Source organism: Anomaloglossus baeobatrachus, chromosome 7, assembly GCF_048569485.1.
Source record: "Anomaloglossus baeobatrachus isolate aAnoBae1 chromosome 7, aAnoBae1.hap1, whole genome shotgun sequence".
Taxonomy (NCBI): domain Eukaryota; kingdom Metazoa; phylum Chordata; class Amphibia; order Anura; family Aromobatidae; genus Anomaloglossus; species Anomaloglossus baeobatrachus.
In genome coordinates, this window is record NC_134359.1 from 199640822 (window position 1) to 199712910 (window position 72089).

Below are 72089 nucleotides of genomic sequence, written 5' to 3' on the forward strand. Positions count from 1 at the left end.
TTCCCCCCTCCTGGGATCCCCAGGGGTCCTCTCATAGGTACATGTGTGAAACCTGATCACTATGCGCCTGTGTAGTCACACCTCGGTCAGCCTTCTGGATTACCTGTATTGTACTGTCCCCAGCATGGGTGCAGTACTCAGTGGTGCCTGACCAGGTCAGGGGCGCCACAACTGCAGTGAGGTACAGACAATTGAGAAGGGTAAAACCTCCTCCAGACGCCGGCGACGTAATAAGCGCCGAAAGGTAGTGCAAGGTATACCATCTGAGGGTGTTGAGAAAGTGAAGTACCTGGTCGAGGAAAACACGTTGCCAGTAGCAACTGCTAAAGTAGAGTCAGACAGCGATATCCTACACAAGAAAGAGGAATCAGAAACTGAACTGACACATTGTAACGACAGACATCAGCAGGGTGACATGTCAAAAAATGAGCCAACCAAAGCAGTAATGGTGGTGTCTCCTATAGATTCCAAGCATGAAGCAGAAGGTCTGTCGGACGAGAGCACTGTAGGAGGTGAAATCCTAGAGGATAATACAGGACAAGGAATCCTGGAGAGTGTTGGTGAAGTACAAATCCATAGAGGTCATGGTGAGCTGACCGGTAAATTACCCAGTGTTGGGGTAATGAAGGGTGAAAATGGTGCCAAAGTTCTAAGAGGAACAGAGTAGCACGCTGAAGCGTGTGACACCCTGGCAGAAAAAAAGAAGACTGAAGGTGACACTGCAGAGACCCGCAAGGAAGTTGACGGTAATGCAGTGAAGACCCAAGAGACAGCTTGTGGTGTAGAAGTGAAAAAAGCCTCTGAGGAGGTGAAGTCTGGACCAGAGGTCTCATCAGGAACTGAGAGCCTGAGTGACCTGCCTGGTAAGATCAAGATGGAAGACATAGAGATTGTCTTGGTTAAGAAGAGTAGCAAACCCAAAGGCTCTGAGGCTGGAGCTGAACCGAAGGAGTGTGTAACTCAAGAGGTGGAGCTGTTGATGAGAGAAAAAGATAGATACAAGAGACCAAAGGAATGGTCTAATATCCTTGAAGGTAAAGAAACCTGTCCATTCTTTAAGTGCATGGTAGATGTGCCCGAAGACCTAAGAGAAGCCTGTGCCCATAAGTCAATGCATGAGAAGTTTAAGAAGGCCGTAGGGGCCTGTGAAGTGTACTTTGCCCCAGAGACTTGTCGGTTGGTGGTGTGCTCTGCAAGTAATGTCACAAAGAAGCGGGTGGCTATCCTGAGTGACATGCACCTGCAGTGTCTTCGCACGAAATGGCTCATCTCGGCACAGATGGAAGAAGACACCAGGCGCTTTGAGTGTATGAAACAGCTCACTGCAGAATTTCAGGAAGTTGTGGTGGTGAAGAAATCATTAATTGGGCTCGCATTAAGAGCGCTGAAAAGTAACAATCAGCAAGCTAGGAAGGTTCCAGGTATTACAGCGATTGAATTAGAAGAACACAGTGGAACATTCCAAATCTATGGGAAAACTGAAGAAGCAGTGAAAACAGCTCGAAGGCTGTTGGACTTTGTGGAAGAGGTCACACAAGTGCCCAGAGAACTTGTCAAGAAACTGATTGGCAGAAATGGAAAAGTCATGCAGGAGATGGTTGATACATCCGGTGTGACGAGAGTAAGACTTAAGGTTTATCATAAAGCCAGGTTACCCTGTGAAGTTGGTATGGTTCCATGTGTCATGGCGGGAACAAAGGAGTGTGTTGAAAATGTACGAGTTCTCCTAGAATACCGCCTGGGATACCTGGAAGAACTAAAGCAAATGGATCTTGAAAGACAGAAGATTGCAGAGAAACTTTGTCAAGTGAGTTTGAGGTCACGACCGCTTTCGGGCCAGGGCCCAGAGAAGAAGTGTGGTCCACCTGATGAATGTGTTGCCTTCACTGGCAAGGAAAGTAGGTCCTGTAGGGAAAGGAGCCAAGGTCATAGAAGACCTACGTATAAATCAGGCTATGGCACAGACTCTGAAGGGTCCAAGCCCTCTAAGACAAAATCTAAAAGAAAAGACGGAGGGAGTGACTGGTCCATAGCCAAAAGTGGTGGTGGGAAAAGACGGAGATGGAAAGGTGACCTAAGACGTCTTGAGAGAAGAGGCCATAGTAGATTGGCAAACAGAGAGTGTGCAGGGTCTAGTTATGGGAGATCTCCTGTCGGCTCGGTTGTGAGGTACCTGGACAATAGCCCCTCTAGTGGACTGGTTAGCGCAGAGTCAGGCCGCACGGTAGTTTTGACTGATGGCGTGTCTCACTACCTCACTGACCGTTGGAGACAGTTATGGAACGATATGTCGGACCGGCGGACGTGTCTGAGAAGAGGGTTCACTGAGGAGGGTTTGTTGACAGTGGCAGATGGTCGGTCAAGAGCGGAAACTCAAAGTTTTCGTAGAGGGCCCATTCGACTGGTAGGGTATGGTTTCCCTAATGCCCTGTCTCAGGGTCCCTGTAGGTTGTCGAGTGTTCCACCCTACAAGTTGGAACAGAGGGGGGGGATATGTAAGGATGCAATGTGGTAGATGGCCGGTATGTGTCACAGAGGGGGAAATCCTCTGCGATCTGAACCTGGAATGTTTCTCTGGGACTTGTAGTTCCATGAGGATTGTTGTACACATTCAGGGCTGGGTTCATGGGATGGTCAGAAGTGATGGGCGGGACTGACCATCCACATACCTCCCATACGTAGGTGTGTCTCATGGGATTTAATGGAGCTGTCGTTTGTCACATGATCTCTGTGTGCTGGTGGGAGCCATCTTGGTTGGAGCACATGTGCAGGAGATCCTGTGCATACAGAGCTAGTGAGGGCCCTGAAATGTCAGGGAGCTGCAGTATCCACTGAGGCTTTGAGGAATTGGAACGTGTACAAGGGCCGGGATGTTGAGCCCAGTGTGAGAGTCTCCCTGGACTGGATGGAGGCAGACTGACAGCCTGCAAACCTACTGGCAGGTAACACCCCACAAAGGTGGACTTTACTGGCTGATGCCAGAGGATGAACTGTATGAACAATCGGCAGTTTAAACAGACAGTGAGACATTGTCCTGCGGGAAAGTGGCTGTGGCCCATTACACTGCGTGGTTTATGAGGATGTGAATAAATCACCGAGATTGTTTAAGTGACAAAGTGCTTGTGTGTGTCTTGATTAGAGATGAGCGAACCGGTCCCGGTTCGGCTCGAGGCCGGTTCGCCGAACGGGGGTCCCGTTCGAGTTCGGTTCGTCGAACGTTCGACGAACCGAACTAGAACCAATAGGCTATAATGGGAGGCAATCACAAACACATAAAAATGCATTATAAATGTACACAAACAGTTAATAAACATTGCCATAACACTTACCGGTCCTCGCGATCCCTTCTGCACTCTGTCTCCTGCCGCTATTCCATCCGATGATCGCTGAATCCTCCCGGTGACCTGCACTGCCAGCAGAGAAGCAGGACCTATCGTGACGTCAAAATAGCCATGTGACCAGTCACGTGGCTATTATCTCATTGGCTACAGACTGGTCACATGACTATGACACGTCATGTAGGACCTGCGAGTGCATCTCTCCGGTACACGGTGCACATATGTGTATCGCCGTGTACCGGCGACATGCTCTAGCACACGGTCGACTCCCCGTTCCGTTAGGGACCGGCTGACACAGCCGGTCATTAACGGAGATCACCGTTGCCATAGCAACGCAGTTAGCGGTGACGTCACCGCTAACCGCGGCTCCGGGAGCACCGTTGCTATGGTAACGCGTCTGTCAGCGTTACCGCTGTTACCGCTAGCAGCCAGCAGTGATCACTCACGGAGTGAAGGCTGCATGCTGCTTCCCGATTGTAGTGAGCATTGTAGTTAGGATGGAGGTTCCCCAGCCCCAAGTGATGCCCCTCACTACAATCGTCACTACTACTACACTAGAAAGAAAGAAGACAGAAGAGCAGGATCGTGGAGGGCTGACAGGGGTAATAAAGATGGAGTCTCTAATGTGTCTGTGTATTTATTTCTATTAAAGTATTTTTTCTCTGTGTGGTGTCTTTTTTTAACCCTTTATTGGAGATTCTTAATGGCCGGGTCAAACGTGCCTGACATTAAGAATCTCTGGCTTAATACTGGCTGGTAAAACAAAGCCAGTATTAACTCATGATTACCCAACAAGCCACCCGGCTCCAGGGCTGTTGGAAGAGTTGGATACAGCGCCAGATGATGGCGCTTCTATGAGAGCGCCATTTTCTGGGACGGCTGCGGACTGAAATCCGCAGCAGAGGCGCCCACAAACCTCGGGCTAACCTGTGCTGCGGATTCCAATCCCCAGCTGCCTAGTTGTACCCGGCTGGACACAAAAATAGGGCGAAGCCCACGTCATTTGTTTTTTAATTATTTCATGAAATAAGTGAAATAATTAAAAAAAACGGGCTTCCCTATATTTTTGGTTCCCAGCCGGGTACAAATAGGCAACTGGGGGTTGGAGGCAGCCCGTGGCTGCCAGCTGTACCTGGCTAGCATACAAAAATATGGCGAAGCCCACGTCATTTTTTTGGTGGGCAAAAAACTTCTGCATGCAGTCCTGGATGGAGTATGCTGAGCCTTGTAGTTCTGCAGCTGCTGTCTGCTCTTCTCCATACAGACAGACAGCAGCTGCAGAACTACAAGGCTCAGCATACTCCATCCAGGACTGTATGCAGAAGTTTTTTGCCCCCTGAAAAAATTATGTGGCTTCGCCATATTTTTGTATGCTAGCCAGGTACAGCAGGCAGGTACGGCTGCCCCCAACCCCCAGTTGCCTATTTGTACCCGGCTGGGAACCAAAAATAAAGGGAAGCCCTTTTTTTATTATTTCATGAATTTCATGAAATAATTAGAAAACAAATGACGTAGGCTTTGCCCCATTTTTGTGTCCAGCCAGGTACAACTAGGCAGCTGGGATTGGAATCCGCACCACCGGTTGGCCTGAGCTTTCTGGGCCCCACTGCTGCGAATTGCAGTCTGCAGCCACCTCAGAAAATGGCATTTTCATAGAAGCGCCATCTTCTGGCGCTGTATCCAACTCTTCCAGCACCTGCCTGCTATACCTGGCTAGCATACAAAAATATGGCGAAGCTCACGTCCTTTTTTTGTAGCTTTTTGGCAAAAAAAAAAAAAAATGCTTCCCTGGATTTTCCATTGCCAGTGAAGGTAACACCAAGCAGTGGGGGTTAGCAGCCAGTAGCTGCTTGGATTACCCTTAGCTAGCAATACAAAAAATGCAGTGGGAGCTAACATATATTTTTTTTAATTATTTATTTAAATAACTAAAAATAAAATGGGCTTCCCTGCATTTTGATTGCTGGACATCACAGTGCTGTAAAAATAAATCTTTAAAAAAATGACGTAGCGCTCCGCGGTATTTTTGATTCTCAGCGCAGATAAAGCAGACAGCTATGGGTTGCCACCCCCATCTGCCTGCCGTTACCTTGGTTGGCAATCAAAATACAGGGAAGCCCATTAATTTTTTCTATTTAAAAAATAGTTAAAAAAAAAAAATTACGTTGGGTCCCCCCATTTTTGATAGCCAGCTAGGGTAAAGCAGACGGCTGTAGCCTGAAAACCACAGCTGGCAGCTTTACCGTGGTTGGGGATCCAATGTGGAGGTCCCCTCAGGCTCTTTTTTATAATTATTTTATAAATATTAATAATTACACAATAAAAGTAGGGGACCCCCCAAATTGGATCACCAGCCAAGGTAAAGCGGACAGCTGTGGTCTGGTATTCTCAGGGTGGGAAGGTCCATAGTTATTGGGCCTTCACAGCCTAAAAATAGCAGGCCGCAGGCACCCCAGACGTGGCGCATCCACTAGATGCGCCAATCCTGGCGCTTCACCCCAGCTCATCCCGTGCCCTGGTGCAGTGGCAAACGGGGTAATAAATCGGGTTGATACTAGCTGTAAAGTCACCTGAGATCAAGCCCAGCAGTTTGTGATGTCATGGCGTCTATTAGATACCCAACATCATAAACTGTCAGTACTAACAAAAACAAAAAAAATCGACAAAAGAAATTTATTTGAAAAAACAGTCCCCAAAACATTTCCTCTTTCACCAATTTATTGTAAGAAAAAAAATAAAGGGGACCCACGACGACTCTGGACCGTCTAGAATATGGGGGGGAGACACTCAGGGAACGTATCCCCCATTTTCTAGGAGTGCGGACCCTTCATGTGAGGAGTGTGGGTGCAATGAATCTGCACTCACTCTCCCCGGGTCCACAGCAGCAGAGTCCATGTCGTAATGGTTGCTACCAAAGCTGCAATGCCCTGCTCATGAGGTAAGGGCATGCCTAATCAGGAGAACTACTGTAGAGGAAGCTCTGCTCACTGGTATATAGGTGCTCAGAGGTAATAATAGATAAAATTAGTGAGTAACCTCGGCACTCTATATCTCCCAGACTAAGTCAGTAAGTCACAACGGATAGTAATGCAAAATCACTCTTTATTGGTCCGTATTAAGAAAATTTTTTTTTCATAAGCATATATGTTTTTGTCCAAAACAAGTTACAAATGACGTTTCGGCCTGAGCCTTCGTCAGATTGGACTTATCTGCATGTAATCATGAAAAATGACAATAATCAGTATCACATAAGAGTGAGAGAACAATAACATAAACTCGAACAATGTAGAGGTACAATTGGGATGCAGCAAAAAAATTGCAACACAGCAAGAAATGAAACACATGATACAAATGTCATAATACAGTACAAGGACAATATAGTAATGACAAATATGGGGTCAGAGTAGACTTAGACAGCTCTGGTACGAAAGAGATGTCAATCATAAAGTAACATGTGCAGTAGGTGTAGAGCTACACTATGCATGGCAGAGCTAATGGGTAGACCGACCATAGAAAAAGTAGAGAAAAAGTGGAGAAAAAGTGGAGAATAAGTGGAACATAAGAGGAGAAAAAGTGGAGAAAAAGTGGAGAAAAAAGTGGAGAAAAAGTGGAGAAAAAGTGGAGAAAAAGTGGAGAAAAAGTGGAGAAAAAGTGGAGATTAAGAGGAGAAAAAGTGGAGAAAAAGTGGAGAAAAAGTGGAGATTAAGAGGAGAAAAAGTGGAGAAAAAAGTGGAGAAAAAGTGGAGAAAAAGTGGAGCATAAGTGGAGAAAAAGTGGAGCATAAGTGGAGCATAAGTGGAGAAAAAGTGGAGAAAAAGTGGAGAAAAAGTGGAGAAAAAGTGGAGCATAAGAGGAGAAAAAGTGGAGAAAAAAGTGGAGAAAAAGTGGAGAAAGTGGAGAAAAAAATGGAGAAAAAGTGGAGAAAAAGTGGAGAAAAAGTGGAGAATAAGAGGAGAAAAAGTGGAGAAAAAGTGGAGAAAAAGTGGAGAATAAGAGGAGAAAAAGTGGAGAATAAGTGGAGAAAAAAATGGAGAAAAAGTGGAGAAAAAGTGGAGAAAAAGTGGAGCATAAGAGGAGAAAAAGTGGAGAAAAAGTGGAGAAAAAGTGGAGAAAAAGTGGAGAAAAAGTGGAGCATAAGAGGAGAAAAAGTGGAGAAAAAAGTGGAGAAAAAGTGGAGAAAAAGTGGAGCATAAGAGGAGAAAAAGTGGAGAAAAAGTGGAGAAAAAGTGGAGCATAAGAGGAGAAAAAGTGGAGAAAAAGTGGAGAAAAAGTGGAGCATAAGAGGAGAAAAAGTGGAGAAAAAGTGGAGAAAAAGTGGAGAAAAAGTGGAGAAAAAGTGGAGATTAAGAGGAGAAAAAGTGGAGAAAAAGTGGAGAAAAAAGTGGAGAAAAAGTGGAGTAAAAGTGGAGAAAAAGTGGAGAAAAAGTGGAGAAAAAGTGGAGATTAAGAGGAGAAAAAGTGGAGAAAAAGTGGAGAAAAAGTGGAGCATAAGAGGAGAAAAAGTGGAGAAAAAAGTGGAGAAAACGTGGAGAAAACGTGGAGAAAAAGTGGAGAAAAAGTGGAGCATAAGAGGAGAAAAAGTGGAGAAAAAAGTGGAGAAAACGTGGAGAAAAAGTGGAGAAAAAGTGGAGAAAAAGTGGAGCATAAGAGGAGAAAAAGTGGAGATTAAGAGGAGAAAAAGTGGAGAAAAAGTGGAGAAAAAGTGGAGAAAAAGTGGAGAAAAAGTGGAGAAAAAGTGGAGAAAAAGTGGAGCATAAGAGGAGAAAAAGTGGAGAAAAAAGTGGAGAAAAAAGTGGAGAAAAAGTGGAGAAAAAGTGGAGATTAAGAGGAGAAAAAGTGGAGAAAAAAGTGGAGAAAAAGTGGAGAAAGTGGAGAAAAAAATGGAGAAAAAGTGGAGATTAAGAGGAGAAAAAGTGGAGAAAAAAGTGGAGAAAACGTGGAGAAAGTGGAGAAAAAAATGGAGAAAAAGTGGAGAAAAAGTGGAGAAAAAGTGGAGAATAAGAGGAGAAAAAGTGGAGAAAAAGTGGAGAAAAAGTGGAGAATAAGAGGAGAAAAAGTGGAGAAAAAGTGGAGAGAAAGTGGAGAAAAAAATGGAGAAAAAGTGGAACACCCTTTGGTACCTTTCATGTGGCACTAAGGGGTGCTTAGCTTTGTATTTAGCCAAAAAAATGAAAAAAAAAATGACATAGGGTTCCCCCTAGTTTTGTAGCCAGCTAGGGTAAAGCAGACGGCTGCAGCCTGCAGACCACAGCTGGCAACCTCACCTTGGCTGGTAATCCAAAACTGAGGGCACCCCACGCTGTTATTTTAAATTAAATAAATAATTAAAAAAAAAAAACACGTAGGGGTCCCCCAAAATTGGATCACCAGCCAAGGTAAAGCAGACAGCTGGGGCCTGATATTCTCAGACTAGGGAGGTCCATGGTTATTGGAATCTCCCCAGCCTAAAAATAGCAGGCCGCAGCCGCCCCAGAAGTGGCGCATCCATTAGATGCGCCAATCCTGGTGCTTCGCCCCAGCTCATCCCGTGCCCTGGTGCGGTGGCAAACGGGGTAATATTTGGGGTTAATACCAGATGTGTAATGTCACCTGGCATCAAGCCCTGGGGTTGGTGAGGTCAGGCGTCTATCAGATACCCGACATCACCAACCCAGTCAGTAATAAAAAAAAAATACACGACAAACACATTTTTATTTGAAAAAACACTCCCCAAAACATTCCCTCTTTAACCAATTTATTAGATTGAAAAACAAATCCAGGTCTGGTGAAATCCAAGGGGTTGCCATGACGATGCACACTGTCCCAGTCAATGAAGAGCAGGATGTTCCCCATTGGCTGGGAGAGCAGTGCAGTGACCTGAGCTAACATCAATGGGTCAGCCCAGGTCACTGCAGGGGGGTGACAAGTGCTGCTGTCAGTGAGGTACATTACCTGCGCTGATCTCCAGCACACTGACAGCCCCTGTCACTGAGGTCAATGACCGGCGCCTTCACATCAAGTATCGCGAGAGGTCCGTGACGTCACCGCCAGTGTCAGTCTCGGGTCGGAAGCGATAGGTGATGTGACAAGCGGCGGCCATGGAGGACAGTGACAGCGCTGAGGTCGGGATGGCGGGACTTCATCACCGCAGGTAAGCCGAGCGAGCGAGCGGGCGGGCGGGCGGGCGGGCGGGGGGGGGGGGTGGATGTGTGTGTGTGTGTGTTTGTGTATGTGTATGTATGTGTACATGCCGCGGGCAGGAGGGGGTGGAGCGAGCTGAGCGGGAAAGTGTGGGCTTCCTGCACGTAACTAAGATAAACATCGGGTTACTAACCAAAGCGCTTTGCTTGGATACCCGATGTTTATCTTGGTTACCAGCTTGTGGCAGGCTGCCAGCGATGGCTCCTGCTCACTGTAGCTGTAAAAAGCCCTGCTTTTTGCTGCTAGAACCGTTCTCGAACGTATCTAGAACTATCGAGCTTTTAGCAAAAAGCTCGAGTTCTAGTTCGATCTCGAACAGCCCAAAAATCACTCGAGCCGCGAACTGGAGAACCACGAACCGCGCTCAACTCTAGTCTTGATCCCGCTGCCAGACATGTGCCCCAAGACGTTCAGGGCCCAGGTCGTCACAATATATATATGTATATATATATATATGTATATATATATATATATATATATTTATGTATATATATATATTTATGTGTATATATATATATATATATATATATATATATATATATATATATGTGTATGTGTGTGTGTGTGTATATTGTGAGGTAGCACGGTCGGCTGCGCAGCAGAAGACACGGGATCCAGGCATTAAGGTTCACAGCACACGGTTTTAATGTCCAAACAAAAAGTCCATAACAATATACATGTGCCTCTCCAGCAGAGAACTCAGGGAGTTGTGTTCACTCCCCCACACCCGGCACATCTGCCCTTGTTCCTGATTCTATTTAACCCTTCCTTCAGCCTGTAGGGAAACAGCATTAACCCTATAGTGGATTTACTTTCTATCATGGAGTGAGCACAACCGGGGCGAGACATACCGGCCGTCATAGATAACCCCGGTCACAGTCTCACATACCCCCCCTCAGTTCAAGCGTGCGGGGTTGAACTCCAGCCATCAAACACGGGCCGCGGGACAAGGCATCGGCGTTGCCCTGCAACCCACCGGCCCGGTGTTCAACCGTAAACCGGAAGTTCTGCAGAGAAAGGAACCACCGGGTAACCCGGGCATTCCGTTCCTTGGCGGACCTCATCCAGACCAGTGGAGAGTGATCCGTCACCAAGCGAAACTGACGTCCCAGCAGGTAATAGCGTAGGGACTCCAAGGCCCACTTAATCGCCAGGCACTCCTTCTCCACTACGCTATAATTCCGCTCGGGAGGGGTGAGCTTCCTACTTAAGAAGGTGACGGGGTGTTCCTCCCCCTGGACCACCTGAGACAGCACTGCCCCCAGGCCGACCTCCGAGGCGTCAGTCTGTACTATGAACTCCTTCCGGAAATCAGGGTTGACCAGAACGGGCTGTCCGCACAGGACCTCCTTCAGGGCCCGGAAGGAGTCCTCGGCCTGCGGAGTCCAGCGCACCATGACGGACTTCTTGCCTTTGAGAAGGTCCGTCAAGGGGGCTGATAGTCCCGCAAAATCTTTTACAAACCTCCTGTAGTACCCCACGATACCCAGGAAGGCCCTAACCTGCTTCGTGGTCAGGGGTCTAGGCCACTTCTGGATCGCCTCAACCTTGTTAATTTGGGGCTTAATCACTCCTTGGCCTATCACGTAGCCCAAGTAGCGGGCTTCCGTGAGTCCCAATGCACATTTCTTGGGATTGGCTGTCAATCCGGCTGTTCGAAGCGCGTCCACCACCGCTTGTACCTGTTCCAAGTGAGTCTGCCAATCGGAGCTGTAAATAATGATGTCATCCAGGTACGCTGATGCATACGCCTGGTGGGGTTCCAGCACTAAGTCCATCAACCTCTGGAACGTGGCCGGAGCGCCATGTAACCCAAAAGGCAAGACAACATAGTGGAAGAGACCCTCCGGCGTAACAAAAGCGGTTTTCTCCTTGGCGGACTCCGTCAGTGGCACCTGCCAGTACCCCTTGGTCAGGTCGAGCGTGGTGAAGTATCGCGCCTGTCCCAGCCTATCAATCAGCTCATCCACCCGGGGCATGGGGTAGAGATCGAACTTTGAACGAAATATCCATCTCCTAAAGTCATTGCAGAACCTTAAGGAGCCATCGGGTTTTGGTATTAGGACAATCGGACTAGCCCATTCACTTCGGGATTTTTCGATGACCCCCAGGCGTAACATTGTCTTTACTTCCTCCGATATGGCTTGTCGTCGAGCCTCCGGTACCCGGTATGACTTCAGGCGTACCTTCAGGTGGGGCTCGGTGACAATATCATGTCGTATCAGACTGGTCCTACCGGGCAGCTCAGAGAAGACATCGGGGTTCTGCTGAACCAACCGTCTGGCCTCTCGCCTCTGTTGCTTGATGAGGGCTTCTCCAATCCTTACTTCCGGTTCGTCCTCTCCAGAGGTCGCTGGAGCCGGATGTGCACGACCCGAAGAGGAGGGAGGTGGGGAAAAAACAGCCATCAGGCTTTCCCGTTCCTGCCAGGGTTTTAATAGGTTGACATGGTATATTTGTTCAGGTTTCCGCCTACCGGGCTGCAATACTTTATAGTTAACCACCCCGACTCTTTCCTTTATCTCGTAGGGGCCTTGCCACTGAGCCAGGAATTTACTCTCCGCCGTGGGGATTAATACCAACACCCGATCCCCGGGTCTAAAGGTCCGCACGGTGGCTTGTCTATTGTAGCGGCCGCTTTGCGCGGCCTGAGCCTCCTGTAAATGCTCCTTCACAATTGGCATGACCGCGCTTATGCGGTTCTGCATACCTAAAATGTGTTCGATCACACTTTTATGGGGGGTGGGCTCTTGTTCCCATGTTTCCTTTGCCAGGTCCAACAATCCCCGGGGATGTCGCCCGTATAACAATTCAAAAGGCGAAAACCCCGTGGATGCCTGTGGCACCTCTCGTATGGCAAACATCAAATAGGGAAGCATCATATCCCAGTCTTTCCCGTCTTTTGAAATCACCCTTCTTAGCATGGTTTTCAGGGTTTTATTGAATCGCTCCACTAAACCATCCGTTTGAGGATGATACACAGACGTACGCAACTGCTTGATCTGGAGTAGCCGGCATAGCTCTTTGGTCACTTTAGACATGAATGGGGTCCCCTGATCCGTAAGGATCTCCTTGGGCAACCCCACCCGGCAGAACACAGCAAACAACTCCTGAGCTATAAGCTTTGCTGCAGTATGTCTGAGAGGTATCGCCTCGGGATACCGGGTGGCATAGTCAACGATCACTAGGATGTGTTGGTGCCCTCGAGCGGACTTTACGAGGGGCCCCACCAGATCCATCCCTATCCGTTCAAAAGGGACTTCTATAATGGGTAACGGTACCAACGGACTGCGAAAATGGGTCAGGGGTGCGGTAAGCTGACACTCCGGGCAGGTTTCGCAGAACCGTTTTACCTCCCCAAAGACCCCGGGCCAATAGAACCTTTGCAATATTCGCTCCTGCGTTTTCTTGACCCCTAGGTGGCCACTCATCAGGTGTTTATGAGCCAAGTCGAGGACCCGCCGGCGATGCGGCTGGGGCACCACCAACTGTTCTACCCCCACGCCCCGTATTTCATCTACCCGGTAGAGTAAATCCTGCTTAAGAGCGAAATGGGGGTACCTTACCTGGGCACCGGGCAGCTGTGCCACCCCGTCAACTACTGTCACCCGACTCCGGGCATGTATTAACCAGGGCTGTGGAGTCGGTAAGCCAAACCTTCGACTCCGACTCCGACTCCGACTCCTCAAATTCTCTTGCACCGACTCCGACTCCGGCTCCGACTCCTACATATATTGCTTATAGTTAGGTGAAAAATTTATTGTAGTACATGAATATGTGTATGTGAACATCAGACATTTAATAATTTTTATGATACAATAATCAAGATATTTGGATAGAACATAAAATATATTTATTGGAATACAACTTTAGAACACAAAAAACTGTAATAAATTGTAAATATGTAATACACTATGTAATATACAGTAGATTACATATATATCTTGTGTGTGTGTATATACACTGTATATATATATATATATATATTATATATATTACATATTTACAATTTATTAGTTTTTTTGTGTTCTAAAGTTGTATTCCAATAAATATTTTATGTTCTATCCAAATATCTTGATTATTGTATCATAAAAACAATTAAATGTCTGATGTTCACATTGTACTACAATAAATTTTTCACTTAAATATAAGCATTATACTAAATGTTGTTATTTAGTAAAATATTCAGCACATTCTGCATTGCACTCCTGTCCCCAATTTATTATATATTTTAGGAGTCGGAGTCGGTGCATTTTATACCGACTCCGACTCCGACTCCGACTCCACCAAAATGAGCTCCGACTCCGACTCCGACTCCACGACTCCGACTCCGACTCCACAGCCCTGGTATTAACGTAGGGTCCTGGAGTTGGGCTGTCCCAAACGTATCCGGGGATGCCTCCAACTCCGGGATGGGCTCGACCGTCTCAGCCTCTCCTGCCAATACCTCTAGGGGTGACCTATCGGGTTCACACTCTGTCCCTATCATGGTGACCCCTACGGCAGGTGTCCCGGATTCAGGAATGTAGGGCTCAGGTCCCGGACCGACCAATATCTGAGGGGACTTAGTGGGTCCCCTCCATAAAGTCCAAAAATAGGGCAGATCCCTTCCTAGGATCACGTCATAAGGAAGAGTGTTAAGAAGTCCCACCTCATGTTGCAACTGACCGCAAGGTGCTGTGATGGTGACAATCCCCGTGGGATAGTCGCGGCGGTCCCCATGTATGCAAACCACCCCCACGGTGCGTCCTGTGGCCTTTACTTTAGCCCTCAAGGTGGATCGCACAAGGGTCACTAAGCTTCCGGAATCCAACAATCCTGTAACCGGACATCCATTCACCTGTATTTGGCACAAGTGGGGCTCCGTCTCTGGGGAGACCAGGTCAGCGGTACACATCACCTGAGCATACATTGAACCCCGCCGGGTAACCCCACAATCCATGGGCTCCGTGGTGAGTGGACACTGGGCTTCCATATGTCCCACCCGCTGGCACCGCCAACATCTAATGGGGACGGAAACCCCCTTGACGGGTTGTCGTTTATGGTACAGAACCTTCCGGACCTCAGGAACGGCGGCCGCGGCCTCAGACGGGACGGTAGGGGACTCCTGCACCGTTGTCAGCGGTGGGTCCTTGGCCCTAGGCTTGGAGGGGCCGGACCGACGGGCGGTACGCAAAGTCTCAGTGTCCCGTATCAAGTCCTGCGTAGCCACATGCCGCTCTACCAGGGACACTAACTGGTCCAGGGTACTCGGGTCACCCTGTCCTACCCACCGTTGAACGGTGACGGGTAAAGTGCGCACAAAACGATCCACTACTACCCTTTCCACCATTTGCGCCGGGCTCAGAGTGTCAGGCTGCAACCACTTTTTTACAAGATGCAACAAGTCATAGGCCTGGGAGCGTACGGGTTTGGCTTCCTCAAAGAACCACTGATTTACCCGCTGAGCCCGTACATAGGTATTCACCCCCAACCGAGCCAGTATTTCGGCTTTCAGGGTCACATAGTCAATGGCGTCCTCGGTACAGAGGTCCAGGTACGCTTTTTGGGGTTCCCCCGTCAGATAGGGCGACAATACCTCAGCCCACTGCGGGGTCGGCAGCTTTTCCCGCTCGGCCACCCGCTCAAACACCGCCAGGAACGCTTCCACATCATCACCCGGGGTCATCTTTTGCAACGCTTGTCTCACCGCTTTCCGGACGCTGCTGTCGTCACCCGGTCCCGGGGTTGTTGCTGCCGGTCCGGCACGGATCGACTTGGCCAGGAGAACCATCTGTTCTTGGTGCCTTTTTTCCTGCAATTGCAAGGATTGCTGCTGACGTGCATTGGCCTGATCCATCTGTTCTTGGAGTTTTTTTTCCTGCATTTGCAAGGATTGCTGGTGCTGTTGCTGCTGATGATCCAACGTCCGGATCAGGTGTGTATTCATCTGTTGTTGCTGTGCAGTAGCCTGAGCCAGCTGCTTTAGTATGTCCTCCATGGCGTCACCGGGTTTGGGCTGTAGTATAGCCGCTCGAATCCAGGACATGTGCTACTGGGTCACCAGGGATGGAAGCTACACCTCACCGGCTGTCATGCCCGCCGATTCTCCACCATATGTGAGGTAGCACGGTCGGCTGCGCAGCAGAAGACACGGGATCCAGGCATTAAGGTTCACAGCACACGGTTTTAATGTCCAAACAAAAAGTCCATAACAAAATACATGTGCCTCTCAAGCAGAGAACTCAGGGAGTTGTGTTCACTACCCCACACCCGGCACACCTGCCCTTGTTCCTGATTCTATTTAACCCTTCCTTCAGCCTGTAGGGAAACAGCATTAACCCTATAGTGGATTTACTTTCTATCATGGAGTGAGCACAACCGGGGCGAGACATACCGGCCGTCATAGATAACCCCGGTCACAGTCTCACAATATATATATATATATATATATATATATATATATATATGTATGTGTGTATATATATATATTATATATATATATATAATTTGTGTGTGTGTATATATATACATATATATATATATATACATATATATATATATATATACATATATATATATATATATATATATATATATATATATATATATATATATATATATATATATATATAATATATATACACACACACACACAGCTCTGGCAAACATTAAGAGACCACTGCAAAATTTTCATTTTCTTTGATTGTTTTTCTTTATAGGTATATTTTTGAGTAAAATGTAAATTGTTCTTTTATTCTATATACTACTGACAACATGTCTCCAAATTGCCAAGCAATACATTTTGTATTTATTTTCAGAAAATGAGAAATGGTCAGAATAACAAAAAAAAATGCATTGCTTTCAGACCTCAAATAATGCAAAGAAAGCAAGTTCATAATCATTTATAAACAACCAATAATGTTTTAACGCAGGAAGAGTTCATAAATCAATATTTTGTGGAATAACCATGATTTTTAATCACGGCTTTCACGCGTCTTTGCTGCTTTCCACTAGTGTTTCACACTGCCTTTGGGTGACCTTATGCCACTCCTGGTGCAAAAATGTAAGCAGTTCTTCTTTTGATGGCTTGTGACTATCCATCTTCCTCTTGATTACATTCCAGAGGTTTTCAATGGGGGTCAGGTCTGGAGATTGGGCTGGCCATGACAATGACCTACAAAAGGAATGGCAAATGGCAGCTGGGGTGAAGTGCACGGCAAGAACAGTTCGTAACAGGCTCCTAGAGGCAGGGCTCAAGTCATGTAAAGCTAGAAAAAGCCTTTCATCAATGAGAAGCAAAGGAGAGCCAGGCTGAAGTTTGCCAAAGACCATAAAGATTGGACCATAGAGGATTAGAGTAAGGTAATCTTCTCTGATGAGTTTAATTTTCAGCTTGGCCCAACACCTGGTCGTCTAATGGTTAGACGGAGACTTGGAGAGGCGAACAAGCCACAGTGTCTTGTACCCACTGTGAAATTTGGTGGAGGATTGGTGATGATCTGAGGATGCTTCAGCAAGGCTGGAATTGGGCAGTCAGCAGTGTTCAAACTCTGATTAACAAATGGAAAATCAGGGGCTCTGTAAAAACCAAACCACGATCAGGTAGACCAACAAAAATTTCGGCCACAACTGTCAGGAAAATTGTTCGGGATGCAAAGAAAAATTCACATATAGCATCAGCTAAAATACAGGACTCACTGAAAACTAGCGGTGTGGCTGTTTCAAGATACACAATAAGGAGGCACTTGAAGAAAAATGAACTGCATGGTCGAGTCGCCAGCAGAAAGCCATTAATACGCAAATGCAAAGTATCTCGCCTACAATATGGCAAATAGCACAGTGACAAGCCTCCAAACTTCTGGAACAAGTTAATTTGGAGTGATGAGACCAAAATCGAACTTTTTGGTCACAACCATAAACGTTACATTTGGAGATGTGTCAGCAAGGCCTGTGATGAAAGGAACACTATTCCTACTGTAAAGCACGGAGGTGGATTGCTGATGATGTGGGGATGTGTGAGCCACAAAGGCACAGGAAACTTGGTCACAGTTGAAGGAAAGATGAATGCAGCACGTTATCAGCAAATACTGGAGGCAAATTTGCACTCATCAGCCTGGAAGCTGTGCATGGGACAAACTTGGATGTTTCAACATGATAACTATCCAAAACACAAGGCCAAGTCAACCAGTCATTGGATACAGCAGAACAAAGTGAAGGTTCTGGAGTGCCCATCTCAGTCTCCTGACCTTAATTATCATTGAGCAACTCTGGGGAGAACTCAAGCATGCAGTTCATGCAAGAAAGCCCCGGAATTTACAGTAACTGGCGGCTTCTTGCCAAGAAGAATGGGCATCTTTACCATCTGAAAAAATAAAGAGCTTCATCCACAACTACCACAAAAAAACTTCCAGCTGTCATTGATATTAGAGGGGGCAATACACGGTATTAAGAACTGGGGTATGTGAACTTTTCAAATCAGGGTCATTTGGATGTTTTTGGTTTTCATTATGATTTTGAAAGAGAAAACAGTAGTTTGACAATAAATGGCTTCACCGAACCACTAACCGTGAGTGGAAATTTTTTTTATTGTAATTCATATTCTCAGAAAAAAAGGTGAAGAAAGCAAAAAATCTGGCGGGATATGTAAACTTTTGAGCACAACTGTATACATACATATAAATAAATAAATATATATATATATATAGAAGAGATCCAGCAAAGAATCGGGAAATCCAGGCGGCATAAAACTTGTAAATTTCTTCGTAGAAAAAATTAAAAATATAACAGAGCAGAGGACATGCAGGACAAATCCATTACGGACAATGCGTTTCTGCGGTGAGAGCCGCTATCTTCACCGTTCAAGCCAAAACTGAAAGTGAGCTTCTGGTCTGCTGGGGGCTTATATATGCATGTATGTATATATATATATATATATATATATATATATATATATATATATATATACAGTATATTACAAAAGCGAATAAACCCCTCACATTTTTGTAAATACTCTCATTTTATTCTTACTTTTCATGAGACAACGCTGCAGATATGACACTTTGATAAAGTAGTCTTTGTACAGCTTGTCAAATGGAAAACAAAAAAAGTGCGGTGCCTGGGCGCGTCAGATAACTTGCTCCATACAGATTTGGTATTGACTCTTTAATCACAACCTGTTTCTGGGACGGTGAGTCCCCTTCCTCAGGTGCCTCCAATACGTTACAGATACAAACAGAAGCGCTCCACCCACATGCAGCCAGCCTTAAACAGATCACTTCCATAGCAGATGGGCAGGGTTTTTTTTTTTTTTTTTTTTACATGTTTTTATTTTTTTTTGAGTGCACACTACATTTGATCACGTTGTTGTTACCCCCAGTGCGAGCCGTTCAAACACTACAAGTGACTCGCACTAGGCTGAGCACCAAGTGTACCCGAGCACAGCGATGTCCATGTGAGTGGTGTGCATACATAAAGCACCCAAACTCCGAATCCAAAGAGTTTTTTTTTTGTAAAGTCTGTGTTTGGTACAAACACCAAACCCTGGGTTGGCTTATCTTTAGTTACAAGGTCTCTGGTGTGAATGGGGAGCAGATGTGTTAAATTTCATATCACTCAACACCCTCTCTCATACTGGTACACTGGAAGTTCAACATAGCACCTCATAGCAAAGAATTCTTTGAGGGTCTGAAAAAAAGCATTGTTGGTCTATATAATGAAAGTGTATAAAAGTATTGTTGGCCTATGTCAGGGGTCTCAAACTCAGCTGGGTGTATGGGCCGCATATAGAAAAAAAAATGAGGGGGGCCGCATTATTTGCAGGACAAAGTGAACATTTTTAATGAATCCATGTTTTTTTTCTATACATCTTGGATCACTTTTGTAAACATTTTTCGCTTGTTTATTATAACAAACGTGCACTTTTTTTGTTAAGTTTATATACAGAAAAGCATTTTTAATGTAAATAAAAAAAGTCATGCTTTAGGATTTTTATTTTTTTTTTACATTTTATCACCTTCTTGTAATTGTTTTACAATTAGCAGCACCATATAGTAATCTTAGCCAAAATCTTGTAGTAATGTGCCCATCCGTGTGCCCTGTAGTAAGGTGACCATCCTTGTGGTATTGTGCCTAGTAGTATAGTGCCCATCCTTGTGCCCTGTAGTATTGTGCCCAGTAATATTGTTCCAATCCTTGTAGTATTGTGCTCATCCTTGTAGTATTGTGCTCTGTAGTATTCTGCCAATTCCCGTAGTATTGTGGCCATCCCTGTAGTATTCAGCCCATCCCTGTAGTATTGTGGCCATCCCTGTAGTATTCAGCCCATCCCTGTAGTATTGTGGCCATCCCTGTAGTATTGTGGCCATCCCTGTAGTATTGTGGCCATCCCTGTAGTATTGTGGGCATCCCTGTAGTATTCTGCCCATCCCTGTAGTATTCTGCCCATCCCTGTAGTATTCTGCCCATCCCTGTAGTATTGTGGCCATCCCTGTAGTATTGTGGCCATCCCTGTAGTATTGTGGCCATCCCTGTAGTATTCTGCCCATCCCTGTAGTATTCTGCCCATCCCTGTAGAATTCAGCCCATCCCTGTAGTATTGTGGCCATCCCTGTAGTATTGTGGCCATCCCTGTAGTATTCTGCCCATCCCTGTAGTATTGTGGCCATCCCTGTAGTATTGTGGCCATCCCTGTAGTATTCAGCCCATCCCTGTAGTATTGTGGCCATCCCTGTAGTATTGTGGCCATCCCTGTAGTATTGTGGCCATCCCTGTAGTATTGTGGCCATCCCTGTAGTATTGTGGCCATCCCTGTAGTATTCTGCCCACCCTTGTAGTATTGTGGCCATCCCTGTAATATTCTGCCCATCCCTGTAGTATTCTGCCCATCCATGTAGTATTGTGGCCATCCCTGTAGTATTCTGCCCACCCTTGTAGTATTGTGGCCATCCCTGTAGTATTCTGCCCATCCTTTAGTAATACGCAAACAAAAAAAAAAATCTCCTCACCTTTCCTCCGTTCCCTGTGTGCCCACGATCAGTACTTGCAGAGTTTTGGATGCAGCATGCTTCCGATGCGTCCAAAACCCTGCTATGTATGGTAAAAGCACAGTGGGCATGGGATTTCTAAAAATCCCATGCCCACTGTGCGTGTACGGCCCGCAGTGAAAACGGAACTGCGGTGTGGCTTCCAGAGGCCGCAGCATGTGAATTTATGCTGCGGCGTCTGAAGCGTCCTCCCTAGGCAGAGCACAGCGAGGAGACCGCAGCGGCCCGAACCCCTGATCGCAGGCACGGGCAGCTGCGGTCTCCTAAGGAGTAGACTTGCGGCCCCGCCGATCAAGACGCGCTGTGTCCAGCACGCAGCGGGTCCTGAACTTGAGCACGTACCTTACCTGCTTGTCGCGGCCCGTGATGATCGCGGCTCTGTGCTGAGGGTCGGTGCCGGCAGGAACTTCACTGCATTTGAATCCATTTGCGGTGCAGCGCAGAGGAGCTGTGTCTGGACCAATGGCTGCTGCCTGCCAATCAGATGCAAAGAAGTGACGTCGCTGTATGACGTCACCTCCTTGCATCTGATTGGCAGACAGCAGCAGCAACTGGGATAGAACTGACAGCTCCTTGCGCGACACTGCAGATGGATTCAAATGCAGTAAAGTTCCTGCCGGCGCCGACCCTCAGCATAGAGCCGCGATTTGTCACGGGGTCTGCGGGCCGCAACAAACAGCCTCAGGGACCGCATGCGGCCCGCGGGCCGCGTGTTTGAGACCCCTGGCCTATGTTATAAGAATATTGTCAACAATCTGAAACTGAGCTGCAGGAGAGTGGAAAAGACCATACAGCGGTTTAACAAGACAGGTTCCACTCAGAACAGGCCTCGTCATGCTCGACCAAAGAAGTTGAGTGCACGTGCTCAGCGTCATATCCAGAGTTTGTCTTTTCAAAATAGACACATTGCTGCAGAGGTTAACCCCTTCATGACCAAGAACGTAACGGTACGTTCTAAATCATAAAGGTGTGCTCATAACCGGCTGCTGCGGTGAGCCGGTGGTTATCCCTGATTTGAATACCAGACGTGTGTGCTTTGCAGGCGCAGGTGGATCCACGATCGACTCTTGCCTGTTAACCCCTTAAATCCCTTTGTCAAAACGTGACCGCGTGATTTAAAGAGTCACAGCAGGGAACGCGCACTTCCCTGCCACCATCGGAGGCATCGTGACGTGATCACGGGGATCCAATGGTTGTCATGTGTTGACTCCTGTTGCTATCATGACATAGTTCCTCTTACAGCTGGCAGAGCGGCAGCTGTAACAAGAATGGAGGATTTCTCCTGATCAGAGCGATGATGCTCTGATCAGGAAAAATGAATGAGCGAACAGATTGCTGATCCTTACAAACCCCTAGGGGGGCTAGTAAAATTAAAAAAAAAGTTTTAAAAAATAAAACAAAACTAAAACGTTCAAATCAGCACCCATTTGGCCCATTATAACTTAAAGGGTTACAAAAATAAAAAAATACACATATTGGTTATCACCACGTTTAGAAATGCCCAATTTATGAAAATATAAAATCAATTAATCTGATCGGTAAATGGCGTAGTGACAAAAAAAATTTAAATTTTTGGTCGTCGCAAATGTCAACAAAATGCATTAATACGCGATCAAAAAGTAACATCTGCTTAAATATTGTACCAATTCAGACGTCAACTTGAGACGCAAAAAATAAGCCATCGATGAGCCCCATATCCCAAAAAATGAGAACGCTAAGGGTGGCAGAAAATAGTGCAGAAAGTGCACCACTTTTTTTAGACAAACTTCTGATTTTTTTTTAACCCTAAAATAATAAAATAAACCTATACATGTTTGGTATCCATGAACTCGCACTGACCTGAGGCATCACACTGAAACATTAGTTTTACCATATAGTGAACACGGTTAATAAAATACCCTAAAACACTTGGAAATTTTTTTGCCTTTCCAGTACACTATATGGTAAAACTTATGGTTTCATTTAAAAGTACAACTCGTCCTCCAAAAAAAACACAAGCCCTTATATGGCAAAAGTAACAAAAAACAAGTTCCAGCTCACCACTCCTCTGCATAGAATCCCATTTGGGTTTGTGCACGGTATCCGTGGTTGGCATCCACAGCTGACATAATCATTAGAAGGAAGAACAGGGAGGGAAACAAATCCAGCACCGTTGTCTTTAAAAATCTTGAAGTTTATTAGGTCACATTAAAAAAATGTTAATGGATCAACAAAATCTCTCCATATGCCTTTCCACGCCTTATGCGTTTCAGAGAAAAAACTCCTTAATCATAGGCAATAGGAGTCGGACCCCTAGTCGCAGGGGATTGTGGCGAGGTGCTTGGACCTGTCGAGGAGGACAGCCGGCAGCCTAGCACTATCACCGGTCCATGACCGAAGGCACGGCGGGGTACATGGACCCTAGGTCGGGGAGTAGCTTCAGGCAACACGATAATTTACCTGAGGAGAACGGAGCCTTTATGATCTGTCTCCACCCGCTCCAGAATTGGGGCATTAGCGCAACGATGGGGCTAGGACTTTGCAAATCCAAAACGATCCAGAAAATCCCAAGTGTGAGCCCTGAGAGTAAGCTCCCACACTTAGCCATAGTAGGGAGCGGGGCCCGGCTAGTTCCATGCTACCGGGCCATCAAGTTGAAGTCAAACTAAATGCCAGGAGGCAGGTCACGGATCACAAGACAGCACTATTGGGGACTATTGAGCTCCCCTCAGCAGCAACAGTACCCAGAGACTTGGTTTACCCGGTTGTCAGTGTCTAGTTTTGGACTGAGTGAGTATGAGAGTGACCCCTGCACCCCACGAAACCCCCTACACCGAGTCCCAGGGCATTCCCCTACCCGTGGAGGGTTGCTACACCTTGATGCCCTACTTCATCACCCCGGGTACTCCCAGCGGCACCGGCGGTATTCCCCAACTTACCGCACACCACGGGTGGCGTCACGAACTATATACCAACTCCCCTGTAAATATCCCCCTTTCATTTGAGTGGCCGCACGACCGCCGGGTCCGGAGACCCTTGAGCCACAGTGAACCCGGATCCAAGCAGCTCGGCTGCTTCCACGGGGGTGACACACTTCCATACTTGAAAAGGTGAAGCGGTAGCAAGAACCTGGCTGTCTGACACAGAGAAGGAGGGGAGCGCTGCCTGGAAGTCTCAGGGACCAAACCATGAGAACCGCAAGCCCAGGTGAAACGGGTGGCTTTTTAGGAGCCGGGAGCGGGCTCGGGACATTGCTAGGGAAATATCGGCGGGTGGTAGTGTGTTGTCCCTGACCTAATCAGGGTGTTACAGGGAACTGCACTCCTTTCTCTTATTTTGCAGAACTCACCCTCCATGGTTCTCGGATCCTAACTATTGGTATTGCTTCCATCAGCATTCAGGTCCTAGCCACACCTCACACCACACCCTTTCAGGCACACCAGTGGGTGGTCTAGCTGGAAAAGGGCCACCGCCTAGGGGTCAGGCAGACTGGTGGGAGGGACATAGTCAGAACAGAGTAGCCCTCAGAGAGTGAGAAGCTGAGGGAGCTGGAGCTCCTAGGGAAACTTTGGTTGGGTTGCAGACGGTGGTCTGGCACCGGAGAAGTCGGAGACCCGTTCGCAGGGTGTTGGAGAATGGTGCCCAGGCTTAGTTTTGGAGAACGGTCGACACCGGAAAATCTAGTAACCGGACCGGTACCGAGCATGACAGGGTACTGGACCTTAGATCAGGGAATAGCTTCACGCAACCTGATAATTAACTTGTGGAGGATAGTCTCTTTATGAACTTTCCCCAAGAGCTCAGAGATAGAAGGCACCAACACAACGAGGGGGATAGGGCTTTCCAGCTTATGCGGCCCACTGAAATCCCAAGTGTCAGCCATCGAGAGCACAGCTCCTCTATTTAAGTATAGGGAGCAGGACCCCGACAGCTTCAGGCTGAGGGGTCACCCAGAAACGTCTAGTGCATGGAGGCAGGCTTCAGACCGCCAGCAATACCAATAGGGACGGATTCCCGGACGAGCTCCCCACAGTGGCAGCAGCACCCAGACACTTGGTTTACTCCTGTGTCAGAGTCTACTTAATGGTCGCATCAACATCCACACGGCCTGAGTGAGTACACTGCTCTCCCTGAGCCCTGCCTGCCCGCATAGCCTGCACCACGCTTCCCTACACCTCCACCATTCAGAGTCCCGGGGCCTCCCCTACCCGTGGAGGGAATGTCATCTGGCTGTCCCACTCCATCTCCCCCGGGTACTCCCATCGGCAGCGGCGGTATTCCCCTTACCGCGAACTATGGGTGGCGTCACGAACACTTATCCCCTTTAAATAACCCCCTTTCATTTTCGAGTGGCCGCAAGCCCCCTGGTCCGGAGAGCCTCGAGCCACAGCAACCCCAGATCCGAGCAGTCCGACTGCTGCAGGGGCTCATTGAGGCAAACACCCTGGCCCAACCAAGCCTCAATTAACGTTCCTGGCTTCTGTGCTGTGCCTTTCGCGGTTCTGGTGAGGGGAGTGCAAGGCTGGTGGGAAGAGACGTGCGTCTTCAGTGAGAGGGGCCCACCAGGTAGAGATAACATTATTTTTTGGTGGAGATACATCGACGATGTTTTCGTGATATGGAAGAGCGATGCACAAAGTTTCGGAGAATTTGTTACATACCTGAACGACAAGGGACTTCAGGGAACAATCAGCTGACCTGCGGAGACGCTTCAGAGAAAGAGGATACCCTGATAACATCTTGAGGGAGGCCTATCATGATGCAAGTAAAAGGGACAGAACAGTTTACTGATTCCTTCTCCCCAAAAAAACGAACAGTTTCGGTTCATTACAACCTTTAGTAATGGGCCTCATGCTCTATTCAAGATCCTCAAAAAATACTGGTCTATCCTCCAAATGGACTCTGATATTGGTGATCTGGTTGGCAACTACCCCCACTGCACTTACCGCTAGAATAGATCTTTGCAAGACAGACTAGTACACAGTCATTTTGATCCACCAAAAACCGTCACCTGGCTTACTTCAAAAACCACGGGGTCCTTTAGATGTAGTGGGTGTGTGGCCTGCCCTGTAATACTTACCGGCAAAAATTTTGTGAGTACCAATACAGGAAAAACGTTTCCACTTAGGTAATTTATTAATTGCCGCACCATTGGAGTTAAGCTACATGTTCCTGTTCCATTGAGTATGTCGGGAAAACTAAACGCGAACTGAGACGCAGAGTGGGGGAACACCTACGCGACATCATAAACAAAAAGGATACTCCCCTCTCAAGACACGTTAATTCTGAACATGGAGGAAGTACGAGGGGCTTGACCTTTATGGGTATTGAATCCATTACGCCTCCCGTCCGAGGTGGAGATTGGGATAAGCGCCTTCTGCAGAGGGAGTCCTATTGGATCTTTGCCCTTAAGACTCAGGCGCCTTCAGGTTTGAATGAAACCCTTACCTATGGGTGTTTTTCTTTAATAGGGTGACATAGGGTTTCCCAGGGAGAGACGACGTTTGAGTGGGGGCGCCATGATGTGACGTTAGGGTGCCAACCTCCGCGGTTAGGAAGGGGAAGATCTCAGGGTGGAGAGAGGGACAGTAAGGGCCCGCCCCCTCAATTCCTCCAAAAGACCACCAGATCCCAGCCTCATTGCCTTATTGTTTGATGGACCAAATTTACTGTATGAGATATGGTCCCTTGCTTTTGAATGCCCGCTTCTGGCACCAATCTCTGTCAGATCCTGCCATTAATGCCAACAAAATATCCTGTTCCCCTAACGGAACAGTTGGTTAGACGGATAATTCCCGTCCTATTACTCAGTCTCCGACTAGGTTGTGAGACCGTGTAAATGTTTCCATATTTGTGACTTACCGCATATTAGGTTGTCACCTTTGGTGAGCATACCTATTAAACATATGGGTCAGACTCCTGTTACTAATATAACAATAGCGCTGAGCGCTGATAGTATGGAGCCCTGAGTCACGTGGTCGCGCTGAATACCACATGTCCGGATATATGTATACTAGCAACGTCCAGTGATACTGAGTCTGTTATGGGGCGGAGAGTGGCGCTAGTTGCTATGAGGCTATTATGCCTGAAGACTTGTGAAGATGACGCGTTATCACGTGTTGGTCATGTAACCACACGCAACGCCCCTACCCATACAAGCATCATGCGCGGACATTGCGATGTGGGTCCCGCCCACTTTGTGTGACACGCGCTGTACGTCACACTACTGTGAGATAGGCGGCGGAGACCCCACCGCTTTGTGGTGAGCGACGCGTGGGGTCACGTGACAATGACGCGCACTATACTTTAGTCACATGACCGGGTGGAACGCCTCCACTCGCATGTTATGCGGAAGTGGACACCTTCTAATCGTCATGACATTAGTCCCACCCCTAGCAATTGAGGTGTACCGCAGGCGTAAAATTGTGCTACACGAACTAGCCCACCTGATTAACAGGTGTGGAATGATTAACGCAGTGGGTGGTACAATATGTTTTATAAGTCTCACACCTTCCAAGCTATCACTTGGTTTCTCATTTTCAGCTCAACATGCCTCTGATAGTACATCCACCATTTCCCCTGATGAATCACTATTGAGGAAATGCGTCGGGAAGGAGGACGTTGAGTCATTGGTGTTACCTAAGGGGTATTGTGTGGTGCTTTGTGAGTCGCCCCCCCCCCCGTTACTTGTAAGGTGACATCTGTATCATTGGCAGTCAGTGGGGTGGACGGTGAGCATAGATCCCACTGCTGCCATTGATTGCACTATTTGCACTTTTGAGCACTGTTTTTTCCTCCCTGATCACATATCAGTGTTTTCTGTAATCTGAGATTGTCATTTCTGCACCTAGCCACTTTCTAAAGAGTAATAGCTCTAGGGCAAGAGTGCAATTATGGGAGGACAACGGTTTTGCACAATGTCACTTTAATTTCAATTCATTTGCATGCACATGATTGGACTGGGAGGATTGTGAAGGAAATAAAATAACTCCTGTGAGTCCATCTTGTGTACATCCAAAGACCAAGGAGAAAGGAGTGATTTGCAAAAAAGATAAAAACAGCTTTATTTATCATACTATTAAAATTAATGACAAAACAGTATACAAATATCTGACATGCAATAAAAGCTGCAAACATGAAATGACATGTAAGGGGAGGTGAAGGAAGCCTGTGCCAGTGCTGACAATGTCCCAATTGAAATGCACCCAAAATAACCTCCTGCCAATAAGGTCAGCCCAAAGGTGGACAATAAATCCCAGCAGGAGGGAGGGAGAAAGACCAGAGGTCTGAGGTTACCAACTCCCCAAAATGACCTCCTAACAATCAGATCAGCCCAGTGGCGAACAGTGAGTCCCAGCAGGAGGGAGGGAGAGAAACCATAGGGTCTATAATTACCAGTCAGGAGAGGCACTGGAACAGGCAGGCGGTAGGCAAAGGAAACCCCCTAAAGCATCCGACGTACGTTTCGCTATCGCTATACTATTTGCTTAATCATGGATGATGGCATAATATGACGGCAGGGCCCTTTTATGGGCATATCCCCGGTCACATGACCGGCGCTTGCGACCAATGTGTCTTCAGTATACGGCGCATGCGTGGCTGCATCGCCCATCACACACACCCACCGTCGGCGTCAGTGCCCACGTGGGCGTCCAGTCGCTACAGCAACCAGGACGCACATGCAGGCCCATAAGACGCCGCGGCGGGGGTGGGAGGAGGCGACGAAACCAGGCATGCGCACATCCGACACAACCGAGTCACAGATGTGTGAAAGGGGTAAATACATAAAAACTTTTTATGCCAATATACAAGAGATGTGACAATAAACAAAATAGTCCATATTCGCATGGGACGGATTCTTTGCAGTACGTCCATATAGGTGGTCCATTCCCATGGAAGTCAATGGGTCGAAGCAGGAAGAGGATGGCAAAAATCCAAATCCACAAAAGTAAAGGGCACTGCCATAAATAAAAAATGGAAAATGAGTACACTGACAAAATACAGAATAAAAACAATTAAGAACAAGGGAAAGTTTCCAAGATGTAAACATATATAAAAATATATATGAATATATATATGAACATGGATGTGCACAGAGATCTCATGTGCAAATCCATGTATACCCGCCAATATAGGGAGAATGGCATAAAGATTCTATAAAAAGGAGGAGAAGCTCAAATTCTCGTTAAGACCTTTGGGACTCAAAGTATCCAGCGTGACTATCCACCTAGCTTCCCTTTGGGCCAATACTTTCCTTGTGTTGCCCCCTCTGATGCCACCATGTACCAGATCTATACCGCGTATCCTCAGAGACCCAGCGTCACAATTATGAAATTGGCGAAAGTGTCTCGGTAGAGTCTTCAAGGAAGTGACATCCACTGCCACCCTTGCCGCAGCAATGTCTCTCACATGCTCCCTAACTCTCATCCGAAGTTCCCGCGAGGTGAGTCCAACGTATATTTTGGAGCACCCACATGTGGCGTAATACACCACATGGGAGCTCCCACATGAAATATAATGATCAATATTGAATTCACGTGTTCCGTCGCTTGATGTAAATGTGGAGCAGCGAGAGACATTGCTGCAAGCAAGACAGTGGCCACATGGATATGACCCCTTGATCGGACGATTATGTCCAAATAGCCCTTTCAATTTCGGTATATAATGGCTATGGACGAGTAGGTCTCTGAGGTTTCTGGCACGTCTGGGGGTCATCAAAGGTCGTTCGGGAAGACAAGGTGACAGACCAGGTTCTGTCTGCAAAATGGGCCAATATTTCGTTAAAATACCACGCATGGTGTCCCATTCTGAGTTGAAGGTAGAAATAAATCGGATGGGTTGAGTACCCTGTTCAGTAGATTTAGTCTTAGAGTTCCGCAGGAGCTGACTGCGGGGAGTATACTTAGCTCGATTGTAACCCCGCTTGACTGACTTATGGCTGTAGCCTCTTTGGAGGAACCTATTGCATAGGTCACTGGCCTGTCCCTCAAACCTCTCCTCCGTGGAGCAGATCCGCCTCGCCCTAAGGTATTGACCAACCGGGATGGCCTGTATTGTAGATGTACTATGTGCTGACGTAGCGTGAAGTAAAGAATTTACAGCAGTTTCTTTCCTGTGGATGTCAGTCTGAAGCAGACCAGTATGGTCAACCTCAAAACTGACATCCAAGAAATCAATATTACGCGTACTGATCTTATATGTCAGCTTGATGTTTTTAGTATTACTATTAAGTGAGTCCATAAATGATCTGAGGTCCTCCATTGTGCCCTGCCAAATAATAAACAAATCATCAATATAGCGGAGCCACATTTGCACATGGTCCGAGGCCTGCACGCCCCCGCACGCAAAGATGTCCCTCTCCCAAAACCCCAGGAACAAATTTGCGTACGAAGGCGCACAAGCCGCGCCCATGGCTGTGCCCCGCCTCTGAAGATAGAATTGGTCTTTAAAAGTAAAAAAATTATGGGTCAGGACATAATGGAGGAGCTCCAAGATCAACTCACACAAGTGGTCATCCCGGTTGTCATTCCTCAGGTAGAAGCGGACCGCCTCCATACCTGCATCATGGCTGATGCAGGTATAAAGGGACTCCACGTCGGCCGTCACTAAAATCATATCAGACTCAACAAAGACCCCGTTCACCCTATTGAGCACATCCGTCGTGTCCCGGACAAAAGATGGCAGCGTCTCTACTATAGGCTTGAGATAGTAATCAATGAATTTGCAAGCTGGTTCGCACAAGCCATCAATGCCGGACACGATCGGGCGCCCAGGTGGGTCAACGGGGTCTTTGTGAATCTTCGGTAAGAGGTAAAATGTAGGAATCTTGGGGGACAGTACAGTGAGGCCCTCAAATACCTTTTTAGTAATGATACCCTCATCAAAGGCTTTAGAGAGGATCTTCTGTAGTTGTGCAGAGAACAGAGTGAGGGGGCTGTGGTCAAGTCTGGAGTAGGTGTCTTTATTCCTTAATTGTTTGAATGCCTCTTTTTCATATTTTACATTAGGCCAAATAACCACATTTCCCCCCTTGTCGGCTGCCTTAATCACCACGTCATCAAGTGATTGTAGTTGTTGTAACGCATCACGTTGTTGTTTCGTTAAGTTGTCATGCTTGCGCCGTGTGGAGACTTTTTTAAAATCCTCCACAACCAGGCGTGTAAACATATCAATGGCGGGGCAGATAGACAAGGGGGGAAATTTAGTTGATTTTGGCATAATGGTGCTTGGAAAAATACCTTGCTTGGTGGTTTCTTGTTCTTTCAAAAGATCCTCCAGAATGGCCACAGCCTCCCTCTCTGCTGCCGTCTCCAAACCAGGTATAATTGTCTTTTTGTTGTGCAGCTTACTAAGTAGTAGTCTGCGCGAGAAGAGATTCAGATCCTTCATGGCTAAAAAGAAATTAAAGCCGTTAGTTGGTGCAAAAGTGAGGCCACGTGATAATACCTCAACCTGGGTATCAGTGAGGGAATGATCCGAGAGATTAATCACCTGTAGTTCGTGCTTTTTCTGGCCCGGTCTTGTATTGCTCGTAATTGCCTTGGGGTTCCTATTTTGAAATCCCTTGGCTCTCCCTGGTAAAGTTCTCAGATCATAGCCCCCACTGGTGGCTGGGTGATCAACATCATCGTGGTGACTTTCATCAGATGTATATGATTTAACCGATGTAGATCTGGATCTAGACCTCGAATTAGACCTGAATCCTCCCCTAGGCATCTGTGAGTTACCTCTCCATTTATAAACCTGGTTGGTGGCTAAATCGTTTAAATCTCTGCGAAATTTTTTATACTTTAGAGTACGGGTATCCCGTTCCCATTTCAAAAGATCCTTCTCTACATCGTCTTCAAATTTCTTCAGAGACTCGCCTGTCAGCCCGTTGTTGATCACCTCCTGCAATCCCTCCAATTCCTTCTCTAGACTCTTCAAGTTAGAGTCATTAAGGCCCACAAGTAATCCAATAAAACCAATAGAACACTGAGTAGCCAGCTCCTCCCACTTATTCTTAAAGGCTTCATCCTCTACAGGAAAAGAGGGTGAAACCTGTATCCTGAGTCCTCTCGGGACAAGATTCTTCTGTTGGTATTTTTCCAGGAACGCACGGTTCCACCATAACTTTGTCCTCTTAAATAGGAGGGCTTTGTACTTAGAAATTGTTTCCTCCATATCTGTTATGCCATCATCCAAGATGACCCCACCATCCTCCTTAAACGTGTCATTAAATTGTTGTTGCCACGTTTGGTCCCGTGACCGAAAATTCATTTTGGCCATAAGTGCTGCTGTGAAAAACACAGGAAAGACAATTAATGAAACGAAAAACTTATGACACATAATGCAAAGTGACAGTGGCCCTGCAATACCATGAGAGCAAAGGATCACTGTTTACTCCATTAATTTGAAAGACCAAGGAGAAAGGAGTGATTTGCAAAAAAGATAAAAACAGCTTTATTTATCATACTATTAAAATTAATGACAAAACAGTATACAAATATCTGACATGCAATAAAAGCTGCAAACATGAAATGACATGTAAGGGGAGGTGAAGGAAGCCTGTGCCAGTGCTGACAATGTCCCAATTGAAATGCACCCAAAATAACCTCCTGCCAATAAGGTCAGCCCAAAGGTGGACAATAAATCCCAGCAGGAGGGAGGGAGAAAGACCAGAGGTCTGAGGTTACCAACTCCCCAAAATGACCTCCTAACAATCAGATCAGCCCAGTGGCGAACAGTGAGTCCCAGCAGGAGGGAGGGAGAGAAACCATAGGGTCTATAATTACCAGTCAGGAGAGGCACTGGAACAGGCAGGCGGTAGGCAAAGGAAACCCCCTAAAGCATCCGACGTACGTTTCGCTATCGCTATACTATTTGCTTAATCATGGATGATGGCATAATATGACGGCAGGGCCCTTTTATGGGCATATCCCCGGTCACATGACCGGCGCTTGCGACCAATGTGTCTTCAGTATACGGCGCATGCGTGGCTGCATCGCCCATCACACACACCCACCGTCGGCGTCAGTGCCCACGTGGGCGTCCAGTCGCTACAGCAACCAGGACGCACATGCAGGCCCATAAGACGCCGCGGCGGGGGTGGGAGGAGGCGACGAAACCAGGCATGCGCACATCCGACACAACCGAGTCACAGATGTGTGAAAGGGGTAAATACATAAAAACTTTTTATGCCAATATACAAGAGATGTGACAATAAACAAAATAGTCCATATTCGCATGGGACGGATTCTTTGCAGTACGTCCATATAGGTGGTCCATTCCCATGGAAGTCAATGGGTCGAAGCAGGAAGAGGATGGCAAAAATCCAAATCCACAAAAGTAAAGGGCACTGCCATAAATAAAAAATGGAAAATGAGTACACTGACAAAATACAGAATAAAAACAATTAAGAACAAGGGAAAGTTTCCAAGATGTAAACATATATAAAAATATATATGAATATATATATGAACATGGATGTGCACAGAGATCTCATGTGCAAATCCATGTATACCCGCCAATATAGGGAGAATGGCATAAAGATTCTATAAAAAGGAGGAGAAGCTCAAATTCTCGTTAAGACCTTTGGGACTCAAAGTATCCAGCGTGACTATCCACCTAGCTTCCCTTTGGGCCAATACTTTCCTTGTGTTGCCCCCTCTGATGCCACCATGTACCAGATCTATACCGCGTATCCTCAGAGACCCAGCGTCACAATTATGAAATTGGCGAAAGTGTCTCGGTAGAGTCTTCAAGGAAGTGACATCCACTGCCACCCTTGCCGCAGCAATGTCTCTCACATGCTCCCTAACTCTCATCCGAAGTTCCCGCGAGGTGAGTCCAACGTATATTTTGGAGCACCCACATGTGGCGTAATACACCACATGGGAGCTCCCACATGAAATATAATGATCAATATTGAATTCACGTGTTCCGTCGCTTGATGTAAATGTGGAGCAGCGAGAGACATTGCTGCAAGCAAGACAGTGGCCACATGGATATGACCCCTTGATCGGACGATTATGTCCAAATAGCCCTTTCAATTTCGGTATATAATGGCTATGGACGAGTAGGTCTCTGAGGTTTCTGGCACGTCTGGGGGTCATCAAAGGTCGTTCGGGAAGACAAGGTGACAGACCAGGTTCTGTCTGCAAAATGGGCCAATATTTCGTTAAAATACCACGCATGGTGTCCCATTCTGAGTTGAAGGTAGAAATAAATCGGATGGGTTGAGTACCCTGTTCAGTAGATTTAGTCTTAGAGTTCCGCAGGAGCTGACTGCGGGGAGTATACTTAGCTCGATTGTAACCCCGCTTGACTGACTTATGGCTTGAAGAGTCTAGAGAAGGAATTGGAGGGATTGCAGGAGGTGATCAACAACGGGCTGACAGGCGAGTCTCTGAAGAAATTTGAAGACGATGTAGAGAAGGATCTTTTGAAATGGGAACGGGATACCCGTACTCTAAAGTATAAAAAATTTCGCAGAGATTTAAATGATTTAGCCACCAACCAGGTTTATAAATGGAGAGGTAACTCACAGAGGCCTAGGGGAGGATTCAGGTCTAATTCGAGGTCTAGATCCAGATCTACATCGGTTAAATCATATACATCTGATGAAAGTCACCACGATGATGTTGATCACCCAGCCACCAGTGGGGGCTATGATCTGAGAACTTTACCAGGGAGAGCCAAGGGATTTCAAAATAGGAACCCCAAGGCAATTACGAGCAATACAAGACCGGGCCAGAAAAAGCACGAACTACAGGTGATTAATCTCTCGGATCATTCCCTCACTGATACCCAGGTTGAGGTATTATCACGTGGCCTCACTTTTGCACCAACTAACGGCTTTAATTTCTTTTTAGCCATGAAGGATCTGAATCTCTTCTCGCGCAGACTACTACTTAGTAAGCTGCACAACAAAAAGACAATTATACCTGGTTTGGAGACGGCAGCAGAGAGGGAGGCTGTGGCCATTCTGGAGGATCTTTTGAAAGAACAAGAAACCACCAAGCAAGGTATTTTTCCAAGCACCATTATGCCAAAATCAACTAAATTTCCCCCCTTGTCTATCTGCCCCGCCATTGATATGTTTACACGCCTGGTTGTGGAGGATTTTAAAAAAGTCTCCACACGGCGCAAGCATGACAACTTAACGAAACAACAACGTGATGCGTTACAACAACTACAATCACTTGATGACGTGGTGATTAAGGCAGCCGACAAGGGGGGAAATGTGGTTATTTGGCCTAATGTAAAATATGAAAAAGAGGCATTCAAACAATTAAGGAATAAAGACACCTACTCCAGACTTGACCACAGCCCCCTCACTCTGTTCTCTGCACAACTACAGAAGATCCTCTCTAAAGCCTTTGATGAGGGTATCATTACTAAAAAGGTATTTGAGGGCCTCACTGTACTGTCCCCCAAGATTCCTACATTTTACCTCTTACCGAAGATTCACAAAGACCCCGTTGACCCACCTGGGCGCCCGATCGTGTCCGGCATTGATGGCTTGTGCGAACCAGCTTGCAAATTCATTGATTACTATCTCAAGCCTATAGTAGAGACGCTGCCATCTTTTGTCCGGGACACGACGGATGTGCTCAATAGGGTGAACGGGGTCTTTGTTGAGTCTGATATGATTTTAGTGACGGCCGACGTGGAGTCCCTTTATACCTGCATCAGCCATGATGCAGGTATGGAGGCGGTCCGCTTCTACCTGAGGAATGACAACCGGGATGACCACTTGTGTGAGTTGATCTTGGAGCTCCTCCATTATGTCCTGACCCATAATTTTTTTACTTTTAAAGACCAATTCTATCTTCAGAGGCGGGGCACAGCCATGGGCGCGGCTTGTGCGCCTTCGTACGCAAATTTGTTCCTGGGGTTTTGGGAGAGGGACATCTTTGCGTGCGGGGGCGTGCAGGCCTCGGACCATGTGCAAATGTGGCTCCGCTATATTGATGATTTGTTTATTATTTGGCAGGGCACAATGGAGGACCTCAGATCATTTATGGACTCACTTAATAGTAATACTAAAAACATCAAGCTGACATATAAGATCAGTACGCGTAATATTGATTTCTTGGATGTCAGTTTTGAGGTTGACCATACTGGTCTGCTTCAGACTGACATCCACAGGAAAGAAACTGCTGTAAATTCTTTACTTCACGCTACGTCAGCACATAGTACATCTACAATACAGGCCATCCCGGTTGGTCAATACCTTAGGGCGAGGCGGATCTGCTCCACGGAGGAGAGGTTTGAGGGACAGGCCAGTGACCTATGCAATAGGTTCCTCCAAAGAGGCTACAGCCATAAGTCAGTCAAGCGGGGTTACAATCGAGCTAAGTATACTCCCCGCAGTCAGCTCCTGCGGAACTCTAAGACTAAATCTACTGAACAGGGTACTCAACCCATCCGATTTATTTCTACCTTCAACTCAGAATGGGACACCATGCGTGGTATTTTAACGAAATATTGGCCCATTTTGCAGACAGAACCTGGTCTGTCACCTTGTCTTCCCGAACGACCTTTGATGACCCCCAGACGTGCCAGAAACCTCAGAGACCTACTCGTCCATAGCCATTATATACCGAAATTGAAAGGGCTATTTGGACATAATCGTCCGATCAAGGGGTCATATCCATGTGGCCACTGTCTTGCTTGCAGCAATGTCTCTCGCTGCTCCACATTTACATCAAGCGACGGAACACGTGAATTCAATATTGATCATTATATTTCATGTGGGAGCTCCCATGTGGTGTATTACGCCACATGTGGGTGCTCCAAAATATACGTTGGACTCACCTCGCGGGAACTTCGGATGAGAGTTAGGGAGCATGTGAGAGACATTGCTGCGGCAAGGGTGGCAGTGGATGTCACTTCCTTGAAGACTCTACCGAGACACTTTCGCCAATTTCATAATTGTGACGCTGGGTCTCTGAGGATACGCGGTATAGATCTGGTACATGGTGGCATCAGAGGGGGCAACACAAGGAAAGTATTGGCCCAAAGGGAAGCTAGGTGGATAGTCACGCTGGATACTTTGAGTCCCAAAGGTCTTAACGAGAATTTGAGCTTCTCCTCCTTTTTATAGAATCTTTATGCCATTCTCCCTATATTGGCGGGTATACATGGATTTGCACATGAGATCTCTGTGCACATCCATGTTCATATATATATTCATATATATTTTTATATATGTTTACATCTTGGAAACTTTCCCTTGTTCTTAATTGTTTTTATTCTGTATTTTGTCAGTGTACTCATTTTCCATTTTTTATTTATGGCAGTGCCCTTTACTTTTGTGGATTTGGATTTTTGCCATCCTCTTCCTGCTTCGACCCATTGACTTCCATGGGAATGGACCACCTATATGGACGTACTGCAAAGAATCCGTCCCATGCGAATATGGACTATTTTGTTTATTGTCACATCTCTTGTATATTGGCATAAAAAGTTTTTATGTATTTACCCCTTTCACACATCTGTGACTCGGTTGTGTCGGATGTGCGCATGCCTGGTTTCGTCGCCTCCTCCCACCCCCGCCGCGGCGTCTTATGGGCCTGCATGTGCGTCCTGGTTGCTGTAGCGACTGGACGCCCACGTGGGCACTGACGCCGACGGTGGGTGTGTGTGATGGGCGATGCAGCCACGCATGCGCCGTATACTGAAGACACATTGGTCGCAAGCGCCGGTCATGTGACCGGGGATATGCCCATAAAAGGGCCCTGCCGTCATATTATGCCATCATCCATGATTAAGCAAATAGTATAGCGATAGCGAAACGTACGTCGGATGCTTTAGGGGGTTTCCTTTGCCTACCGCCTGCCTGTTCCAGTGCCTCTCCTGACTGGTAATTATAGACCCTATGGTTTCTCTCCCTCCCTCCTGCTGGGACTCACTGTTCGCCACTGGGCTGATCTGATTGTTAGGAGGTCATTTTGGGGAGTTGGTAACCTCAGACCTCTGGTCTTTCTCCCTCCCTCCTGCTGGGATTTATTGTCCACCTTTGGGCTGACCTTATTGGCAGGAGGTTATTTTGGGTGCATTTCAATTGGGACATTGTCAGCACTGGCACAGGCTTCCTTCACCTCCCCTTACATGTCATTTCATGTTTGCAGCTTTTATTGCATGTCAGATATTTGTATACTGTTTTGTCATTAATTTTAATAGTATGATAAATAAAGCTGTTTTTATCTTTTTTGCAAATCACTCCTTTCTCCTTGGTCTTTCAAATTAATGGAGTAAACAGTGATCCTTTGCTCTCATGGTATTGCAGGGCCACTGTCACTTTGCATTATGTGTCATAAGTTTTTCGTTTCATTAATTGTGTACATCCAATTTGTACATTGTGTCAAACTACCTTGTGGTATCACTTGTCTGGGTGTTTTTCTAACGTTTTAATTGATAAACAATAAAGGTTAAATTTTAATTACCAGTGCTTTATACATACACAGGAGGAGAGTGCAGGGGCCTGACGTGGCACCCTCTCTCCTTTGATGTGCACCCGCTGCTGGGAGTGCTGCCGCCGAGTGCTGTACACATTTTCTTCCTGGGACATGGTAATCTCCCCTTTGGGATTAACTCCAGCATGGCTGCGCTGTGCCCAGATCATCCTTTGGGGACCAAGCTGTAGTGGAACCATTGGGGTCTGGAGGCTAATAAGAGGACAGTCAGTAAAAATTGCAAAGTGTTGATTCCTGTTTGTGGTCATAGTCTCTTTCCCTCTACTCTTTTCTTCTATGGTCACTTTATATTACAGCAGTGAAAATTAACAACATATGAAACAAAGTGGTACGCTGCTGCCATCCTGTGGCTGATAAGGATATTGCTATTAAAGTACAACAAATCCCATTCCTCAATGCAAAGGTGAATGACTGCTCACTACTGAAAATGTGATGTAAACATTAGCGGCTGGAATAAGCAAATGCGTATGTCTAAAGTAAGAACTGTGGAGGGACGGTGATCCAGATAAATATGTGAGAAACAATTAACCGTTGCTTTAGAAAAATCTTATTGTGTATATGACTCTGACTATCAGGTGAGGTGAAGCTCTTTACAAATAATAATAATAATAATAATAATAATAATAATATAATAAATTATAGTGCTGGTCAAATACAGGATGGGCCATAATTATGGTCCAGTCTGATAAAATGGAAGTGGTTGCTGATATCACCTTACTGTTTGTGGCATATTAGTACATGGGAGGGGTCAAACATTTGAAGCCGGGTGACGCCCCTGGCGGAAATCTGCAAAGCCGCCATTTTGAATTCAACTTTAATTTTTTTCAATGGGAAGGGGGTCATGTGACACATCAAACACACAGAGAATTGCACAAGAAAAACAGTGGTGTGCTCATTTTTAACGTAGCGTTATTCATTATCGAGTTATTGACACGTTTGTGTCATGGAACAACGACAGTAACCCACTAAAGGATTTGCTCAAAGTGCTTCCCATTGTCTTGAATTATCAACGCGATTCTCTTCTCCCACTCTTGACACACCGAGAGCAATACCCGCAGATCCAAGATCCAGGATGTGGGGCACTTGAAACAACAGATACAGGAGGCCTGTGGTAGCATTTCTACTGTGGTATTACTCTCAGTGTGTCAAGAGTGGAAGAAGAGAATCGTGTTGACAAGGCTTTCAATCTAGATCAAGATGGCCAACCTGAGCAGGAACCCACTAATGGAGATTCAGCTCTTTCCACCTTTAGTCTACAGATGGAATCAGTCAAAGAAGACTTCTCATTGATAAGGCAACACCTCGGGAAAGTAAATGAGAGAATTGGAAAAGATGAAAACAAGTTTTGCGACACGGGAAGATAAATTACCAAGTCTAAATAAAAACACGACAGCCAAATAGCAAAGTTGCACACTGAAACAGACAATCTCGAAAACCGTTCGAGGAGAAATAATGTCAGACTGGTTGGTGCTCCAGAAAAGGTGGAGAATTATGTGTCCACGGGAGAATGTAGCTGCGGATTTTTCTGCATCAAAATCCGCAGCTTTCCTGCAAAATCCGCACCTTTTCAAAGGTGCGAATTTGCAGCAGATTTACCGCGGATTTGATGCGGATTTTGGTGTGGATTTTTTTTTTTCCCCAATTTTAAAGCCAAAATCCGGATGAAAATCCGCAACAATAATTGACATGTTGCAGATTTTTCTGGATCAAAATCCGCACAAAATCCGCTGCGGAAAAATCCGCAGCGTGGCACAGCATTTCCAAAATGCCATAGAAATGGCTGGGAAGTGCCTGAGCTACAGATTTTCGGGAAATCCGCGGCTTTTCCGCGAGAAATCCGCGGCAAAATCCGCGCATTTTCCGCAGCGTGGGCACATAGCCTTATAATCTCACAGAATGTTTTGAAACCTGGATTAAAAAGGTATTCAGCCCTGAAATGTTAACTCCATTTTACGCAGTGGAACAAACACACAGGGTTCTAACCTGTTCACTACCAACAGTAGCACCCCTAAAGCCATATTGATCAAATACATGCTACATTATAAGGATTGAGACATAATTTCACGAAACGGCCCAAAAAATATCCTTTTATCCAGACTACTTTACGGAGGTTCAAAGAAGATGACTTCAATTCTATGATTTATGAGATTCAATTCAGACGTGACTGAGAGCGGTGAAGGTGCAATAGTCAATGCTATAGCCAGCAAAACTGAGGGTGGCAGCTTTGGGATTTGTTCAATTCTTTGAGTCACCTAAAGACGCTGTAGTTTGGCTGGATCAACAGGAGCAGAGGTTCAAGAGGCAATGGAAACCATGATGAATAGCAATATCACCAGCTGTTGGCTGTTGGGCTCACATAAAACTGGCCATTTTTTCTGCTAAGTATCTCAATTTTTACATGTTTTTCATAGCAGTAACGCATGTCTATATTCCCATAGTCATTGTTCCACATATCTTAGTGTAACACCCCGGGGTCGAGGGGGTTTTCACCCGACACATCGCCGGCTGGGGGTGCAGATCCTCTGTGTCGTCACGGGCTGGCCTGGCCCAGTTTTGTGACATACAGGAGGGAAGGAAGGCGGTAGACGGGAGGAAGGATGGAGGATGAGGATGGTAGTGACAGTTAGGAAAGTCTTTTATGATCGTGACGCCACCTGTGGTACGCGGCCAGGGATGGGCTGCCGCTGCGGGTGCTGCTCTCCGGGGCTGATGGTGAGGGTCGCAGCCGGGATGGTGTCGCTCCCCACAGGCGGAGCGGGATTACCCTGGTGAGGATGATGGAGGACGGACGGGGGTGGTGGTAGTCTCCGTTGGCACCACAGCGCTGGGCGACTGCGCCGGTAAAGGAGAGGCAGAGACAGGGGCTGTGGTTCTAGGTCTTTTTACTCACAGTTAGTTCAGGTGCTGCCCCAGAGTACCAGTCTCCGCCACGATGGGATCCAGCCGATCCCGAATGCGTGGAAGGTCAGATCCGGTGTGTGTCAGTCTATGGGCCCTTCCTCCTTTGATGCGCTATCGGATTCCTGTGGCATGAATCACTTGAAGATCCCGGTGTCAGCAAAGTGTCCCGTTCTGTAATTTGATATCGATAGCGGTTCCGATTTTGAGCTGGTCGAGGACCTCAGCCCCGGATCTTTGGCTGCAGACTCTTTGGGACAGGTCCAGTGACTTTTCTAGCTGTTCCCGTGACCCTGGCAGAGTTGGTAGACAACGTGAAGTATGCCTGCCCTAGGGTTCTGTACCCCGACAGCGCCGGTCCTGTGGAAGCAGCCACCTGCTTCTCCCCAGCAACCATGTTGAATGCCTTGGCCCAAAGAGTTGCTCGCGGCACGTCTGCTCTGCTCTGTGTCTGAAGCTGTTCTCTCTAGTTTATTGTAGTTTTGTTGTGTGTTCCAAGCTGTGGCCCCCAGCCGCTGCCACCGGCTGGTTCACTACTCTCACTAGGTCAACCTGCTCTTCCCACTGTGTGCTCCTGACTCCCCCTGGTAGTTGCTTCTCCCTGACCCAGCGTCCCCAGTTCCAGTCGATCGGGGAGCCTCTGGTGCGGTGGCGTCCTGTAAACACAACTGCTATAGTGAATACCTACTATGACGCGACCCTGGACCGGTCCCCATTGGGGAGGGAAACCCACTGTAAAGGCCACTTTACACGCTGCGATATCGTTACTGATATCGCTAGCGTGCATGCCTGCCCCCATCGGTTGTGCGACACGGGCAAATTGCTGCCCGTGGCGCACAACATCGCTCAGACCCGTCACACTACTTACCTGCCTAGCGACGTCGCTGTGACCGGTGAACCGCCTCCTTTCTAAGGGGGCGATTTGTTCGGCGTCACAGCGACGTCACTAAGCGGCCGCCCAATAGAAGCGGAGGGGCGGAGATGAGCGGAGATGACGTAACATCCCGCCCACCTCCTTCCTTCCGCATTGCCAATGGCCGCAGGTAAGGTGAGGTTCCTCGTTCCTGCGGTATCACACATAGCGATGTGTGCTGCCGTAGGAACGACGAACTACAGTTAGGTCCAGAAATATTTGGACAGTGACACAATTTTCGCGAGTTGGGCTCTGCATGCCACCACATTGGATTTGAAATGAAACCTCTACAACAGAATTCAAGTGCAGATTGTAACGTTTAATTTGAAGGTTTGAACAAAAATATCTGATAGAAATTGTAGGAATTGTCCACATTTCTTTACAAACACTCCACATTTTAGGAGGTCAAAAGTAATTGGACAAATAAACCAAACCCAAACAAAATATTTTTATTTTCAATATTTTGTTGCGAATCCTTTGGAGGCAATCACTGCCTTAAGTCTGGAACCCATGGACATCACCAAACGCTGGGTTTCCTCCTTCTTAATGCTTTGCCAGGCCTTTACAGCCGCAGCCTTCAGGTCTTGCCTGTTTGTGGATCTTTCCGTCTTAAGTCTGGATTTGAGCAAGTGAAATGCATGCTCAATTGGGTTAAGATCTGGTGATTGACTTGGCCATTGCAGAATGTTCCACTTTTTTGCACTCATGAACTCCTGGGTAGCTTTGGCTGTATGCTTGGGGTCATTGTCCATCTGTACTATAAAGCACCGTCCGATCAACTTTGCGGCATTTGGCTGAACCTGGGCTGAAAGTATATCCCGGTACACTTCAGAATTCATCCGGCTACTCTTGTCTGCTGTTATGTCATCAATAAACACAAGTGACCCAGTGCCATTGAAAGCCATGCATGCCCATGCCATCACGTTGCCTCCACCATGTTTTACAGAGGATGTGGTGTGCCTTGGATCATGTGCCGTTCCCTTTCTTCTCCAAACTTTTTTCTTCCCATCATTCTGGTACAGGTTGATCTTTGTCTCATCTGTCCATAGAATACTTTTCCAGAACTGAGCTGGCTTCATGAGGTGTTTTTCAGCAAATTTAACTCTGGCCTGTCTATTTTTCGAATTGATGAATGGTTTGCATCTAGATGTGAACCCTTTGTATTTACTTTCATGGAGTCTTCTCTTTACTGTTGACTTAGAGACAGATACACCTACTTCACTGAGAGTGTTCTGGACTTCAGTTGATGTTGTGAACGGGTTCTTCTTCACCAAAGAAAGTATGCGGCGATCATCCACCACTGTTGTCATCCGTGGACGCCAAGGCCTTTTTGAGTTCCCAAGCTCACCAGTCAATTCCTTTTTTCTCAGAATGTACCCGACTGTTGATTTTGCTACTCCAAGCATGTCTGCTATCTCTCTGATGGATTTTTTCTTTTTTTTCAGCCTCAGGATGTTCTGCTTCACCTCAATTGAGAGTTCCTTAGACCGCATGTTGTCTGGTCACAGCAACAGCTTCCAAATGCAAAACCACACACCTGTAATCAACCCCAGACCTTTTAACTACGTCATTGATTACAGGTTAACGAGGGAGACGCCTTCAGAGTTAATTGCAGCCCTTAGAGTCCCTTGTCCAATTACTTTTGGTCCCTTGAAAAAGAGGAGGCTATGCATTACAGAGCTATGATTCCTAAACCCTTTCTCCGATTTGGATGTGAAAACTCTCATATTGCAGCTGGGAGTGTGCACTTTCAGCCCATATTATATATATAATTGTATTTCTGAACATGTTTTTGTAAACAGCTAAAATAACAAAACTTGTGTCACTGTCCAAATATTTCTGGCCCTGACTGTACATCGTACACGCAGCAGCAACGATAATTGGGAATAGGGGGGCATGTCACCGATTTTGCACGTTTTTGCGACGATTCAAAATCGCTCAAAGGTGTCACACGCAACAATATCGCTAAAGCGGCGGGATGTGTGTCACAAATTCCTTGACCCCAACGAGATTGCTTGAGCGATGTCGTAGCGTGTAAAGCGGCCATTACACATCTGTGTGAGTGGAAACTGGTACCGACCTTCCTTGGACTCAGATAAGTACTACACCCTAATGGAGGTGCAGTACCCTGTGGCGCCTGAAGCCTCAGGGGCGCCACATTAGCATTACAGAGGGCAACTATAAGAATGGAAGACTTGAAGGAAGATTTAGTGGATATGGCCAACCACAAATCCCCAGGATCTGATGGACTCTGATTGAATTTTTTAAAAAATGTGAGGATATTCTGCTGCCGAACTAACTAAAAATGTTTCAAGTAGCAATGGAGAAATGTTCACTTCCTGTGTCCATGAAGGTGGTAGTAGTGTGCAGTGTGAGCTGATGATGCACCAATGTAGAAAGTATTCAGGACACACAGGAACTGCAGTTTAAATTGTTTTTTACTCACTGTTCTGGTACCGCCACCCGGATGGTACTGGTTTTCAGGTGTTCCCTCACCCTATGCTCCCAGTGCCAGTTAGTGACCTGGTGAGCAGTCCTCCATGTACACTTTGGTTTTTGATGGGTCCCTGTGGCCTAAAGCTTCCTGAGATCCCCTCTGTTTCACAGTCTTTACCTGTATAGCAGGCAGCCTAGACAATTTTAATGGGCTGGACTCCTGTCCCTGTCCCCAGGTCCCCTCCTTGCTGCTTTGTTCCGGAGACTCAGGTTGGTGAGGGACCCTGATGATCCCCTCACCTGGCAGATTTAACAGGTAGCTTGAACCGTACTCCCGTTCAAGGGTTTTGCACCCCGCCTGTGCTGGATGCTGTGAGTCCTGGTCCCGCACACCTCTGGCAACCCTGGGTTCCTTAAGCACTGGTTCCTTACTCCACAGCAACTCTCCTCCTTTTTACCTCCACTTCTTTCTTCAGGTTTTAACACCTTTCTCCTCTCTTTCTCTCACGTCCTCCTCACTCCTAACTGACGTCCTCCTACCTCTTAACTCACTTCAGTTCCCGCTCTCTGTTCAAGTCCAGCCCCTCCCCATCCCGGATTTCTAGCTTACCGATTGGATGAGCCCCCTTCCAATAGGCGGCTTCCATCAGGCCCATCTCTAAGCTTTCTCCAGGTAGGGAAAAGGGGTTGTGTGTTTGTGTGTTGTGTTGTCACCGGCACTGGTATTCCAGGGTTTTGGGTTATCCACAATTGGTTACATATTCTGTGGCACCTGATGCCACATTGGTGCTACATGAAAATAATAGAGAAGGTTCTGGCTGGTTTGGAATTCACTTACAAGGCTAATCTCCCCTTTTTTCCATCAGGACCAATCTGGTTTTATACCAGGAAGATCGACGGTGACCAATATACGTAGATTATTTTTGTATATGCAGGTGTGCCGCCCTCATGCCAGCAGCCGAGCTGCTCAGATCCGGGTTTTCAGTATCTCGAGGGTCTCCGGACCCGGGGGTCGTGCGGCCACTCAAATGAAGGGGGTTATTTACAAGGGATTTTATAGAGTTTGTGACGCCACCCGTGGTTTGTGGTAATTAGGAGTACCACCGCTGCAGTTGGGAGTACCTGGGGGTGATGGAATGGGGCAGCCAGGTGTTAGACTCCTCCACGGGTAGGGGAAAATACCCCGGGACTCAGTGATTGTAGGGGAATGCCGTTGGGTGCAGGGGGTCACTTTGGTACTCACTCAGTCCATTAAGCAGACACCGACAACTGATCAACCAAGTCTCTGGACACCGCTGCCACTGAGGGGAGCTAGTTTGGGTCCCATCCCCAATGGTGCTGCCTGGTGATCCATGACCTGCCTCCTGGCACTAAGTTAACTTCTTTGGTGGTCCCGGTAGTGTGAAACTTGCCGGGTCCCGCTCCCCACTATGGCTAAGTGTGGGAGCTTGCTCTCAGGACTCACGCTTGGGATTTTCTGGATCGTTATGGATTTGGAAAGACCTGTTCCCCTCGTTGCGCTAATGCGCCGATTCTGGAGCGGGTGGGGAACGAATCTTGAAGGCTCCGTTCTCCGCAGGTAAATTATCGGATTGCCTGAAGCTACTCCCCAACCACGTACCCCGTCATACATCGGTCCCGGACCGGTGATGGTGCAAAGCCGCCAGTTGTCCTCCTCGACAGATAAGTGCCCCTTGCCACGATCCCCTGCGACCGGGGGTCCGACTCCTCTAGGCCCAGATCAATGTCTGCCACCTAGATAGTTTCCCTGGAGCCCTGCTCCTGACCTCCTCCCACTTTCACTACTCAGGCTACTCTCTCTTCTTGACACTCCTCACCTTCCCTCCCCAACGCCCCAGGTGGAGAACTCTATTCCACTCAAGCCATCCACTGGTGTGTTTGGTGAGTGTGGTGCAGGGTGTATCTAGGATTTGATAAGCTGATGTAGGCAACACCATAGGGTTAGGGACCCAAAACCAAGAAGGAGGTGGATACTGCAGGGGAGGGCAGATTATGCAATACCCTGTGACGACCCGATAGTCCAGGGGCATCACATTCCCCCTTGGTTAAACGTCGCTCGTCCTCTCGAGCTACAGGACATCAGAGTTTTTTTTTTTAAACTGCAAAAATAGAAAAAGAAAAAAATTTTATTACAGGTTTCATCGCACATCAGGGAGGCTTTTTCACTTAAACGTTACGTTAACTTTTGAGTTCATCATATCAACAATGGAACGTTACCGGTTATGTTAGTAGCGGAGGCTCAAGCTGCTCCGTTGCAACCTCTTCCTGCAACAGTCCAGTCCCAATGTCCCGGATCCCATCAACCTGCCACCCAGCATCCTGACCCGCTGCATACCTATTCGTGGGTCCGTGACCAGGCTAAGGTCCCGAGTGTTGTAAAAGACGACTCTGGTAGGCACAGGAGGTGCAACTATTTACAATACACGAGTTCGTGTTGGTCGCAGCCAGTCCCACAGCCATGGTCCATTTTTACTACTAAACACAGGTGTAAAATACGAATGACAGGGTCCATGCACCTGGTATACACACTATATTAACTTCTCTTGATCAGGTGACATTCTCTATTGATTTAAACCTGGTGGATTAAAACTTTTCTTTTATGACATTACTTTATATGAAAAATAATAAACTTTGAAAAACAATAAAATAAACCACGTATTCACTAACAGTTTATATGTCTATATTGCATGTTACCGCTCACTTGGAGGCTGGTGATCAACGGCGGTGGCTGGTAGAACTTGCTCGTTAACCATAGTGAGCCTCTTCACATCCAGGGCATACCAACCCCGCTCACTCCAATGCCAAGTATAGGTGACCACCTCTCCCGGCTCCACGTTACGGCCCGGGTGTCCCCTCGGGAGATGTTGCTCTATATCTCTCCAGGCGACAAACACCTCTTCCGGGAGGCTCGCTTCCAAGAGGAACACCCATCCCTTGTCAGGGTCAAAATGCCTCACATGGCCTTTGCGCCGCGGCCCTCTGACACGGAAGTTGGCCTTCCTCAAATGCTCCTTCTCTCTCCGAGCACTGGCAATAATCTCCCATTGTCGTTGGTCGTTGGTTGTCATCTCCGGTTGCAGCTTTTGCTGGTGTCGTTCCCAGTAGGGGGCAGCGTCCGGCCTCGGCTCCATAGCTGGTATAGGCTTTAGCTGTGTTTTCGTGGCCCCAACAGCCATTGGAATGCCGCGAGGTGGCGGAACCGGCACACCTCTTCAGGTTCCACCTCCGCCATGATGGGTAAAGAAACCGACTGCTCCGCAGCCAGGGTTGCAGAGTCCGGGTGCTCTGCCTCTAATGACGGGCCCGGTGATGCAGCCCGGGTCTGGTCAGGCCGGTGTCGGGGTGACCGCTGTCATGACCTGGTCGGGTGACGGAACCGGGGTTGCTGCAGCTGATTCTTCACAAACGAGGGCTGATGGTTCTGCTGCCATGATGTGGATAGGCAGCTTGGCGTCCACTGAGGACGGGGTTAGTGGCGGTGGAGTGCTTGCCGGGAGCGGGGGCGGTCCGAATCCCACAGCCGCATCGGCTGGATTAGGGTAATCAACAGGGACTGGGTAACCGCTTATGTGACGCCCTGGCAAAACCAGGTAGTCACAAATAGGCCCCCGCATAACACCTTCCCTCATTTAGGTGACACACAGCCGACTTGAAACCCTAGTCACCGCCCCCTTAGGAAAAGATAGACACACCAGTGGGCGGGACCAGGCGGTTGGACACGCCCACCTCAGGGTCTAGACAGCCCGGGGCGGGAAAACAAACGGATTAGCTTTGTAGTTCAAGTTGAGAGGAATGTGGGCTGGAGCTAGGTGTAGCTCCAGCAGAGGAACGTCAAGTTGAACAGTGCCAGAGTCGGAGCCCTGGTGCCTTGGCTAGGTGGCAGATGGTGGTCTCTGTCAGCAGGAGACAGGAAGATGGCTCGGCGGAACCGAGGTGGACCGGGACAGGGTTGTAGCCCGCCGGTGCCGACACGGGGAACCGACCTGGAAACCGTAGCACAGAGGGGGTACTCGGACCCTGAAGCCAGGACCGAAACCAGCGGCCTAGCTAATTAACCGATTGAGGCCAGGATTATAGGTCCTGTCCCACCCAAAGTTCCTAAGAGAAGACAACAGCCCACCGATAGGGATAGAAGGCCACCGCCAGGGCCCATAGATCCCACGGGCCAGAGTCTGCGGGCACGGCTCCTTAGGCCACATCCAGCCGGGAGTGGACTCCTGAGTTCCAGACCAGGTAGTCCACCATATACAAAACAAGTGCAGAGGAAAAGGACAGTGACCACCAGCCTAGGTGGGGGACCTGAATGCAACCGGCCATGGCGGCCGGCCACCAGCACCTTGGTTTACCAAAAGACTCGTGTAATTCATCGACTGTGAGTAACCAGACATCCCCCTGCTTGCCCAGGCGTGCCGGCCCTGGCCATCGCTATACCCTGCACAAAGACACTGGGTCCCGGGGCAACCATCCCTATCCATGGAGGGGTTAACATCCAGCTGCCACTACATCTCCCCCGGGTGCTCCATAACAGCAGCGGTGGTGTCCCACCTCACCACACACCGTGGGTGTCGTCCCGAACTTAATGTGGCCTAGCTCGTACATCTATTTTATTCGGCGTGTCCGCGAGACCCCCGGGTCCGGAAGCCCTCGAGCCACCCCCCTTGAAGGTCCGGATCCAAGCAGCGGCGGCTGCTGGCACGGGGGCGGCACACTTACCCTCTCTTCACGTGGGATTTCGATCTCACGGGCTCGCACCGCCACCGCCAAGCTCCTCATCTCTTCCCTCCAGTGATCTAGGATGAATAGTTACTGCGTCCGCATCCTTCTGCAGAGCTACCCCGTCTCCTCCTCGATGCAGGTTGTGGTCCCGGAAACAGCACGCTCCGGTGACCAGCTCCGCTCAGCCGCCATCTTTCCTCTGCGGAGTCCAGTATCGTTATGGCAGAGTTCTGGGATCCCTGCTTCTCTTCCGCTGCTACATGCCATCATGCCCCCTCGGTTTTCGCCCACCACTCACTTTGGTGCTGTGGCCCTCTGAGATCTTACGGTTCTGGGCTCACACTCAGGACGAAGGGCGGGGCTTCCATTTTACGCACTTTGGTGGAGAAGACGGCGTTTTGGCGCCAAAAGATGACGGAAAATAGCGGAATTGGTGGGAAACGGGACTCTTGACTCACGGTTTCGACTTCAAAGGCGCACGTCACCCAGGTAAGTAGGTCCTGCTCGAATCCTGTTCATGACGCCAGGAATTTTGAGGTGTGCCGCCCCTGTGCCAGCAGCCAAGCTGCTCGGATCTGGGTTCTCAGTGGCTCGAGGGTCTCTAGACCCGGGTGTCGTGCGGCCACTCAAATGAAGGGGGTTATTTACAAGGGATTTTATAGAGTTCGTGACGCCACCCGTGGTTTGTGGTAATTAGGAGTACCACCGCTGCAGTTGGGAGTACCCGGGGGTGATGAAATGGGGCAGCCACGTGTTAGACCCCTCCACGGGTAGGGGGGAATACCCTGGCACTCAGTGATTGTAGGGGAATGCCGTTGGGTGCACACTTTGCACTGTACCCACCAGACACACCATTGGGGGCCTGAAGGGAATAGGGCCTCCCACATAAGGGTTGGCAGGGGAGAGTGAGAAAGTGAGGAGAAGTGAAGTGGTAGTGGAAGGAGAAGGAAGTGACTCTTGTGAGGAGAGGTCATAGGTGGAGCAGGGCTCCTGAGTACTAGGTGGCAAACATTGGTCTGGGCCTAGTAGGAGCTGGAACCCCAGTCACAGGGGATAGTGTCAGGGGGCACGAACTGCTGAGGAGGGCGACTGGCGGCCTTGAGCTATCACCGGGCAGGGGCCAGGGCACGACGGGGTACGTGGACCCTAGGCCAGGAAGTATCTTCACGCATCCTGGTAATTTACCCGACGGGGGTGAAGACTTCAAGTGTCATCCCCAACCTGCTCCAAAATCGGAGTACTAGCGCACCGATGGGATAGGACTTTCCCAATACAGTCCAAAGAAATCCTACGCGTGAACCCTGAGAGCAAGCTCACTCCGTTAGCCATACTGGTGAGCGGGACCTGAAAAGTTTCAGACTTGAGGGTCCAAAGAAGAAAACACAGGTGCCAAGGAAAGGGTCACAGACTAATGCCTGCTTTACACGCTTCAATAAATCTTTCAATCCGTTGTCGGGGTCAAGTTGTAAGTGACGCACATCCTGCATCGTTCGTGACGTATTTGCGTGTGACACCTACATGCGATCAAGATTGAACGAAAATACGGTGATCGCATACACGTCGTTTTTTCCTCATACATTGGACGTTTTGTTGTATGAACCTAGTCAATTGTAATGTGTGACATCCCTCATACGACTTTGATGTCTGAGGCTATGTACGCAGGTGTGCGCTCTGCACCGCAGCTTAAAAAAGGTCTGCTTCAGAGCGCAGCTGAAAAGCTGCGTTCTGAAGCGCCTCACAATGTCTGTCATGCACTAATCTCTGTCAGTCCGTCACTATCTCTGTCCCTCTCTCTCTGTCCATGTCAGTCTATCCCTCTTACCCCCTCTCTCATACTCACCGATCCCCGATCCCCGGCCCGGCTCTGCACGGCATTCACACTGCTCCGGCGGCTTTTACTGTTTTGAAAAAGCCGGCCGCCCATTAAACAATCTCGTATTCCCTGCTTTCCCCGCCCACCGGCGCCTATGATTGGTTACAGTGAGACACGCCCCCATGCTGAGTGACAGGTGTCACACTGCACCCAATCACAGGAGCCGGTGGGCGTGTCTATACTGTGCAGTGAAATAAATAATTAAATAATTAAAAAAAACGGCGTGCGGTCCCCCCCAATTTTAAAACCAGCCAGATAAAGCCATACGGCGTCCCTCAACAGCAGTGGTGGTACCCTAACTTACCACGCACCGTGGGTGGCATCACAAAATGTCTTCATCCCGTTTATACACTCCCCCACTCCTTTTTCATTCAAGTGTCCGCCCGGACCCCCCGGGTCCGGAGACCTCTCGAGCCACCGCGGCTCCGGATCCAAGAAGCTCGGCTGCTGCTACGGGGGCGGTACACCTCGAAAAATCTAGCGTCACGAACAGGATACGAGCATGACCCACTTACCTGGGTGACGTGCGCCTTGAAAACCGAAGACCGCGAGTCAAAATTCTGTTTCCCGCCAAGTCCGCCATTTTTCGCCATTATTTCGCGCCAAAATACCATCTTCTCCGAGAAAGCGAGCAAAGCCTAAGCCCCGCCCCTTGTCTTCCTAGTGAGGCCGGAATCGGGAGTTCCCAGAGGGTCACGGTCAGCGAGAGAGTGCTGCGAAAAGACTGAGGGGGCGGGCCATAATGTGTTACTAGCGGAAGTGGATCAGGGACACCAGGGCTCTGCGACAACATTCCTGGAAGACGCAGGGGCAAGATGGCGGAGCGAGACTGGTCTCCAGAGCGTGCTGTCCCTGGGACCGCGGCATGGATAGAGGAAGACACAGAGCAGCTGTGTCGGAGGATGCGGACGCAGTTCCTCTTCATTCTGAACCACTGGAGGGAAGAGATGAGGATCCTGGCGGCGGCGGTACGAGCCTGTGAGATTGAAATCCCACGTGAAGAGAGGGTAAGCGGTTACCCAGTCCCTGTTGATTGCACAAATCCGGCCAAAGTGGCTGAGGGATCCGGACCGTCCCCGCTCGCGGTGAGCGCTCCACTACTGACTACCCCGTCCTCGGCGGACGCTGAGCTGCCCCCACCAACCCCGGCAGCGGAACCTTCAGTCTATTTATCAGAGTCTCTGACTGCAGAGATCCAGATTAAAGCCTTCATTCCAGCCACGGCAGCGGTCGCCCAGACACCGGCCAGACTAGACCCGGCCGCATCACTGGGCTCGTCCTTAGACACGGAGCACCCGGGCCCTGCAACCCTGGCAGTGGAACCAAGATGTTTACCTGTTCCGTTACCACGTGGTATCCTGACGGCTGTTGGGGCCGCCAGAGTCCACGTGAAACCAGAGCCAGATAGGGAGCTGGAGCTGGACGCTGATGCCCCCTACTGGGAATGACAACCGCACTGACAACAGATGATGCCAGTGATGACCATGGAAGAGCGAAAACAGCAGGAGATGCTTGCCCGCACCTGGAAGGAAAAAGAGTACCTGAGGAAGGCTACCTTCCGTGTCCGTGGGCCTCAGCACATCGGGTACGTCCGGCGGTTTCACCCCGAGAAGGGATGGGGTTTTCTGTGGGAAGCGAATCTCTCAGAGAAAGTGTTTGTCACCCGCTGAGATGTGGAGCAGCATCTCCCCAGTGGTCATCGAGGTCGTAACCTGTAGGCCGGAGAAGTGGTCAGCTACACCCGCCATTGGGGTGAATGGGGCTGGTACACCTTAGATGTGAAGCGGCTCCCCTATAGTCGATGAGCGAGTAGTACCAGCTGCCGCTGTTGATTACCTGCCTCCCAGTGCACGTGAATGAAAAATGTTACAGTACCAGTAGTTGCAATGCCATAGAAATGTTAGGTATCAGTGTTTTCATTTGTTATTTTCCATAGTTTATTAATTTTCATATAAAAAATGTTAGTGAATAAGTGCCCAATCAACCAGTTTTAATGAAACGAATGAAAGTTACCTGATTTACAAGTAAATTGCTGAAAATGTACAACCGGTACATGGACTTCGTTAAAAGTTTTAAATATATTAAGTAAACATGGACCACGGTCACAGGACTGGCATGACCAACACAAACTTGTTTCTTGTATAATAGTTGCACCTCCTGTGCCAACCAGAGTCATCTAAAATACAACACCCGGGACCTTAACCCGGTCATGGACCCACCTTAGGTTTCCAGGGGGAACAGGTTGTTTGGGTGGCGGGTTATTGGGAACCAGGACGTTTGGACTAGACTGTTGCAGGAAGGGGCTGCAACGGAGTAGGTTGAGCCTCCATTACCATAGAAACCGGTAGCGTCCCACCGTTGGGCGACGAACTCTTAATAAACTTTAGTAACGTTTAAGTGCATAGCCTCCCCTGTGAGGGATGGAAACTGTTTAATAAAAGTGTGTTAATATGTTATATTTTCCCCCTTTCTACAGTTAAAAGCAAAACAAAAATAAACCTCTGGTGTCCTGTAGCTCGGGGACGAGCTACGTTTAACCAAGGGGGAATGTGACGCCCTGGCCTATCAGGTCATCACATGGTATCGTGCAATCTGCCCTTCTGCACGATATCCACTCCTCCTTGGTTACTGGTCCTGGTCCTTTGGTGTTGTCAACAGCTGAGCCAATCAAAACCCTAGGAACACTTTGCACTGTACCCACCATACACACCATTGGGGGGGCCTGGAGGGAATAGGGCCTCCCACATGGGGGGGTTGGTAGGGGAGAGTGAGAAAGTGAGGAGAAGTGAAGTGGTAGTGGAAGGAGAAGGAAGTGACTCTTGTGAGGAGAGGTCACAGGTGGAGCAGGGCTCCTGAGTACTAGGTGGCAGATGTTGGTCTGGGCCTGGTAGGAGCTGGAACCCCAGTCGCAGGGGATAGTGTCAGGGGGCATGAACTGACGAAGAGGGCGGCCAGCGGCCTTGAGCTATCACTGGGCAGGGTCCAGGGCACGACGGGGTAGGTGGTCCCTAGGCCGGGAAGTAGCTTCACGTGTCCTGGTAATTTACCCGACGGGGGTGAAGACTTCAAGTGTCATCCCCAACCCGCTCCATAATCGGGGTACTAGCGCACCGATGGGACAGGACTTTCCCAATACAGTCCAAAGAAATCCTACGCATGAACCCTGAGAGCAAGCTCACTCTGTTAGCCATACTGGTGAGCGGGACCTGAAAAGTTTCAGACCCCATATCACCATCACCGGGCTCCCGGGGCAAAACCCCCTACCCACGGAGGGGTTAAAACACCTTGCTGCCATACCACCGCCACTGAGAATCCCTCATCAGCAGTGGTGGTACCCTAACTTACCACGCACCGTGGGTGGCGTCACGAACTTTCCTCATCCCATCTGTATACTCCCCCACTCCTTTTTCATTCGAGTTTCTGCCCGGACCCCCCGGGTCCAGAGACCCTTCGAGCCACCGCGGCACAGGATCCGAGCGGCTCGGCTGCTGCTATGGGGGAGGTACACTACTCCCCGACCTAGGGTCCACGTACCTCGTCGTGCCCCGGTCCCGGACCGGTGATTGTGCAAGGCTGCCGGCTGTCCTCCTCGACAGATCCGTGCCCCTTGCCACGATCCCCTGCGATCGGGGGTCCAACTCCTCTAGGCCCAGACCACCGTCTGCCACCTAGATAGTTTCCCAGGAGCCCTGCTCCCGACCTTTTCTCACTTTCACTACTCAGACTACTCTCTCTTCTTGATGTCGCGGGCAGAGGAGGGGACGCTGCGCTCTCCCACTGCTCAGGTCCGGCCGCGGCTGCTGCGGCTGCTGCTGCTCGGTGGTGGCTGGAGCGGTGGGCCGGATCCCGGGGACTCGAGCGGCGCTCCTCGCCCATGAGTGAAAAGGGTGGGGATTGGATTGTGGGGATTTGGTTATTGTCCGTGACGCCACCCACGGTCGTGGTGATATTGGTGACACCACCGCTGCTCTGGACGGGGATCCCGGGAGCGATGACTAGGAGCAGCCTGGATGTTAGTTCTCCCCTCTGTGGGTAGGGGGTTGGTTGTCCCGGGGCCCGGTGATGGGGTAGGGATGGATGGCAGGCGGGTTACGGGGCCTGGCGAGGTGAAGGGTCGCGGGGGCAGCGCTGTGCTGCACGGCACGGTGGTACTCACTCAGCCAATGATGAGGACACAGTTCTCGGTAAAACACACGGCTGGATGGACGGGTCCCACAGACGGCTGCGGTGTTGTTTCTCCCGGCAGGTTGATGGTGACTGCCTTTCCCTGCACCTATGTAGTGTAACGGTTCCAATGGGTTCCCACCGGTAACCCGCTCCCCGGCTTGGATGTGGGCCGGAGGAGCCCCTTTTGCCCGCAGGCTCTGGCCCTGGGAATGGTAGCCTTGGCGGTGGCTGTGTTTCCCTCTCTCGGTTGGACTGTTGCCTTCTGTCAGGACTTGGCTGCTGGGAAACCCAGGAGGTTCCCTTCGCTAACGAATTTGGCAAATTCACGGCGACTCCTAGCCGTAAGCCCCTGCCGGATGGTGCTGGCTTCTCTTTGCATACCGGTCCGGTACCGCCGGGCCTCTGCCCATCCACGGTCTTTACGGTAAACTCCGATAGGCCACTCCTGCAGACGGTCACCACCGTCTGCCAACCTTGCTGATCTGTCCGGGCCACACACCCGGACCAACTTCAGGCTGCTTAACTGCCACTTTTCTCCTTCCACTTCCACTTCCCAAACTAATCTGCCTTACTTTTCCCGCCTCCAGGACTGTGAACTCCTCGGTGGGAGGGGCCAACCACCTGGCCCACCCCCCTGGTGTGGACATCAGCCCCTGGAGGAAGGCAACAAGGGTTTGTGTCTGACTTCGGTGTGCCTGACCGGGAGTGTGATGTGTGTAGGTGTTGTTCTCTGTGGCCCCTGGCTTGTCCAGGGCGCCACATTGACACTCCTCACCTCCCCTCCTCAACCCCCCAGGTGGGCGACTCTATTCCACTCAAGCTGTCCACTGGTGTGTTTGGTGGGTGTGGTGCAGGGTGTATCTAGGATTTTTCACTTAAACGTTACGGTAACTTTTCAGTTCATCATATCAACAATGGAATGCTACCGGTTATGTTAGTAGCGGAGGCTCAAGCTGCTCCGTTGCAACCTCTTCCTGCAACAGTCCAGTCCCATTGTCCCGGATCCCATCAACCTGCCACCCAAACCCACCTTCCCTCCCCAACCCTCCAGGTGGGCGTCTCTATTCCACTCAAGCCGTCCACTGGTGTGTTTGGTGGGTGTGGTGCAGGGTGTATCTAGGATTTGATTAGATGATGTAGGCAACACCAAAGGGTTAGGGACCCAAAACCAAGAAGAAGGTGGATACTGCACGGGAGGGCAGATTGTGCAATACCGTGTAACGACGCGATAGTCCAGGGGCGTCACACAGGTGCCAATAGATAACGATAAAGCTTTTGGTAGTGTGGAGTGGGGATTTCTGTGGACGGTGTTGGAGGAGTTTGGCATTGGGGGAAGTTTTATAGCATAGATACAACTGTTATATTCTAATCCCATGACCAGCATACGGGAGAGTGGGCTACTGTCGGACACTTTTGCACTGGAAAGGGGACCAAGGCTGGGGTGTCCTTTTGTTACAGGGGGGGTCAGGGGCCATTGTACTTTAGTGCAATACAGTAATTAGCATACTTTTTCTTCATGCATCACAAGCCCTGACACTGTCACAGGTTCTGTCAACCAAATGTCTTTACTCAACTTCAACTACAACTACTTCAACTTACGTCAACTTCAAATACAGTGTCTTATCTCACCTGAAGAGGGCACCTTTTTGTTCCCCGAAGGGGTTACCATTAGCAACGGATAATTCATACATTTTTCCGACCGACTGCTTCCCTGGTACTTAGGCTCCTGTTGGGGTCCCTAAGCTCCTCAACCTCTCCTTCAGCTTCATTGCTCATGGCAGAAACAACAATCTTTCTGGTTAGTCAGGACCTACTCTTCTCAAGAGCCCACTGACCTTCCGCTGATCAAGGGGGTTCGTTAGGTATCCGCCAGGGAATGGCCACCACCCAGGCCACACTGCGTATCTGGCACTTGGATTCGACCTTGAAGGTCACACCAAATTAAAGTTATTAAGGTTTTTCTACACCACGCCTCTCACAGACGCAGTCTCCTCCTCTTCCTCAGGGACTCTCCTCACCCTAACTGACTTTTAAACCTTTATTTTTCAAACTATGTCCTCCCCTTTACTAACTCCCTCCAGCCCGGGAGTACCAGGGAAGCTATTCTGCCACCGATATATGTGGATGAGATGTGTCTGAGAGATGTGGTCACAGTGTTTTTTGTGGACATTCTTTAGGTAAGATGGTGGACGGTAAAGACTTGCTACCAGACGATGTATATGCATACGGACACTTTAGGCTTAGGTCTCTTGTTACTATTCTGCCACCGATATATGTAGATGAGATGTGTCTGAGAGATGTGGTCACTGATCTCTATATAAACAATGGCGGATAGCGTTACTCTTTAATCTGGTGCGCCTATAACAGCTTTAAACTACAGTGCTAACTCCCACCTCATCTTCATGCTTTCATCATCTCTGACATCTCACTTCTTCAAGGTATTGTAAATAAAGACTGTTTACTTATCACTGCATCATCCTTCATACCACCATGCGCAGTCTTTGAGGCCTAGGAGCACCGATTAGTGAGTAACGCTATCCGCCATTGTTTATATAGAGATCCGTGACCACATCTCTCAGACACATCTTATCCACATATATCGGCGGGAGAATAGAAGCAGCTTACACATTAATGAAAAAAGGACCCACAGTTGTGGAACCATATATGCGACTATCTTATGACCACTGTTAACGTGCAATAATTTAGTGTAACCATAATAAATCAAAATCACAACTAGTTATAATGCATATAAAATCATTTTTATTATTACAAAAATTGTAAAAACAAGGTTGGATTGTCAGAATTATAAATCAATAATGTGACAGGATAGATGAGGACAAAAGAGAAGCAGCACTATAGCCCAAACATGAGGGGTGTAAGGGGGCTGACTAAAAATTAATCCATGGAAGCTGTGATTAAATAATTAAAAGTAGGCAATATTCCATGGAGGATAAGGTGAGTTTAAAACAAGTGAGGCAAGGGTTAAATGAGGTAACAACCAAAAGTCACAGTCTCCATGTTTGTGTAACATATCACTTAGCTCAAACAGAGCTTAGAAAATAGAGAACAAGATGTTGGGAGATGTGACTTAAGGCCACTTTACACGCTCCGATATTGGTACCGATATCGATAGCGTGGGTACCCGCCCCCATCGGTTGTGCGACATGGGCAAATCGCTGCCCGTGGCGCACAACATCGCCCAGACCCGTCACACTACTTACCTGCCCTGCGACGTCGCTGTGACCGGCGAAACGCCTCCTTTCTAAGGGGACGGTTCATTCAGCGTCACAGTGACGTCACAGCTGCGTCACTGAACCGCCGCCCAATAGAAACGGAGGGGCGGAGATGAGCGGGACGAACATCCCGCCCACCTCCTTCCTTTCGCATTGCGGGCGAGAGGCAGGTAAGGAGACGTTCCTCGTTCCTGCGGTGTCACACGTAGCGATGTGTGCTGCCGCAGGAACGAGGAACAACTTCGTTACTGCTGCAGCAACGATATTAGAGAATGGACCCCCATATCACCGATGAGCGATTTTGCACGTTTTTGCAACGATGCAAAATCGCTCATAGGTGTCACACGTAACGGCATCACTAAAGCGACCGGATGTGCGTCACAAGTTCCGTGACCCCAACGAGATCGCTTGAGCGATGTCACAGCGTGTAAAGCGGCCTTTAGACAGAAACAAACTCACCCATATGCAGAGTCACGCCAGTACAGATGAAAGTCGTGTTCCCCTACGCGTCTCACTTACAGCAGCTTCATAAGAGGGAGGTAATATGAGAAGAGTGCCGATGGTGGACATAACACTGGGTGAGGCTTTTAAACCTTGCCGCCGGTGTTAATGGGTGAGTCACGCTGTATACGTTGCCCGGGTTATGGCGCGCACGTCCATGTCACCACCCCCCGTCATGTCACTTCCGGCTCTCCAGCGATGACGCGAATGACATCAGCGCCAAGGAGGCCTTCGGGGACGCGAGCGGGGGAGATGGAAACGGGAGTGCGTGCACAAGGCCATTATGCATATCAAGAAAGTGAAGACAGGCTAGCGCATGCGCATTACGCTAAGCCCGCTTCAGTACTCACCCACAACACCGGAGGGAAGGAAGAAAAGACCAATGAATAGCGACTATGAGTCTAATGTGCAACAAGGCAAAAAAGTATATATCTAGTAAATATTAGCTACCAAAATATATAAAACGGGGCAAAATTGCATCCAAAAGATTTTTTAAAAAGACTAGCATGGGGATATAACCCTAATCATATACCTGCTGCAGATAGAATAAAAGTCAACATTCCAAAAAGGAAAGTAATTGGATCAGTATACAGTGCTGGCCAAAAGTATTGGCACCCCTGCAATTCTGTCAGAGAATACTCAGTTTCTTCCTGAAAATGATTGCAATCACAAATTCTTTGGTATTATTATCTTCATTTAATTTGTCTTCAATGAAAAAAACAAAATTGTCATAAAGCAAAATTGGATATAATTCCACACCAAACATAAAAATGGGGGTGGACAAAAGTATTGGCACTGTTTGAAAAATCATGTGATGCTTCTCTAATTTGTGTAATTAACATCACCTATAACTTACCTGTGGCACCTACCAGGTGTTGGCAATAAATAAATCACACTTACAGCCAGTTGACATGGATTAAAGTTGACTCAACCTCTGTCCTGTGTCCTTGTGTGTACCACATTGAGCATGGGGAAAAGACAAGACCAAAGAACTGTCTGAGGACTTGAGAATCCAAATTGTGAGGAAGAATGAGCAATCTCAAGGCTACAAGTCCAACTCCAAAGACCTGAAAGTTCCTGTGTCTACGGTGCGCAGTGTCATCAGGAACTTTAAAGCCCATGACACTGTCGCTAACCTCCCTAGATGTGGAAGGAAAAGAAAAATTGACGAGAGATTTCAACGCCAGATTGTGCGGATGGTGGATAAAGAACCTCAACTAACATCCAAACAAGTTCAAGCTGCCCCGCAGGCCGAGGGTACAACAGTGTCAACCCATACTATCCGTTGCCGTCTGAATGAAAAGGGACTGTATGGTACGATACCCAGGAAGACCCCACTTCTTACCCCGAAACATAAAAAAGCCAGGCTGGAGTTTGCCAAAACTTACCTGAGAAAGCCTAAAACGTTTTGGAACAATGTTCTCTGGTCAGATGAGACAAAAGTAGAGCTTTTTGGTAAAAGCCATCAACATAGAGTTTACAGGAAAAAAAAGAGGCATTCAAAGAAAAGACCAACACAAGCAAGTTGCTTGTGTTGGTCTAGTTTATTACCGTGGCATGAATATATGGTCAGGTGAATTGTTGATTAATTCAAAGAAAAGAACACGGTCCCTACAGTCAAACATGGCGGAGGTTCCCTGATGTTTTGGGGTTGCTTTGCTGCCTCTGGCACTGGACTCCTTGACCGTGTGCATGGCATTATGAAGTCTGAAGACTACCAACAAATTTTACAGCATAATGTAGCGCCCAGTGTGAGAAAGCTGGGTCTCCCTCAGAGGTCATGGGTCTTCCAGCAGGACAATGACCCAAAACACACTTCAAAAAGAACTAGAAAATGGTTTGAGAGAAAGCACTGGAGACTACTAAAGTGGCCAGCAATGACTCCAGACCTGAATCCCATAGAACACCTGTGGAGGGATCTCAAAATGGCAGTTTGGAGAAGGCACCCTTAAAATCTCAGGGACCTGGAGCAGTTTGCCAAAGAAGAATGGTCTAAAATTCCTGGAGAGCATTGTAAGAAACTCATTGATGGTTACCGGAAGCGGTTGTTCGCAGTTATTTTGGCTAAAGGTTGTGCAACCAAGTATTAGGCTAAGGGTGCCAATACTTTTGTCTGGCCCATTTTTGGAGTTTTGTGTGAAATGATCAATGATTTGATTTTTGTTTCATTCTCTTTTGTGTTTTTTCATAGCAAGCAAAATAAATGAAGATAATAATACCAAAGAATTTGTGATTGCAATCATTTTCAAGAAGAAACTGAGTATTCTCTGACAGAATTGCGGGGGTGCCAATACTTTTGGCCAGCACTGTATGTCATATAATTAAAACACATATATCAAAAATCACATATGTGAAAATCAAGTTGTAAACATAGATATTGGTAATGATGTCCAAGGAGAAGATCTTATTTAGATCTTTTTCCCATTTGACCATATAAGGATTCTTATCGAATGAGTGGCCATTGTTATTAAAATCATAAATATTCCTTGTTTTCCAAATTGTTACACTGGCTGAGTTGCAGAACAGGAAACTAATCAGTTCTGGCAAAGAATCCTTATTATGGAGTAAGTCGTTAAGAGCCCCTGTAAGTGAGAGAACCGGTTTAAAAGCTGAGTCAGGGATACCAAATCTAAGTCTTATATCTAAAAAATGTATAAAATCCTTGCTATTATAGATATCTTTAATGGTTTTTAATCCCAGCTTGGCCCGGGAAAAAGGAATCTCTACATTCGCTAAAACTCCCAGAAACATTAAGGGATAATCTTTAATTTCCTCAAATTTGGATACACCCAGTCTATGTCTAGATAACTCTTTCCACGCATTAACGGTCACTGAAAGAGTAGGAAATTTAGGTAGGGGCAAAAGGGGATTTGCAATGTGGGAGAGAATAAGTGAGCGGAGTGAGGAACAACCATTGAGCCCTGTCTCTAATTCAATCCAGGCAAGAGAATCATTATTATTCACCCAATTTTGACTTTGTCTTATTAAATTGGTTTGGTAATAACCCTTTATGTTTGAAAGACTATAACCCCCCCTTTTCTTATGCTTTGTTAAAATAGTTTTTGCTAATCTAGGTTTTTTATGGTTCCAAACAAAGTCATTTAGTAATTTCTGGAGGTCATTAAGATATTTTGATGGTATAGTTAAAGGTATTGCTCTAAAAATATATAATATTTTCGCGAGAATTACCATTTTAAAGGAGAAAATTCTTCCAAGCCAAGTTAAATCAGTCTTTATCATATTGTTAATATCTTTCCGGACTGTTCCAACCAATTTTTCTAAATTAGACTCAATTAGAAACTGCAAGTTCTTACTAAGAGAGATTCCCAAATACTCCAGTGATTCTTCTACCCATGTAAATGAGGTAAAGCTCTTAATGTTTCTTATAGTGCCATCTTCTAAATTGAATTGTAATATTTTGGATTTTCCCAAATTAAATTTATAGTAGGAAATTCTTGAAAATCTATCCAATATAGCCTTTGATTCCCTAATTGAGTTCAGAGGGTCAGAAAGTGACAAAATAACACCGTCTGCAAATAATCCTATTTTATATTGGCGATTATTTATTAGAATGCCTCTTATGCTGCCATTACTTCTAATATGTTCAGCCAAGGGTTCCATTGCCATAGCGAACAACAGTGGAGAAAGAGGACAACCTTGCCTAGTGCCATTAGAAATAGCAATTGGTCGGCAGAAGTGGTTATTTGCATACATTTTTGCAGAAGGGTTAGAGTAGAGGGACATAATGGTCTTGATAAAGTTTTCATTAAAGCCAAATCTAGTTAGGGTTAATTTCAAATACTTCCAATTAATTCGATCAAATGCCTTTTCGGCATCTAAGGCCGATAAAAGAGAGGGATATTTTGTGCCTCCCATAACGGATATCAAGTTTAACGTTCTTCTAGTGCCGTCTGAGGCCTGACGACCCTCAACAAAGCCCAACTGATCATTGTTAATGATCCCCGGAAGGATGCTTTTCAATCTTGTGGCAATTATTTTGGCAAATAATTTCACATCAGTGTTAATCAAAGAAATTTGCCTGTAATTGCTAACAAGCTCTTTTTCTCCCTTAGGTTTGGGGATCACTATAATATTTGTTTGGAACATTTCAGCAGGAAATTCCCCAACTGAGGACACCTTGTTAAAGACTGTTGTTAAATATGGCACCAGAAGTTTTGAAAATGATTTAAAATACTCATTAGTAAAGCCATCAGGCCCGGGAGATTTTCTAAGTTTAAGACCATTAAGTGCTTTAATAAATTCCACTTCTGAAAAAGGAGAATTCAATTGCTCTAATGTCATCCAATGCTTACTTTTTTTGTGTGTTATAATGTCAGAAGAGGGATCCGTAAAGATGGACTCGTCCTCCTAAACCTCAACTCCAGCAAGATGAAAGCCCCTAGGACCTAACAAAATCCAAAATAAACATATGATTAAAACCAGTGCACACAAACAAGAAAAGACCAACATGAAGGGAAAGAAAGTGGATTAAAAACACCGTATAATCATAGAGAAAACGTAATCCGACTGAAAAAAAGAGAAAAAGACAATAGTATGAAAGTCATATATTGTCACGGCCGTGGATAGAATGAGAAAAGTAATGAATTCATGAATGCGAGTGGACAATGGATCATTATAGGAATGGTGAGAAACTCAGCTTCTCATTCAGTTCAAGAGGTGAGACTGTATCTAGTCTCACTATCCACTCGCATTCACGTTTGGCCAAGGCTTTCTTGCAGTCGCCCCCACGTATCCCAAGGTGAATGGCATCAATGCCCATGAGTTTCAATTCGTCAGGATTACATCTATGATGGGTTTTAAAATGGTGTAGTATCGTTTTGAGGAGATGGATATTTGTTTCCTCACGAGCCGCAAAGATGTCCCTCACATGTTCCCTTATACACTTATGGAACTCACGTGATGTGAGCCCAATATAAATAAGGTTGCAAGTACAGTACATCTCGCATAGTATATGACATTCGAGGTTCGACAAGAAATATAATGTCTTACCTCGAATGTCTTACTGCCATCAGATGATGAAAACGTGCTGGCCCGTATCATATTCCGACAGGCCAGACACGACCCACAAGGAAAAGAGCCCAAATTCATTCTTGGCATGAGAGGGGTTGGGTTTTAATCGTGTAGTGACTGTGCACCAGGTGATCCTTGTGATTCTTCCCCCTTCTTGCTGTCATTAGGGGGGCATTTGGGAGTTTCGGACCTAGCACACTGTCAGATTTTAAAACAGCCCAATGTTTTTTTAGGACGTTCCTAATATCACCCTACTGATTATTAAAAGTGGTGATAAATCTAGTAACACCTTCCTCTTTCTCTTTGTTTTTCCCTCCTACTAACAACTCCGGTCTCCTGGCTTTTTTGGCATGATTGTAACCCTGTTTAATAGTGCGGTTCGTGTATCCCCGCTCCCAGAATCTAGCTCTAAGGTCAACGGCCTGATCTTCAAAATACTGTTCCGTTGAGCAGATCCTCCAGGCACGGAGATATTGTTCCACAGGTATTGCACGTATAGTTGGTGCCAGATGGCCAGAGGTGGCGTGGAACAGTGCATTTACTGAGGTCTCCTTTCTGAACATATCTGACTGCAAAGAACGGTCCGCATGCGCAATCAATCTCACGTCCAGGAAATCCATCTCCGCAGGATAGCATTTGTAGGTCAGTTTGATGCCGTACTGATTCTTGTTGAGGGACCCGATGTAATTCTCTAACTCAATAAAGGTGCCCCCCACAGAATCAGTACATCATCAATATATCTTATCCATAATTGGACAGGGGAATCGGCCTGTGCGTCACCCCCAAACACCTCCCTCTCCCAGTACCCCAGGAAAAGGTTAGCGTAGGAGGGCGCACAGGCCGCCCCATTGCGGTTCCTCACTTCTGGAGAAAAAACCTGTCCCTGAACGTGAAAAAATTGTGCATCAGAACGAACTCTAATAATTCATAAATCAGCTGACAGAATTGTGCATCTAGACCGCTCATGTTCAGAAAGAAGTTGACCGCCCTCACTCTGTGCTGATGGTCAATGCACATATACAATGACTCCATGTCAACAGTTGTGAGGAGGGTCCCCTCGTCCACAAAGAGACCGTCCACCCGCCGCAGGACGTCAGAGGTGTCCCTGGCATAGGAAGGCAGCGGTTCCACCAGTGGATGTAGATAGTATTCAATAAATTTGCAAACTTGGTTGCACATCCCTCCAATGCCAGAGACAATCGGACGCCCCGGGGGGCAGACAGGGTCCTTGTGGACTTTGGGTAAGGGATAAAAGGTTGGTGTTACGGGGCACTTGATGGTTAAACCATCCAATACTTTCTTTGTAATTACGCCCTGTCTGAAAGCCAAGTTCAAAATTTCATATAGCTCCACCATAAACTCACCAAGTGGATTGTATACAAGGGGGGCATATGTGTGGTGGTCGCGGAGTTGACGTCCTGCCTCCTTTTCATACATGTGCCGCGGCCATACCACCACATTGCCCCCCTTATCAGCCGGCTTGATGATGACATCATCCAGCTGTTTAAGTTCTCTCAATGCCCTACGTTGGTCAGAGGTAAGATTGTCTCTTACGTGTTTCTTATTTAAATTTTTAAGATCTTCAGAGACCAACTTGCAGAAAATCTCAACCTCCGGGCAGATCGAGAACAGGGGGAAAAAAAGGGGGGAAAGTGGTGGAGCGGGGATATATTGAAGAGGGAAAGTTAATTTCATTACCTCTTAGTACTTGTGGGGAGGATTCGTCCATCTCCTCTAAGATAGAGATTGCTTCTACTTCAGCGTCAGGTGGGATATGTCCAAACTTCTTTTTGCATGTAACTTTTTCAAAATTAATTTTCTAGAAAAAAGGTGTAAGTCCTTGATTACTGTGAAGAAATTGAAATCGTTGTTAGGTGCAAAATTTAGACCGAGACTCAAAACCTCAATCTGAGATTTATGGTGGTGTCACACACAGCGACACAGCAGCGATCAGGACCAGCAATCTGACCTTATCAGGATCGCTGCTGTGTCATTACATGGTCGCTGGTGAGCTGTCAAACAGGCAGATCTCACCAGCGACCAGTGACCAGCCCCCAGCCAGCAGTGACGCGTGGAAGCGTAACTAAGGTAAATATCAGGTAACCAAGGAAAGCACTTCTATTAGTTACCCGATATTTACCTTAGTTACTAGCGTCCGCCGCTCTCACGCTGCCAGTGTCAGCTCCCTGTTCCCTGCACTCCTAGCCAGCGTACACATCGGGTTAATTACCCGATGTGTACTCCAGCTACGTGTGCAGGGAGCAGGGAGCCAGCACTGGCAGTGTGAGAGCGGCGGACACTAGTAACTAAGGTAAATATCGGGTAACCAAGGAAAGGGCTTCTTGGTTACCCGATGTTTACCGTGGTTACAGTTTACCGCAGGCTGCCAGACGCCGGCTCCCTGCTCCCTGCTCGCTTCAGTTCGTCGCTCTCTCGCTGTCACACACAGCGATGTGTGCTTCACAACGGGAGAGCAATGTCGAAAAAATGAAGCAGGACATTCAGCATCAACCGGCGACCTTACAGTAGGGGCCAGGTCGTTGCTGGATGTCACACACAGCGACGGCGACGGGACGTCACTGCTACATCACAGAAAATGGTGACAGCAGCGACGTCGTTGTCGTCGTTGCTATGTGTGACACCACCTTTAGTCAAAATCAAGTCAGAGAGATTAACCACCTCAAGGTTACGTCCCTTAGTCTTTTTATTCTCCTTCTCATCCACTTGAGGTGGCGTAATTGTACGTTTAACACCACCCTGATTAGGTTGTTTCTTAGGCTGCTTTCACACATCCGGTTTTAGCAGTGCGGCTAAATCCGGCTCTAAAACCTATGCAACGGATGCGGCAAAAAACCCGCATTCTTTGCATAAGTTTTTACATGCGGCCCGTCCGGTTTTGTCCAGTTGCGGCAAGCTACTAAGCATGCGCAGTGCAAAAAACGTTTTTTTGCCGCATCGCGCCACATCCGGCGTCCATAGGCATGCATTGGAAAAAGCGCCGCATCGGCCGGATGCGGCGCGATGCGTTTTTTTTTGCCGGACAAAAAAACGTGCCAGGCAACGTTCCATCTGGCCACCGCATGGGCTAAATATGCCGCATCCGGCAAAAACCGGACTTACCGCAAGGTCATGCGGCACAATCTGGCACTAATGAAAGTCTATGCGGAAAAAACGCAACCAGCGGCAAAAAAAAAACGGTTGTGTTTTTTCTGCAAAGAGCCGGATTGTGCCGCACAGCAAAAACCGGATGTGTGAAAGCAGCCTTAGAAAGACCACTCAGTCCACCTAAGGACTATGAGGGTCAGGCCGTCTGTGTGCACCTTCCTCCAAAACCTTACACATTGTGACCACCTGGTGGCAGTTTAAACACATTACACCATAACATAAACTAAACATTGCATTTCATACACAGTGGATTTGCAGGGGGGGGGGGGGGGGCGTCGCCTGCAGCCGTTCAAGATGGACGCTAGGTGAATGAGCTCTATGAGTTAGTAAGTTCAAGTGACAAATAAATCTATCCAAAGAAGAAAACACTGATCAAATCCTTTTTCATCAGACATAGGAATATCCTGTGATCATTTAGAGACTAGCCTCATCAATTTCCTGAGGTGGATAAGAAAGATATAGGGAGTTATTCCCAAAAGGTCTGTGACACAATTCTGGGCCTGGGAGTTCCTTGAAAGTGAAAGCACTGAAGAATAGTGATTCTCCCAATCAGGGCTGCCACTAGGAATTTCAGGGCCCCATACTGGCAAAATTTCGGGGCCCCCTTGAGGCTCCGCCCCAGCTCCGCCTCCACCTCGCGAATCTTCCATAGTCTCATTGCCACTCTTGGAAAAACTTCACTTCTGCACTACAGCCTCACCAATCACACATTAACCCTGCACATTGAACACCGTATCACACACACAGACATCAGATTTTGTTTTGGCCATCAGATTTTTGTAAGTCTGCCACCACGACAAGGTAGACTCTTTTGGCAGGGCCCTATTCTATTCTAACTTTTTTTTTTCTTTTTAAAACTAACTTTATATATATATTTATTTTTGATATAGCTATTTTTTTTTCTTTAAGGGAATGTGTCACATACAGGTTTTTACACTAATTAAAACCAAATTGTGATAATGCAGACTTGTTGATTTAGACCTGTCAACCCCTTTGAAGGGAATCTGTCACCAGTTTTTTAACACCTAATCTGGGCACAGCATGGCGCGGGGGAGGAGGTCCTGGTTCTGGCAATTGTTACTTATTGGGCTGCTTGGTATAGTTTTGATAACATCACTGGTTAATCAGCAGGAGATTATCATTACAGGACTACTTGGCATGCTACCGGTAGTCCAGCATATTCATGAGCTCTGTATAACTGCTAGATCTGCAGCAGAGAAAACATTGATTTTATCACAATGACAGCAAGCAGCTCAGTGGGTGACACATCGCTGGAATCGGGGTCTCTGTCTCTACATTGTGCTGATCTCGGATGGGGGAGAAAGGAACTGCCGACAGATTCACTTTAAGGCTCATTCAGCAGTCGGTGAAAACCGGTCTACACTTGGACAGTGCATGGACTGGCCATGGGTCTCCTGACCTGACCTCAGCAGCCTCAAAGCATATATTAGGATGCAGGTCAGATTGGTGCCCAGGCCATGCATGGCTTTTTAAGCTGAGATTTAAACAGATGGTTGTTCTTTATGAGAGCTAAGGAGGGTTGTGAACAAGAAATGCCACATAAGGCAGAATTAGGCTGAGTCCAGATGTCCTGTAATCATCTGTTGGGAAAAATGATTTCTGGGGGAGAAAAGCACTTATTCACAACCAGTAGGTTTAGTAGAACAGATTCCAACATGTATATTAACTCCAAAAAAGCAACATGTGATTTATTTAAAATGTAACCTTTAATTGGGGTCCTTCTAAAATAGGAATACATACAGTGATCCAACACCCATTTAAAAACCTGAAATTGGTTCAGCCATCCACATAATTCAATTACCACGGCACTACCAATTTCAAAGAAAGAGGGGATTGTCTATCCGCTCAAAAACAACAAAGAGCAAGAGAACGATGAGATCTAAATAAGATGTACAAATATAGGCACTATGCTCGTTCAATTCAAAGTCATTCCTAGGTTTATATTAATGTATATAGTGTGTTGTTAGTATTCATTTTTAAATACCCATAGGCACTTTAAACATCAATGGATGAGTCAGTGCCTATCTCTAGAGTAACCACACACCATATTACGCACACCAGGTGCCAACCACAATCATCCTGGAACGTGATTAGTGCCCTGAAAATATACTTTCTAGATGGTAGCAATACCCATTAATACAATACATATCAGTGAAAGATATTAAAGAAAACCCACTCAAAAGTGGAAAGATCTCACCCCGATCTTCTCATCTCAGATGGTGGATCGAACTTCTCCTGTATTCTTTGATCCAAATACCGGCAAAGCGGGGGTGGAGGTCCAGTCACTGACCCTGTTAGGGACTAAGCTGACCCTTCTACTCCCCACAAGCTCCCGCCCTTACAAGGGCAGTCCACAACTGGCCCTGTTGGAACTGACCCTTGTCTTCAAACCACGCCGCGTTTCGCTTCACCTGCTCATCAGGAAAGAAAGATACAGCACCTATACTAACACCAGTGGCTCAAACACAAAGCTCATCCCTATTCAGCCTGGTATCAATAGGAGTATATGATATACTGGGGTTATAAATAGGGCCTAAGTCTCCCTCCCCACCTGCTCTCCTTCCTCTGATCAGCATGCAAATTCTAAAGTGGCACTGTAAAAACCCCAGAATGGTCCAATATATTCTATACAGATAACCTACTCAGTACGTTTCACCACTCACATGATACACACGGCCAAATCGGCCTTAACATGTTTTCCAACAGTCCGGTCTCCATAAATTATAATGTCCTTACCGGACACATGGAGTCTGAGTGGAGCGCACGCCACCCTGGTTGAACAGCTACTGGAACGCAGGACTTCCTGGTTTGCCAATCACGTGACCACTCACGTGATCCACGGTGGGAGGTTACAGCCTAGAACCATCCAGCCCTGTGACCTGTGTCATAGCGTCATCATCACCGTGGGCGGAGATTCACATCTAATAAACTTTATTGACATGCACGCTAACAGACAAAGGGGAGGAATGAAAGGGGAGGGGCCCAGGCAGTCAGCGTGTCCGGGCCCCCCTCCTGCCTACTGCTCAGCCCACTGCACGGCCAGCCCTGCGAAATGTAGTGTCAGCGTGTCCAGGCCAGACACGTCACACTACCTTTCGCAGGGCTGGCCCCTGCCGTGCAGTGAGTAGTGAGCTGAGCAGAAGGCAGGAGGGGGGGGCCCGGACATGCTGACTGCCCGGGCCCCTTCCCTTTCATTCCTCTGCTCACCGGGCCCCATGGGCAGGGGGCGTGGACACGTTGTCACACTACGTTTCACAGGGCTGACCCGGGCCGTGCAGTGAGATGAGCAGAATGTAGGAGTGGGGGCCCGGACGGACACGCTGACTGCCCGGGCCCCTCCCCTTTCATTCCTCTGCTCACCGGGCAGGCCCCAGGGGCAGGGGGCGTGGACTTGGACAACTGTAGTATGACGTGTCAACGTGCACGCCCCCTGCCCCTGGGGCCCACCCGGTGAGCAGAGGAATGAAAGGGGAGGGGCCTGTCAGCGTGCCCGGGCCCCCCACCTGCCTGCTGCTGACCGGGCCCGCTACAGGAGTTCCAGGAGTAATGCCCTGATGGCAGCCCTTGCCCCCAATGCATTGGTCCTCAGAGACCTTATACTTATTACTACTCCTAATCTTTGATTCACTGTTGGGGGATCTGAAGACCAACTATTTCTGATAAGGAAAAGATTAGATATCAAACATATTTCCAGGTAGTGAGGAAAGCTGCAGCACCGCTGATAACCCTGGACTCCCCTGTCATCACAGAGTATAGGAGGGCTGTGACACCAAATAAATCACTCATTCACCAAGCTCAAGCACAAAAAAGTTTTAATAATGTCACACCAAAAGAATAAGAAGCTCCTAAAAAATTGTCATTAAAGAATTTGTGACTTAAAGGAGTTGTCCGACATTAGCTTACCAAAAATGTTTGAGTTTATCTGTGCTATATTGTCATATAAAACACCCCTACATTGTTATTTTTTGTTTTCTAACTTTTGTTCCTCTTGAATTATCCCTTTATTCTCTGCAGCTCTTTGTTTACATTTTGCTCCAGCAAACTGACCACTTCCTGTGCAAAACCTCACAGTCAGAGCTGGTACCGCCCGGCCTCACTGTCCAGCCCCTTCCCCTGCTAGCTCCACCCTCTGCCCGCCCCTTGCACACATATTCCCTGTCAGTATTCTGCCCCAGCACCTGACCTGTTATCACTCTAGCAATGGAAATAACAGCCCCACATCAGGCTCTGCACCCCACACCACATCGGGCTCTGCGCCACACACACACACGCACCCACACACACACACACACGCACGCACACATCGGGCTCTGCGCCAAACACACACACACACTCAACACACGCACGCATGCACGCACATATCGGGCTCTGCGCCACACACACACAACACACGCACACACACATCGGGCTCTGCACCACACACGCATAACACACGCACGCACGCACACATCGGCCTCAGCGACACACACACACACACACAACACACGCATGCACACATCGGGCTCTGCGCCACACACACACAACACACGCACGCACATATCGGGCTCTGCACCACACACACACACACACACAACACACGCACGCACACATCGGGCTCTGCGCCACACACACGCACGCACGCACACATCGGGCTCTGCGCCACACACACACAACACATGCACGCACGCACGCACACATCGGGCTCTGCACCACACACACACACACACACAACACACACACGCACACATCGGGCTCTGCGCCACACACACGCACGCACGCACACATCGGGCTCTGCGCCACACACACACACACACGCACATTGGGCCACACACACGCACGCACGGACACATCGGGCTCTGCACCCCACACCACATCAGGCTCTGCAACCCTCCCCCCAGACACACACACACACACACACACGGTGCTCTGTACTAACCCCTCCCTCACCATCATTCTGTACCGACCCCTACCCCCATAGGGAACACATGTAGGCTACATTCACATGACCGTCCCGTTTTTGCGGTCCGCAAAAAAACGGTCTATTTTTTCACAGATGCATCCATGTGTCATCCGTGTGCCTTCCGTTTTTTTGCAGACCGCAAAAAACGGAAGCAGCAAGAAAGATAAATAGATGAGTAGATATAGAGATGAA

The 72089-nt window shown here is 47.7% G+C and overlaps 1 pseudogene; it reads left to right on the forward strand.

Annotated features, from left to right (window-relative positions):
* The first annotated feature begins 979 nt into the window (after window positions 1-979).
* LOC142246656 (RNA-binding protein FXR1 pseudogene) lies at window positions 980-28473 on the forward strand (annotated as a pseudogene).
* Window positions 28474-72089: the final 43616 nt, after the last annotated feature.